The sequence below is a fragment of the Spermophilus citellus genome, assembly GCF_964194105.1.
Source record: "Spermophilus citellus genome assembly, chromosome: 6".
NCBI lineage: Eukaryota > Metazoa > Chordata > Mammalia > Rodentia > Sciuridae > Spermophilus > Spermophilus citellus.
The window spans coordinates 127,000,810-127,072,898 of NC_138187.1; the positions used below are offsets into that span (position 1 = coordinate 127,000,810).

Consider the following 72,089-nt stretch of genomic DNA (forward strand, 5'->3'; position numbering starts at 1 on the left):
AAAGTGGGGATCATGAACTGAAATAGAATTCCATGCATGTATGAGTTTGTCCGGATGAACCCAACTACTATGTAAAACTTCAATGCTCTAAAAAAGTTTGCTTAGTCCAATAATGCAGACTCCCAGGTCCACCCAACCCCCACAAAATCAGATTCTGTCTGAGAGTGGAACTCAAAAATCTGTATTTCAGTCGATTCTGCAGATAATTCCTGTTGTACCTGTTTGCTCTGCTACTGTGTGAATTTAAAAAATGGACTTAGGTACCAGTTAGACTGTGAGGAGGCACTTCCACCAGGGCCCGAGGGGTCCTGAGATGAGTGATGAAATAGCATGTGGGATCTTATTTCACATGAATTTTCCATCAGGTAGTTAAGATTTAAGTTCTTCCGTCGCCCACTGCAGAAAATTCAAGAGAACAAATGCACTTCTTTCTGATGCCCACAGGGGGTCAGTGGAATATTAGGCCTATCTTTTTTTAAATTTCAGAACAAAAGGATTTGGGGCAGTGTTGGAGTGGAAGTGGAACGCACACTCATTACGAAAGATAAGCCTTATTTACCAACAGACATCCCAGCTGAGTGTCTCGCTTTCTATGCAGCAAAAATCCAGCAGTGCCCAGCTCTTTATGGAGGAAGGTACATTAGCTTTCAGGTTCATAAACTTTCAGTCCATCGGTAGGTTTCTAAAATAACTGTCCTTGGAGCTCTGGGAGTCTTTTAAAGACAGATAATTCTGCTTTGAATTTCTTTAGGACTCATCTGCAGAAGAGTTCAAAATGTCTGAGGTATATTGTTTCACATGCCCACTGGATGGACCTGGGGTGAAAGAATTATTAATCAAACTTTGAGATGGACCAATGGAGGCTCTGAGAGGTTAGGACACCTGATTGAAGATGTGCAATAGTGGAATAAAGATGAACCCTCAATTCTCAAATTCTCCTGGACTTCAGGAGGGGAATCTCACATCACCTATCATTTCTGTCCTAAATGTCTTTAGTCAGAATGGAGGTTCTGAGTGAATCCTAAGCACTAATTCACCCTCATCACTTAGGGCCTTCTTTACAAGATAGGATTGATGCCACAAGGTGCTCAAGCCAAGTGTTCTTTTAGACGATTTATGCCACTCTATTTGTCTTTTATTGTGCATGTGTCTGGAGCTCAATGGTTGGTTTTCTCCCTAGCACAATTTCATTTTCCTTTTTTTAGAGGCACACAAACCAGGTGAGAGTGGAAGGAGCTGGACCATCAGGGAAGAGCCTACTGTAATGAGCATCCCCTCCCCAAGCTTTTGTAGCTGTCCTGACATAAGCCTCTGGGCTTGCCTTTGAGCTGGCTACAGTGATTGCTCCCTCAGATGACTCTCCAAGGCTGCAGGGCTGTGAAGTGTTTTCCTCTTTTCTCTCTCTAACTGCCTGCAGGTGGCTTAATGACCGAGGTGTTACAAATCTAGAAAGTGCTGGGTCATAGGATTCAGCAATTGTTAGACACTTGACTCAGAGTGAAAGATCATGCTGATCAACGTTGATGAACTCATTAATTAATTAATCAACTTACTTGCCAGACACTCCATGAGAAACTCCCACATGCCTGGCATTTTCCTGGGCACTAGGGCTTAAGAGATAAGCAAGGTGTGGGCTCTGCTAGGAAGGAAATCAGTTCCAAGCACAGGAGGTCAAAAATAAAATCAATGTCCCTGATAAACTTGAAAAAGGCTATGATGGGTGTACACCCAGGAGGACATAGGGACAGCAACAGGAAACCTCTTACCTGGTGGGAACAATTGGTGAATGACATTTTCCATGCATCTTTTTTTTTTTCATTGTTGGTTGTTCAAAACATTACATAGTTCTTGATATATCATATTTCACACTTTGATTCAAGTGGGTTATGAACTCCCATTTTTACCCGTATACAGATTGCAGAATCACATCAGTTACACTTCCATTGATTTACATATTGCCATACTCATGTCTGTTGTATTCTGCTGCCTTTCCTATCCTCTACTATCCCCCCTCCCCTCCCCTCCCCACCCCTCTTCTCTCTCCACCCCTCCATGCATCTTTCAGAGCATTCTATGGGCGATTTGTGGCAGGGTCCGGTGGAAGACTGGAAAGCATCCCTGTAGACAGGGCCTTGGCCTCACTCTCTTGGAGGGCTCCCTGTGGGACCATGATCTGGATTGATCTAGATTGGTCTAGATCTCTTTTGCAAACATCAGCTGGGGGCCTCCTTATAACTTCTCCTACCATGCAAACCTTACTTCTACTTTTCTCTTTTACTGTCATATTGGGTGACCAGTTCATCCTGGTTTGCCCAGGATTGTTTTAAAACTGGAACTTGTGTCCCAGAGAGGCCCTCAGTCCTGGGCCATATGGGAGGTTTGAACACTCTGGACTCCCTCCGTTTCCTGCCATATTTCCTTTTATACATTTACTTTTCTTTCTTCTCTCCTGGTCTGCAAGCCTTATAGTTTTGGTCACCATAAGGGTGATGCCTGGCCCCTGCAGCAGGTCTGATTCTCAGTGCCTGTACACACCCTGACCCTCTGAGGGAATTCCTGCTTATACTGCTCTTTACTTTAAAATCTCTTTTGTATTGGATGCCTCTTCCTTCTGGCCACAGATGTGACTCAGATTGGATTCTGTGAAGCAAACATTGTCTTGAGTGAGGCCATGTTTTCTCTCCCTCCCACTCTCCCTTTCTTTCTCTTCCAGCCATGATTGTGTGGCTCAGAGAGAGGATGCGATTGGCTTGCTTTGCCTCAGCCGTGTAGAAATGGCCCAAGTGGACAGAGAGTGCCAGGCTGGCTCAGGCATGCCAGGTCTCTATGCCCAGCTCTCTGTGTCTATGCACTGGTCCTGCTGATCTGCTGAGTGGCAGGGATGATTTCTCTAGCAAAATCTACTGCTAGTACCATAGCAAATGTATTGGCTTCCTAAGGTTGCCATAACCAAGTACCCCAAAATGGATGACTTCAAACAATAGAAATTTATATTCTTGTGAGGGCTACAAATCTAAGCTCAGGTGTTAGCAGGGCCATGTTCCCTGAGTCTCTGGGGCGGATTTTTTCTTGGTGTTCCTCTGCTGGTAGATGCAGTGCCTCAGTCTCTGCCTCTACAACCACAGGGCCTTCTGCCTGTGCATCTCTGTCTCTGGGACTCTTTTCTTTTAAAGACACCAGTGATTTTGGAGTAAGGGTCCACTCTACTCAAAGTAGTTGCATCTGCAGGGATCTTACTTCCAAATTAGGTCATGTTCTGAGGTTCTATGAGCAGGACTCTAGCCTGTCTTTTTTTTTGGGGGGGGGGACACACAATTCAACCTACAACATCAAGAACGTGAAAAAAAAAAGATAAATGGGACCACTTTTTTTGTGGAGGGTGGCTGTATATGCAGCAGGCATTAAGTTTTCCTTCAGGCTGAGAAGAAACGTTTTAGTTTGATTCATCCCATTTATTGATTCTTGATTTTAATTCTTGTGCCTCAGGAGTCTTATTAAGGAAGTTGGGGCCTAATCCCACGTGATGGAGATTAGGGCCTACTTCTCTTTCTGTTCTTGTCTCTGTTTTTGTTTTTTTTGTTTTTTTGTTTTTTTTTTTTGTTCATGTGTTTGCCTTCTTATATCTGATCCTCCTCTTTTCCCTTTTTTTCATTTCCTGACTCCTTTCAAGTCACTTCTTCCCTGTGCTGCCTGCCTTTAAGGAGGCTCTTCCACAGCCTCAGGACTTGCTGCAGCCTTCGCCTCAGCTTGTGGCACTGCCTAGGTGTCATTCCTTTAGATGCTCCATCCAGGGGATCTATGGAAGGGCTGGGTGGTGGTGACAGGGGCCAGGGGACTCCACATAAAATAAAGTATTACCCGATGATGAAGATTTAACCTGCCCATGAATGGGTTTATTTTTGATCTTCACATTGTTTTTTTCCTATATGATTTAATTTAAGAAAGGAATTCTACTAAAACTCAGTATGAAAATTATAGCTCTAGTACCTATAGTGAGAGGGAATCTCTGGCCATTGGGTTGAAAGTCCAAGCTGGGCAGAGGGTAGTTACCCTGAAGTTACCGCTGAAGAACTAGTTCAGCATCCAGTGTCAGCACTGACCTGAGATCTTAGGAGTCACCCCCTTCTGTCATTTTCATACTTCAGGGAAGGAAGATAGCCAGGTTCCATAGCAAGGTCTACAAAGTACACTGACAACCCGCAGATCATCAGGGGAATAGCCATACAGATTTATTATTTTTAATATCACATGAATGGAATCATGAGAGGAAAAAAAAAGTGAATACCTCAAAAAGTGATATTTGAGAGTTATATACCATCTTAACAGGGGATAGAGAGGAGAATTGATGAAGTGATTTTTTTTTTTTTTTAGGAAAGATGAATGAGCCCCTAGAAGAACACAGGGGATCCGTGGTCATTTGTGACAAAGTTTGGACGTGGTGTGTTGACTTCTAGTCTCCTGTCTTGGGGTAAGTCCACCTTGCCTGGTTGAAATTTCCAGAGGGATTGATGACAGTTGAGTTCTTTTGGGAGGCCCCATCTATGGGCAATTAAGTAGAGTTTAGAGAAAGCTTCTCCCTGACTTTGCTGTGTTTCAGGTGCCTTTGATACAAAATCCTCAGTAGGCTAAAGTGGCATCATTTGGGGTGGCATGTCCCAAACTCCTCTGCAGTCACACCTTGGGGTGGTATATTCTGGTCTTCAACATATATATGTGGAATTCTCTCCACTTCCCTTTCCTTTGCCTCCTTTTGGAGGTAAGCAAATTCCCAACACAGAAAATGGATGCACTTGGCAGTTTCTAATGGCAGGATCCGGAGTCTGGCCTCTTTTAGGGAGGCCAACCTTTAGCATTAGGCCAATGCTGAAGGTTGAAAGGACTCTATAGTTTGAAAATCTCCCAGTCCTGATTCTTGTTAGGCTTGCCTAAGGCCCCGCACTTATTGTTGGCAGAGTGCCCAGTGGAGGAGAGCTTTCCCATGGTGAGGGCAGAGCTCAGGCCTCCAGCCAAGAGCAGAACAGGCCTCTTCTTGCTTTCATGTCCATCATTCCGCTCTTACTGCTCCACCCATCCCGCTCTTATTCATCCTTCAATGTAAGCCCAAGTATTGCTTCCTTTGTGGAGTTGGATTCAACTGCTCACGCTAACTTCACCCTTCCCATGTTCCCACAGTCCTTTGCCATCCATATTAGGACAGTTCCCACGTCCTACTGCATCGACTCACTGTGGGCCAGCCACTGCCAACTCTCATCAGCCTATAACCTGCCTCGTTCCAACAAGATTTCAGACAGACACTTCCCCCTGCTATTCTGGGGATTCAAGAATATCACTTCTGCAGCCAGAACCTTGTGAACACATAGTAATCATTTTTTATATGAAAATAATAAAAGGAAATGATAAAATAATAGAAAATAATAAAATAATAGAAAATAATAAAAGTCACCTTATACTTTAGGCTAGTGTGTCCCAAACTCTAAGCACGCTGGATCATCTGGGAATGGCATTCACATTTAGATTCTGATTCCAGAGGTGAAGGTTAGGACCTATGTTTCTACATTTAATAAGCACCCTGTGGCTGTAGGTGCTGCTGGTTCTCAGACCACGTTTTTGAGTAAAGCAGGAGAGAAGACTGCAGGATGCCCTGTAGAACATACTGATAAAGGACAGGAGAGCAAGGATAAGGTAGGGATAATTTTAAGGGGTTCAGGTCACATCCAGGAGTGTGGACAGCTGGAATTTAGAATGGGCTAGTGATTTCTGTCTTCCTGGGACTCAGTCTGAAATGGACTTTCATCCCTATTTACTTTGGTAAAACTCAAAGCCACCTGTAAGTTCTCTTTCCTTTCGTCATGATAGGATCTTCAGAAGGGAAGATAGACTGGGAATCTCTTAGCAATATTTTCTTACATTTGGGCTAGAATATACATTTTTATAAAAATGTTAGCATGAACTATTTCAACAGCTTCTTAGGAATGAGTTGTGATATCCCATTGTAAAGATGAAGAAACTGAAACTGTTTCTCACATACAAGGCTTGCCCAGGGTAATTCAAAACAAAAGTCATTGATGAAAGAGGGAGGACGGGCTGGGGATGTGGCTCAGCGGTAGAGCACTCGCCTGGCATTGCGTGCGGCCCGGGTTCGATCCTCAGCACCACATACAAACAAAGATGTTGTGTCTGCCAAAAACTAAAAAAGATAAATAAATATTAAAAAATTCTCTCTCTCTCTCTCTAAAAAAAAATAAAATAAAAAAATATTTAAAAAATTCTCTCTCTTTAAAAAAAAAGAAAGAGAGAGGACAATTAGATCTTCATTACTTCTGTATACTACTTTTCTTACTTCTGTCATTAATTTTAACGATGAAAAGATTGGGACTTTAAATGGTTTGCCATCAAACCCTTAGCATGGTGTCTTATAGCTGGAAGGAATACTCCTTGAATGTTGCTTCACTAAAGGAATACCGAGTCTTTCCATTGGAGGGCCTCCATTTATATATCCTGCTGAGATTATGTGCTACATACAGCTGACTATAATATAGCACTAAGTCAAGGTTGTGGGTTTCTCTAAGTGGCACAGCTTTCCTCTGCTCCTCACTCCTGCTCAATAAGCTCAACAGCCTTCATAAATATGGGATCTATCCACAATTTAAGAGTTTTGGTGAGAATATGGCAACATGTGTGGGGAATGGCACCAGGCAAGGGCAACTAGTCTACAAAGATAGTAACTCGTGTCATGGGCATCTTGCTGTCTAACTCCTCCCATTATCAGAGATGCTCTAGGGAGCATTCTGGAGAATGCTAGAGAATGCCATTCTCTATTATCTGGCTTTCTACAGTAGAGATCTCTCTCATTTGTACAATGATCTGTAGAACACAGGGCCTTGCCCACAGGAGGAGTTAAGGAGGGAACACAGGGCTTATTTCAATTAAAAGAGAACTGTTGCACCAATTTGCAGTCCCACCAGCAATGTATGAGTGTGCCTTTCCCCCCACATCTTCCCCAACATTTATTGTTGTCTGTATTCTTGATAACTGCCATTCTGACTGGCGGGAGATGAAATCTTAATTTTGATTTGCATTTTTCTAATTACTAGAGATGATTTGATCAACATTTGTTGATCAAATGTGTATCTTCTTTTGAGAAGTGTCTGTTCAGCTCCTTAGTCCATTTATTGATTGGGTTGTTTGTTTTTTTGGTGTTAAGTATTTTGAGTTCTTTATATACTCTGGAGATTAATGATCTCTCTGATGTGCATGTGGCAAAAGTTTGCTTCCCAAATGTACGTTTTCTCTTCATCTCATTCACCAATCTGGAAAGCAATATGGAAGAGATTCCTTAGAAAACTTGGAATGGAACCACCATTTGACCCACCTATTCCACTCCTTGGTCTATACCCAAAGGACTTAAAATCAGCATACTATAGTAATGCAGCCACATCAATGTTTATAGCAGCTCAATTCACAATAGCTAAACTGTGGAAGCAACCTAAGTACCCTTCAATAGATGAATAGATAAAGAAACTGTGGTATATATACACAATCAGCATTAAAAGAGAATAAAATTATGGCATTCACAGGTAAATGGATAGAGTTTGAGAATAAATATGCTAAGCAAAGTTAGCCAATCCCAAGAAACCAAAGGCTGAATGTTCTCTCTCGTAAGTAGATGCTGATCCATAATTTTGGCGGAGCATGGGAAAATTGAGAAACTTTGATGGGGAAAGGGGGAGGGAGGGTTGGGGACAGGGCATGGTGGTAGGAAAGATGGTGGAATGAGATGGACATCATTACCCTAGGTACACGTAAGAATGCATATATGGTGTGACGTTACATGGTATACAACCAGAGAAATGAAAACTTGTGTTGCAATTGTGTACAATAAATCAACATGCATTCTGCTGTCGTATATACCTAATTAAAATAAATTAATTAATAAAAAGAGAGAGAACTGGATCCTCTAGTTGCATTTGCTCAGCCCTTACACAACTTTTATTTGCTTTCTTGTGTCTGGGATAGTTTCTTCAGAAAACTTCAAAATTACTTCATAGAAAGGTCTTACTTCACAAAAGAGTCAATCAAACTGTAAAGGAGATTGAGAAATACAGTCTTCCTGTGTGCCCAGGGAGAGGAAATGGGATGTATGGGCATCTAATTAGTCTCTGCTAAAATTTCCAAGCAATTTTCTCTTGCATACTCACTTTTCCTAGATTATTTCATCTGTGCATTAATTTTTTAAAATTGATATTAGTAATAATAATTGACATTTATTGAATATTTAATATGTATCAGGCACTGTGCTCATCACCAACATATATTAGTTCAAATCTTACAAAGTAGATATGCTTTTATGTCCATTTCACATACTGAGGCAAAGGGAGATAAGGAAAAGGAGGCAAAGGCAACTTACTTCATTAAGTTGTCCCAGGTTGCAGGACTAGAAATCAGCCAAGCCAGGCTAGAACCTAGTCGTGTCTGAGCCTTAAGCTAATGCACCACACTGTGTTAATTGATACCACTTGATAGGACTATTTCCCCCCCACCCCCGCCCCCAACAGTCTCCTTGGAAATTACTCATTTTTCTTGCTTCTCTTTCTACCCCTCCCCCAGCTCCAGCCTGGAGACCAGACGCTCCTTTCTGATTTCCACTATCAGGGTTCAGCATCGGTCCTTCACTAGCCCCTGACAACCACAGGTTGCTATGGTCTTCTCAACTGGTAGTCATGGCCACCCTTTCACTAAAATATGCAGTTTCTGGCTTCTTTGGGCAACCTCAGTGTTCATGTGGATGATATGTTCAACTCTGTAGCCTCCATAGTCTTTGCTATCCACATGAAAGTCCTGTTCAGTGAAAACACCTGGGTCCTGCAGTCAACAGGGACTCTTGTGCCTTTCTAGTCTACTACTCCCACAAACCTCACCATAGAACTTATACAGTATTCTCCACCTTTTTAGGCTATTGCTGCCTCCTGGCTTCATTTCTTTTCCTACATAACCTATTACCCATGAGCAACTATCTTACAGGGTGCTGGAGGAGAAAGGTTGGATGGTGTCACAGGCTGGAATGGAATCTGGAAGTGGAGTCAGAGGCAGGGAAGAGGGAGTCTCCTTTGCATTGTGTTGCTGAGGAACAGCTTTGCTCTGGGAACAGAGAGGTGAGTTATGGGAGTCGGTGGGCTCTAAACCTTTCTCTAAGTGTTATGAGGAAGGGAAACTGGGAATCCTGGCTTTAGATCTGGTCCAGGCAGCCAAGTTTTTCTCAAAACATCGTCTTGTAGATCTTGTAGACCCCTTTATTAGAATGCTCTGTGTGTCCTTGTGAGAGGGCAGATCCTCATGCTCCACTCCAAGTCTCCTGAATCAAATCAAAACCTTTGGGGGATATGCCTAGGAATCTGAATTCTAAACAAAATTCAATGTGATTTTTATCTACTTTAGGATTAGAAGACTTTTGATTTAGGCAGGTCAGACATCTCCAAAAGAAGGAGTTAAAAGTCTTAATCGCCTCCCACTCCATCCACCTCTCAATCCTATGATTCTCCCCAACTTGGATGAAATTCAGACTTGCCAATCACTTGTGATTTTTCTTTGAAGCCCCTTAAATCTAGTTCCACTCCCTTCCCTGAAGGGCCTGGAGTGGGACAAGCATACTTGGCTCAGGAACAAACAGAAATTCCACCCCCAATCCCCATCTTCTTCCTTCTTGCCGCTCCCCACGCTGAGAAACAGCCCAAGTCCCCTCCCTGCCATGTGCTGCTGGAGGGGGAGTCAGTGAGATCGGGGAGCTGATTAATCTACGGGGTAGGCATCAAGAGATAAAAATGCAGTATTTTTTATAACTTTTTAAAACCTGCCTCAGGGAGGGCACAATAAACCAGGACTCCTTGTACTGTGAGGTTGGTAGTTCCTTATCCATGTTCAGATAAATCAGATCAATTAAGTTCCCTTAGGACACAGTGTTTTCTTTTTCTGCATGGTGCCACCTAAATAGCTTCTTTGCCACCAGGTCTCCAGTCTCCTCTAAGAGCTGCAAAGAGGGGGACTTCTATTCACTTGGGCAACAACTGATCACTGTCACTTGAAATAGCACAAGGTTGAACTTTGAGGACCTGATTCAAATCCAAGGTCTATGCCTTACTGCAAGGTGACCTCTTAAAAGTCACTAAACCTCTGCCTTTATTTTCTCATCTCCTAAAAGGAGAGGTTCCTAGTTCTCCTTATCTTCTTGGGGACTTTTTAAAAATATATATTTTTTATTTGTTCCAATTAGTTATACATGACAGTAGATTGCAATTTGATACATCATACATAAATGGGGGAGAACTTCTCATTCGTCTGGTTGTACATGATGTGGAGTTGTTGCACAGGTCATGTAATCACATATGCACATAGGGTAATAATGTCTGATTCATTATACTATCCTTCCTATCTCCATGCTCCCTCCCCTCCCTTCACTCCCCTCTGTCTAGTCCAAAATACCTCTATTCTCCACCCTGCCCCACTTATTGTGAATTAGCGTCCGCATATCAGAGAAACATTCAGCCTTTGGTTCTTTAAGATTGGCTAATTTTGCTTAGCATAATATTCTTGGAGGGTTTGGAGGGCTTTTTTTTTTTTTTTGGACCAAAGATTGAACCCAGGAATGCTTAACCACTGAGCCACATCTCATACCCCCAGTTCTATTTTTTTAGTTTTTATTTTGAGACAGGATCTCTCTAAATTGTTGAGGCTGGCTTTGAACTTGTGATCCTCTTGCCTCAGCCTTCTGAGATGCTGGGATTACAGGCGTTTGCTACTGGGCCTGGCTTTGAGGGCTATTGAAGACAATGATTCTTATTCTTAAAAGGGTAGCACTGTGAACTGTGAGGAGCAGGTGACTTGCACAGTACCTGAAAGCACACTCCTCCAGGGGATCCACTTGCAGCCATAAAGAGACCTGTTGGGCTTCTATAGCCCTTGGATGCTGCTGAGCATCAGGGTGCTCTCCTGCTTGCCAGTGCATACCTGGTCCTATCACACAATCATTGATGCTCCTTGTAGTTTTACTGAGGATGCCCAGTGGTTCAGATATCACTTCCAAGTAAACCTATAAGGAGAAGAAGGTGGTTGGATGTTCCATGAAACAGAAGGGGAGCTATGCCTTCTATCATCCTCCAGGGCCTGAATTGTGGACTTAGAATTTATGACTGCCAGTTTGTATTAAGAGAAAGGAAGTTACTTCCTCAGCCTCCTAACAGTTTCATGCACACTGGAGTAACAGTTGGCAGTTAGGCAGAGAGGCTGTCCATGCTACTGGATTTTGAAGGATTCTTGACATAGCACGAGATCCGGGCCTGTCCTCCTTTGGGTCTTTTTTTTTTTATTATTGATTATTTAAAGCATTACATAGCTCATGATATATCATCTTTCATACATTTGACTCAAATTGTGTTTTGAACTCCCATTTTCACCCCAAATACAGATTGCAGAATCACATCTGTTACATATTCACATTTTTCCATAATGCCATATTAGTGACTGTTGTATTCTGCTACCTTTCCTATCCCCTACTATCCCCCCTCCCCACCCCTCCCCTCCCATCTTCCCTCTCTACCTCCCCTGCTATTGTTCAATTCTCTCCCTTTTTTCCCCTCCCCCTTGCCCCTCATAACCTCTTATAATTTTATGTATCATTGAAGGTCTCCTACTATTTCCATGTGCTTTCCCTTCTCTCTCCATTTCTCTCCCCCCATTCGTCTTTGTTTACTGTAGCTCCTTTGGGTCTTTTCTCCAGGACATCCCTGACTTGGGACTTATTACCCACATCTATGAGATGGGAATGACTTATCTGGTCAACTGCTTCTGAGGTACCAGGGCCAATACAGGTTTATTGGGTTCTCATCCCTTTATGTTTTTTATTTTTAAAAGATTTTGTATTTTCTTTGCCTGAAGGAAAGCTTGCTAGCAAGAATTTCAAGAGCTCTGACTTAGATAACATCGTAGAGAAGCTGGCCCACTTGGCTATTTGAGGGGATTTCTCTCAAACTATTAACCAGGGAAGCAATCACAGCTGTCACTCCCCCAAGCTGTATGGGCCCGTGGCTCTTTTTCAATCAAACGGCTCATGTCAGTCTCACACTTAAAACCTTCCAGTGGTTTCTAACACCCTTGGAATAGAAGTTAAGCTCTTCACCCAATGGTTGCCTCCTGGCCTACAATTACTTCAGGCTCCTCCAACCTCCCCCACCCCAGCCTTCTTCCTGTTGCTCAGAGGTAGCCAGCCCTGACAGTCCCTGCCTTGGACTCTTTGCAGTGGCCGTTCCCCTTTGCTCTGTGTTTAAAAGGTCTGGCTCTTTCTTGCCCTGAGATGGCTCCTTAAATGCCACCTCTTCAGAGAGACCTTTCCACACTCCTCAGGACCCTATGTCCATTCTCCGTGGAGTGGTCACTGTTCTGATATCTTTCTTTTTCTGTTTAATTCTTTATTTCTGTCTCTTCCCTTTAGAATGGAAGAAAGAAATCTCTTGTTCACTTCCTGTTCTTAGCATAACACCTGACATGTAGCAGGCTCTTAGCAAATAAGTGTTGACCCTACATAAATTGCCTTTCGAGCCCCAAACTCTAATCCCAGGCCTGCTTGCTTCTTACCAGCTGCATGTCTGACCTTCACTTTCTTTGTTAGGTGGAGATAATAACCCTGGCCTTGCAGGTGGTGAGCAATTACTAGGACAGAGTTTGTAAAAATGCCTTTAACACAGGAGAAGCTCCCTAAACACATAACTAACTAATGCATGCATACATACATATATTTCCCTTCCCCCTTTGTGTCCGGGCCTGGCTCTATTACTTTTGAGCCCCAATGTCCTTGGAGAGTCAGTTCATTCTCTGGGCTTCAGGAGATTCAGGGACTGTTACCAAGGTGACCCTCCAGAGGGTCTCATTTCAATCTGCTCTTCAGTAGGTAGAAGGAAATCAGGCCTCTTTTCCCCCAGTTACATGGCCAAAGGGCTTCCCTGAGCCAGAGCACGAACATTCTGCCCCCACCTAAAAGGACATGGTGGGACACTTTGGAAAGGAAGCCAGTGGAAGGGACCACCCTTTGAATATTAAGCAGGATCTTAATTTCTCCCTGAATTGGCAAGCGTTATATTATGGGCCTGCTGTTGGCAGATAGGGGGGAACTTGATGGTTGCTGAGTTAAATATGGCTGGAATTTGCAGTGGAATAAAAGGTGCCAGATTAATAGGGTTTCTTTTCTCTGAACCATAAATTGGAAGTCCTGGTGCCTGATGGGCTACTAAATCTCCAGCCCCTGGGGTTTTCTAGCTGGAGAGCTCTGGGAGCACCCTCTTTCACAGTTGAAAGTTGATGCAAATAATGATCTCACTAGGGGTTTTGCCCTGTGAGTGGGGCTGGGCTGAAGGGTGAAGGGACCTATCACATTTGCACAGCATCCCAAACTAGCCTCTGAATGCCACTAAGAGGACATCATCTCAGGAATGGCCGGTGCAGAGGGCAGCCGGTGATGGGCAAGCTTATTTGAGCATGCTCTGAAAAGCACTTCCTCTCTGCTTTTCTTCCCTCCTCTTCACAGATGAAAGCTTTAAGAGAGATGGAAAATGTCCCAGGACCTATGACTGCTCAAGACTACCCCTGTGAGTCCCTAGGGACATTGTCATTGGTAAAATATCCTCAGGTATTTTAAGGAGCAGCATTTGGGTACATCACAGAGACTCCAGTCCTCACTAGCTTGAGGACAGGTTGGATAGGAGCGGAGAACAGGATGGAGGTTGGTCCACGTGTTCTTCAAGGATCTCTCTAGCTTGAGAACCCAGAGGATTAGACCAAAAGGTGGAGAAAACGTTTTGTTTAATCATCACAGTAATCTTTGAAGTAGCCGGGACTGTAATTGACTTTATGTCAGGAAGGAAGAAACCAAACTCCAAGGAGAACAGGTGACTTGCTCATAGTCCCCCAGTGGAGCAGCTAAACCAGAAACAAATTCCCTGTCTGCCTTCAATCTCAAGCAGCGCTGTTTGTAGGCAGGGGTAAGGACCCTGGTCGGGAGGATGTGACCATGGTGATGATGTGCTTTGCCCTGATGCTTCCAGCCTTCTTTAGGGGCAGGAGAAACAGCCTGCAGACTTTGTGGGAACGACGGGAACAGTACAATCTCAGAGTAACTGCTTACGGGAAGCTGCTAACCGACTGGTACTTTTGTGGGACTTGGAAAAGATACTCATTTGGGGGTGAATGCAGCCTTGTGGTAGGCTTGGATTTTGGCCTCAACTTACCCATCTAACTGGTACTCTTTGTAGAGAATAATGTACACATTTATGTACAGTTGCCCTACTGGTGGGAATTCAGATTTCAGCTTTAAAAAGAGGAATCTCCATTGCAAAGGCTTTCCCTGGGCTTCTCTTTTCCCAGTGCTGCTTTAAGTAAACTCTTTGAAGAGGGTTCTGCTAGGAGCACCCCAACAGCTTACCCAGCTGCCTGCCTGAGGTTGCAGTAGAATCCCAATAGACCATTCAATCCCAGAAGCCAGAAGAAAGCAGCTGAAGTTGGGGGAAGTGTCCTGAAGTTGACAGTCAAGTGGGTCCCCCCCCCCAGGAGGTGTCTTTTATTATTTCCCTGGTGGCTTCCTTGACTTCCTGGCCAGCCTTGGAGCACTCCCAGCCCTTCCCTGAGCCAGTAAGTCATTCAGCTGCTTTGGCTGGGACCTCCATGAACATGCAGCGGAATATTTATGTCCAACCTGTTTTTTTTTTTTTTTTTTTTTTTTAATGACAACAATTCAACTTACTTTTTGGCTTTTTCTTTGCTGCATTAGGAGAAGTCAATTTCTCTTATGGGACAGGAAGGTGACCTTCCCTAGAATGAAATACAAACATTTTTTTCCTGCTAGCCATTGTGCTTCTGAAGACCAATCCTTCCTTCCAGTAAAGCCAAAGAAAAATTCCTTCTTTGTGTGTGTATGTGTAGGGGTGTGTGTGGGTGTGCATGCACGTGCCAGTGCACATACACACTAATTATTTAAAGTAGCATTGAAATTGCATTCAGGGATCTTATGACAAAAAAGAATAGATAAAAATTGAGTGGGAAGGCAATGTAAGTGCTGGAATTGAGGAGAGGCTGGGAAAGAAGGCAAGAGGCAGAGAATCTGGCACCCCATCAGGAATTCTACTGAGGCTAGGGTGTGACTGGAGAGAATAGCCGCCCAGTGTGTGAGGCAATCAGGCAGAGAGGACCACTACAGGACACCCTTTGGGTTTCCAGAAAGTGGGCTGGGTCAGGGTCCTTGCCAGGAGACTCATGCTTGATAGTCACATGAGAGGGAGTGCCACCTCATCTCCTCCTAAGGTCTTCAGTCACCCCCCTCTACTGCCATCTGGATTCTCCATAGGAGCTCTCTCCTTTCTCTACAAGATCCCCGTCACCTGTAATGGTAGAATGAAATCCTAAGAACACGGCAAAGACATGGGAAAGACTTCCTGTACCTATTTGAAGGAATTAAGCTGATCAGGAAGTTAAGTATGTGAACCTTGATTTCTCAAATAGGTGACCACTTCAAAATTGACAGAACTTGCCTCGAGTGGAGTACATGCCTGTAATCCTAGCAACCCAGAAGACTGAGGCAGGAATATCACAAGTTTGAGGCCAACCTCAGCAACTTAATGAGACCCTGTCTCAAAAAGTAAAAGAGAGATAGAGATAGAGATAGAGATAGAGATAGAGATAGAGATAGAGAGAGAGAGAGAGAGAGAGAGAGAGAGAGAGAGAATGCTTGCGCGCTGGGGATATGGGGATGTACAAAATATTTGATAATTATTGTTATTATTATTTGTGTAAGATTAAATCAAATTGGGAAGGCATGAGGGAGTCTGTAACTTTGAAGAGCCTGGTTTCAGGTGATTTTTATGAAACAATGAATTCTTTGGTCATGACCTTAGATGCTCCCATGATTTAAACTTAAAGAAAAAGCTCTGGAGGGATTGGAGATATAATTCAGTGGTAGAGATCTTGCCTGGCAAATATGAGGCTCTGGATTCCGTCCCTAGCAACTCAGGGGGGAAAAAACCCCAAAACAATTATACAAACCCAAACCTGTTAGAAAGTGGATTCTCTTACACCTAAGGGAAAATGCAACCATTCTTTATCTCCTCCTATTGAGGAGAAGCAATAAGTCTTCTCAGACAAGGAGGATACAAGTGGGCCCCAGGGAACCCTCCCCTCCCTCTCTTCTCTACCCACATTCAAGCTGTATGCATTTGTGAGGACTGCTGGAGCCAGATACCTCAGGGATAAGACTCACTGGATGCTGTCATTAGACAAGATGTCAGAAGTCATCTGGTCTACCCATCTGTTATGGCCACATCCTACTGCTCATGATGGATGACCTCTTGTAGAAAAGGTCCCCATGGCCTCCTTTCAGTTAGGTTCCTGATCACCTAGAACCTCATTTGACAAATAGCAGGTGCTCAATAAATGCTGAGTAAAAGAATATTTCTCAGTAGCTACTTGAACACATCTAGGGACAAGTACCCTACCATCTGAGGAGGCAACATATTCCTTTTGTGGATCTCTCTGATGATTAGGAAGCTGTTTAAATTGAATCAAAGTCTGACTTCTTGCAAATTTTCTCCACATGTCTACTCTGGTGGGAGGCAAAGAGGCTTATTCCTTTATTCTTTCCTTGTAGCTTTTTCTCTTCTTTTCTTCCAGGGGTTCCTTCTTCCTCAGTCAGTGACCTCATGTTTGTTTCTCCCCGTTGATTTAGAACATATTATACAATGAGTGTTCAATTCCCAGATGCCTGGCAAAGTCAGGGCTTTAATTTAGGACTCCCCCTCCCTCCTGGCCCTGTTGATAGGCACATGTCTTTGGCACCATCCCTACTTAGCAAGCTGCTGTTGCAGAAAAGAGAAGATAACCTCTGGTGGTCATGTCACAATGGAGTTTATTTTCTTTTCTTGTTATAATGAAAAAATATTTATCGTAAGAATGCATTATTTTATTCATCGGGAAAAACTACAAAGCTACTTCTATTGTAGAAGAAAGATACTAGTGATCTGGTTTATAAGAGAGTGTTGATGAACAGCATAGGCTTAGGGAAACAATCAAATATCTACACAATATCAGGCACTGAACTAGGCAATACCAAAATGAAGAAAAATTCCCTTTCCCTTTGCATGTTTCCCAGTTTATTTGCTCAAACAAATATGACCTATGAAAAGAAAACACCCAGGTTTCTCTATGAGCCTCTGTATGGAGAGGCACTGAAAATGACCTAGGAGCTCTTTAAGTAAAGCTTAACAAAGAGGTTAATTTCAACAAGTGATGAGGAAGACTGAATGTGAAGACACATGGAGAAGTAAAAGATCAGGGCTCCTCAGGGAGCTTCACAGGTTTGAAGGGTCTGGAAGGCAGGTGTACAGCAGGGAAGGGTGGGAGCTGAGGTAAGAGGGGATGGAGGTCATCGATGGCTGACTGCTAGAAACCTAGACTTTATTCTGCATGTGTGTATGGGGGGATGGGGTGGGAGGAGCAAGCAAAGAGAAAGCATTTGAACAAGGTGAATTAATAACTTTGTCCATGTAAAAATAACAACCTTGCTTTCAGGAAACAAGAAAATCATTTATTCTGAATCAAATATGAGTGACCATGGCCTGGAACATGAATTCTATTACTCTGAATAACATTTTCCACTGTGGAAGAGGCTAAGTAAAAATTCTTTTTGTACTAGGGATTTAACCCAGGGGTGCTTTACCATTGATCCACACCCCGAGTCTCCCCCCTTTTATGGGTACTGGGGAGTGAACTCAGGGGTTCTTGACCACTGAGCAACATCCCCAATGAGACAGGGTCTCACTAAGTTGCTTAGTGCCTTGCCATTACTGAGGATGACTTTGAACTCGAGTTCCTCCTGTCTCAGCCTCCTGAGTTGGAGGTTACATAAATTTTTACAGCACAGAATAAAGAAGGTTTTAAGTCATTACATTTGCCAAATGCATTGGCAGAAGCATCAGGGAGGTGGAAATCTCTTCCATGGGTTGCAGATGTTACAGCATTCTTACAAGGCTTTAGGTTGGTGGAGGCTAGAGCTTGGAGTTACATTCTGAGAGTTTTAATTAATAGTCATGAGGGATGTTAACTCAGATTCTAAGAGGCTGAGAGTGAATGTCTATTAGAAGGACTAAGAAAGCTCAAGATAAGTTTGACTCTTGACCTGCAACATTCCATCTCTCCACAATCATGATGTTCTACTCAGTCAAGGTCAAACAGTCTGCAGGATCTTTGATATGGATGAGAACTTCAGAGAACTTCAGGTTCTCATCTTCAGTGACAGAATGTCTAGCAACACGGTTGTTAGTAGGAAATATTTGTGGGGTGGGGAAGTAGAGGAATATCTTTTTGTCCTTTAAGTAGTATAATACACGAGGCTACTAAGTAGGACCCATTCTTTCTCCAACTCTACCATGAGAAATGGGTAAAACAATTGCCAGGATTTAAGAACATGTATTCTAGAGCCAGCCTTCCTAAATTCAAATCACTGCTTTTTTATTACTTAGAAATTTATGGTATTGGCTTCTTTTTCACTCAGTTTCCTTATCCTTACAGTAAGAATAATAATCGTATCTACCTCATTAGGTTGTTGGGAGGATTAAATGAATTAGCATAAGGATAGATCTTTGGGTCATGCCAGACACTTAGGAAGAAATATGGGTTTGTTATATTAGGCATATTTTGTGTTCTCATTATTGTTCTATCTATGAGCAAAGAAAAGCCTAAAGGGATTTGGAGTTAGAAGCAGCATGCCACCATCACTAATTGATGGTGTGACCTAAGCTTTTTAACCTCGCTGAGCCCTAGTTTTCCACTAGAAAATGCAGATGACAATAATTCCCACTGTACAGAGTCTTGTGGAAATCAAAGGAGATAATGGATGCCAAAGCTCTTTGTAAATTGTAAATCGTCCAATACCAGCCACTAGATTGATATTCTCTCCCCGGTCTTCCCATAAGGGCAGAGATGGGTCTCTCTGCAAAGGGATTCAGTGATTTACCGCAGTTCTCCTGTGAGTCTGCATTGGGTCTGGCCTGGGATGCTGTCTTTGCACTCAGCAATTTCTCTACACTGACGGGCCAAGGGAGTGTGCCCTGCCTTCTACACCCAGATGGAGAATCTGGGCTAGGCTCCTCCTGTCACTTTGCTACTAATTGCCTCTTTAGAAATAGGAATAATTAAACCTGGAACTTTATTTTAACAGGCCTCAGGTCAGGCTCAGCTTTCCGCATCCTTGGTCAATTTTCCCACCACTTCTTAGCTAATCTGGGGAAGAGGAAACTGTCCTGGAGTGGTTCATTTGCATCAAAACCACTATAATTTGTAAGTAAATGGCATTGCTTTTAAATGCAAAGGAACATCCTCGAGTTGACAGAGAAACCTGTCTTTGATTCTTCAAATAACTACAACCCCTAATGTTCTGAAAATAATCTTTCCTTCTCTCCATTTACACCCCTCCCAGAAGGAGCACCCTTAACCCCTCTTGGAAAAATAGCCATTAAAGTTTTCTCCTGTCAAGGGCCTTTTTCCTAGCCTGCAGGGAGAAGTGTTTGAGGAACAGTCTTCACCTGGACAGGCCCACAACCGAGTTGCTACTAAGTGTAACGCACAGAGAAACAGAACGAACTTCCCAACCTTTAGGAGGTTCACATCTCTGAAGGAAGATGATAATGTTACCTATGTGATAGAAGTCAGAATGTGATATTGTAAGAGAGCTGCAAAGTTCTTCATGACCTGGAGTCTGAACCTGCTTGGGAGATGAGTAAAGATCTGGAGAGACACAATGGTTATTCTGTTAGACCTCAAAAGTTGATATGATTCCAGCATGGTGGGTGTGTGCCTATGATCCCAACAAATCTTGAGGCTGAGCCAGGAGGATCACAAGTTTAAGGTCAGCCTCAGCAGCTTAGGAGGGCCCTAAGCAACTTAGCAAGACTCTGTCTCAAAATTAAAAATAAATAAATAAACAAAGAAAAAGGCGCAGGGGGAATATAGCTCAGCGGTAAAGTGCCCTGAGTTCAATTAACAATACTGGAGGGCTGGGGGTGGGGCTGATATGATTTCTCTGCATGTTCCTCAAGACATAGTCTCTTTATAATTGCAGTCCAGCTGCCCTGCTCAGTGCTTGGTCGAGTATCATCTGAGCATCCATCCTTAGAGCTAAGGCATTGCTCTGAAACGTCATCCATTGAAACGTCACCATCTAAAGTGCATTGGTGGTTCCACAGTCTTGCTATTGTGAATTGTGCTGCTATGAACATCGATGTAGCAGTGTCCCTGTAGCATGCTCTTTTTAGGTCTTTAGGGAATAGACCGAGAAGGGGAATAGCTGGGTCAAATGGTGGTTCCATTCCCAGCTTTCCAAGAAATCTCCATACTGCTTTCCAAATTGGCCGCACCAATTTGCAGTCCCACCAACAATGTACAAGTGTACCCTTTTCCCCACATCCTCGCCAACACTTGTTGTTGTTTGACTTCATAGTGGCTGCCAATCTTACTGGAGTGAGATGGTATCTTAGGGTGGTTTTGATTTGCATTTCTCTGACTGCTAGAGATGGTGAGCATTTTTTCATGTAATTGTTGATTGATTGTATATCCTCCTCTGAGAAGTGTCTGTTCAGATCCTTGGCCCATTTGTTGATTGGGTTATTTGTTATCTTATTGTCTAATTTTTTGAGTTCTTTGTATACTCTGGATATTAGGGCTCTATCTGAAGTGTGAGGAGTAAAGATTTGTTCCCAGGATGTAGGCTCCCTATTTACCTCTCTTATTGTTTCTTTTGCTGAGAAAAACTTTTTAGTTTGAGTAAGTCCCATTTGTTCATTCTAGTTATTAACTCTTGTGCTATGGGTGTCCTATTGAGGAATTTGGAGCCCGACCCCACAGTATGTAGATCGTAGCCAACTTTTTCTTGTATCAGACGCTGTGTCTCTGATTTGATATCAAGCTCCTTGAGCCATTTTGAGTTAACTTTTGTGCATGGCGAGAGAAAGGGATTCAGTTTCATTTTGTTGCATATGGATTTCCAGTTTTCCCAGCACCATTTGTTGAAGATGCTATCCTTCCTCCATTGCATGCTTTTAGCCCCTTTATCAAATATAAGATAGTTGTAGTTTTGTGGATTGGTTTCTGTGTCCTCTATTTTGTACCATTGGTCCACCTGCCTGTTTTGGTACCAGTACCATGCTGTTTTTGTTACTATTGCTCTGTAGTATAGTTTGAAGTCTGGTATCGCTATACCGCCTGATTCACACTTCCTGCTTAGCATTGTTTTTGCTATTCTGGGTCTTTTATTTTTCCATATGAATTTCATGATTGCTTTCTCTATTTCTACAAGAAATGCCGTTGGGATTTTGATTGGCATTGCATTAAACCTATAGAGAACTTTTGGTAATATCGCCATTTTGATGATGTTAGTTCTGCCTATCCATGAACAGGGTATATTTTTCCATCTTCTAAGATCTTCTTCTATTTCTCTCTTTAGGGATCTGTAGTTTTCATTGTATAAGTCTTTCACCTCTTTTGTTAGGTTGATTCCCAGATGCCCTTCAATAGACAAATGGATAAAAAAATGTGGCATTTATACACAATGGAGTATTACTCTGCATTAAAAAATGACAAAATCATAGAATTTGCAGGGAAATGGATGGCATTAGAGCAGATTATGCTAAGTGAAGCTAGCCAATCCCTAAAAAACAAATGCCAAATGTTTTCTTTGATATAAGGAGAGTAACTAAGAACAGAGTAGGGACGAAGAGCATGAGAAGAAGATTAACATTAAACAGGGATGAGAGGTGGGAGGGAAAGGGAGAGAGAAGGGAAATTGCATGGAAATGGAAGGAGACCCTATGGTTATACAAAATTACATACAAGAGGAAGTGAGGGGTAAGGGAAAAATAATACAAGGGGGAGAAATGAATTACAGTAGAGGGGGTAGAGAGAGAAGAGGGGAGGGGAGGGGAGGGGAGGGGGATAGTAGAGGATAGGAAAGGCAGCAGAATACAACAGACACTAGTATGGCAGTATGTAAATCAATGGAAGTGTAACTGATGTGATTCTGCAATCTGTATACGGGGTAAAAATGGGAGTTCATAACCCACTTGAATCAAAGTGTGAAATATGATATATCAAGAACTATGTAATGTTTTGAATAACCAACAATAAAAATAAAAAAGAATAAAAAAATAAAATATGAAAAAAAAGGTGAGGCCAAGTGGGAGCTGACAGTTGTGGATGGCACTGCCATTAATCAGAAGGGATGAACGTAGCTCTTATGAGAGCAAGTTGTTATAAGAACAAGCCTGACCCTTGAATCTCTCCTTTGATTCCTGAATCAAGATGTCATCACTTGCTCCTACAAGTGTTCCTACCATTTCTATCCACTAGGATGATGCTTCCAAGAGGGCCCTCACCAAAACTGAGCCAGTGCACATGCCATGCCCTTGAATCTCTAAAACTGTAAGCTAAATAAACCTCTTTTCTTCTTGAAAAAAAAAAAAGTGCATTGGTGCATCCAGTTAGCCAGCTCCCTCTCTCTAGCATTTGTTTTGTGCAGTCTGTGCCTTAGTTCTTCCATACTTTGAGCACTTCCCTGAATGCTAAGAACACATAATTCAATAGAGGATCAGGACTAGGAATGGGTTGGAACCTAGGCTCTGGCCCTCGCCAACTCTGTAACTTCAGGAAGATCACTAAGCCCCTTGAGGCACACAGTCATCATCTGTAAAATGTCACTGCTCTTGTCTGGATATTTGAGTCGGCTCTTCCCCAAATTCATTTGTTTAAATCTTTACCCTCATGATAATATTAGGAGGTGGGAACTGTAGGAGGTATGAGATCCTGGGGGCTCTATGCCCATGGAATTCACGCCCTTGTAGAAAAGATAAAAGACACCTCCTTCTCCTTGCACCCTGTGAAGATAACAGTGAAAAACATTGTAAACTAGAAAGTCAGCCCTCATCACATACCAAATCTGCCTTGAGAAATATGTTTCTATTATTCATGAGCAATCTGGTTTACGGTATTTGGTTATAGCAGCCCAAACAAACTATGACCACAAATGGAAATTGTACTATGACAAATCCTAAAATGTGGAAGTGTCTTTGGAACTTTGCAATAGGTAGGAGTTAGAAGAATTTTGAATTATATGTTCAAAAAAAAAAAAAGAAAGCCTACATTTCTGTGAATAGACTATTAAGGATGATGTTGATGAGGGCTCAGAAGGAGAGATATATTTGCACAGAAAACTTTAATATTCTTAGAGGAGATCTTAGGTGACAGAAACAGAAATGTGGATGGTAACATATCTTGTGATATTGTCTCAGATAGAAAGGAAGAGCATGCTATTGAAAACCAGACGAAAGGTGATCCGTGTAATAAAGTGGCAAAAAACTTGGGCTAATTGCTTCCTAGTGTCTCATGGAAGGTAGAATTTGTGTGAGATTAAATTAGATAGTTAACTGAAGTTATTTCTAAGTGAAGTGTTGAAGGTGTAGTCTGATTCCTCTTGACTGCCTACAGTAAAATGTGAGAAGAGAGAAATGCTTTAAAGACAGAATTGTTTATCAAAAGAGAAACAGAACTTCTGGAAAATTCTCAAGCTATCTATGTTGGAAAAAGTGAGAAACCTGTTCAAGAGAGAACACAAAAGATCTGATCAAATTTGATAAAGAAATGAATATGGATTGGCCATCTCAAGAGAAGCTAGGAGCTATTCATCAAGACAACGAGAAGAGCAGGCAGGCAGCCTTCTAAATAAGAGCTGGGACCTATTGTTCAAGACATGGAAGCATGACCTCAAAGTCACCTCAGAGATGAGCAGACTGCCCTCCTCCTTGTGAGTTCACAGTGCAAGGACCTGAGGGGCAGCACACTCCTGAAGGAGAAGCCTCCCTTTGCCTGCACCGCCTCACGTCAGAGACCCTGCTCCAGGCACTCCATTGTGATGCTCTCTGGGTGGGATTGGTGTGGTTTGTGCTTTGCATCCTGCAAAGTTGCAGGAATGAGGTTGTCTCCATCCAGACTTCAAAGGATGGTCCAGAAAGCCTTAGAGTTCAGGAATATAACTAATAGGGGTGAGGATACAGCAAAGCCCTGCCTAAGGTAATGCCCAGTGCATCCATGTTGGCATCCATCTTACTTGAAACAGCTACAAGTACATGACTCCAATCTTAGAGAGGTGCAGTGTGGGCTGTGTCCAGCAAAGCCCTGGGGACAGGGCCACCCAAAGCTATGAGGGACAGACCACCACCGGGTAAGTCTAGAAGATGGGAACTCCACCTCAGTGGGCCTGGAAGGCAGAGCAGTGAGCCAACAAAAATTGTTCTGGAAACTTAAGATCTGCTGTTGTCTACCATGTTGAGTTTTGGACTTGCTGGATACCTGTCATTCCTTTCTTCTTTCTCTTTCTCCCTTTCAGAGTGGGCATGTTTGTTCCTGTGCCTGTCGCACACTGTATTATGAAAGGGCATAACTTACTTGATTTTTCAGGTTCATTGGCTTGGGGGGGGGAATTGCCTCAGAATGAGTTGTACCTTCAGGCAAATTTATATCTGACTTAAATGATATATAAATTAAACTTTGGACTTTAGAGTTTTGAGTTGATTGAAGTCCACGTTAAGACTTTGGAGGCTTTGGGATGAAATGAATGTATTTTTCATGTAAGAAGGACATGAATTTGGGGAGTTAGCTGTGGTAGAATGCTACAGTTTGAATGTTTGTGTCCTTTCAAAATTTATGCATTGAAATCCTAACCCCCAAGGTGATAATGTTAGGCCATGGGACTTTGGGGAGAGATTAGGTGGTGGGGCTGAAGCCTTCATGAATGGGATTAGTGTTCTTACAGAAGAGGCCTGAAAGAGACCCTGAACCCTTTACATCATGGGAGGACACAGCAAGAAGATGATGTCTAAGGGTCAGAAAGTGGGTGCTCACCTGTTGCCAAATCTTTTAGTACCTTGATCTTGGATTTCCCAACCTCCAGAACTGTGAGAAATAAACTTCTGCTGTTTATAAGTCATCTAGTCTGTGATATTTCATTGCTATAAAAGCCTGAATAGACTAAGATAGACACTAATAACAACTACTTCATCAAGTTGATGGCAAGGGATGACTAACAAATGTAGAGTAATTAAAAAATTCTTGATAGAAAAAATCTTTCCCTTATGGCTATAAATCATTAACTGTATTGGGTTTATTAGATCATTAGGAGATCAGAATATAACACCCCAAAATATGACACTTCACCCTAAGGATTATTTTGAACTATAGGCAATTGAGGAAAAGCAGACAAAGGACAAGCTCTGTACTCTTCCCCCATCTGCATGAATGAACAGCATAAATTTCCCTGATGAAGGTGACTCCTCCCCCCATCCAACTTTCCATGCCAGGAAGGGGAGAACAATCATCACTAGAGAAGAGGTGGCACTGAAAATAATTCATATAAACAAACCTCACAAGGTGACTTTTATCTACCATGAGTGTACCTCACATGATTACCTTCCATCAATGAACACTCCTAGAAAGTACAGAAATACTTTTTCCTTTGTCTTGTTACTTCTCTACAAATTTACCATCCTCTGTGTTTCAGTTTGGATATGAGGTGTCCCTGCAAAAGCTCCTGTTAGGCAAAGGAGGAATGTTCAGAGTTGAAACAATTAGATGAGGATCACTGTGACAGAATCAGTGGATGAATCCCTTTGATGGTGGTAACAATAGGTGTGTGTGGGGGGGGGGCGGCGGGGCATGGCGGCAGAAAGAATGTCACATGCAGGTGGGCCTTTGCACATGATATTTTGTCCCTGGCTCCTTGCAGACTCTCTCTGCTTCCCAGCAGCCATGAGCTGAGCAGGTTTCTACACAACACTCTTCTGCCATGATGTTCTGCCTCGCCTCAGGCCCAGAGCAATGGAGGTGGCTGACCATGGACTGAGCCTCTGAAACCATGACCTCTGATTAACTTTTACCTCATCTAAGTTGTTCTGGTCAGATATTTTGGTCATAGTGGTGAAAAGCTCACTAAAACACCTTGGTATAAAAGCCTCCAAGCCTAAATGTTTCTTTGGGATTTTTCTTTTTTCTTCTTTTTGAAGCACCCCCTGGGCCATGTAAAAGAATTTTAAATAAAATTTGTATGCTTTTCTTTTGTTGGTTTATTCTACAGGGCCAGCTACTAAATATAAGAGGATAGAAAGAAAAATTTGTCCTCCTCTATATCATTTCTTGGTGTTAGGGAAAGATTTTTTTCCAGTAGTTGGAATTTAGTAGATGATAAATAGGTGCTTATTGACTGGTGTAATGCCCCATTTCATCTATATTTAATTTTGATTTGCCCTCATTTGGAATACTGGCACTTCATTCCATCTTTTCTCCCCAAATAACCTGTTTAACTATATTTAATTATTTAAAAAGAAACTCCACATCCCACTCCCAGTCCAGATAGCTCCAGGAACAGAACAGGGAAAGGAGTGGGGTGAGAAAGACATCAAGGCTTATTTTTCTGGTATATTCACAATTAGTAATTGCTTCCTCTTGGGAGAGGCTATACTGCCCTACTCCACTGATGACAATTTTGACCAGGTGACTTGCTTTGCCCAGTGAAATATGACCAGCAGGGCCCTGCCATTTCCAAGAAGGAACTTCAAGAGTCAATGTGTTTCAGTACATTTAAAATAAAAATATCAGACTAGCTGGCTTATGAGTAGCAGAAATTTATTTCTCGCTGGGAAGTTCAAGGTCAAGGTGCAGGCTGAGCTGGTGTCTGGGAGAATTCATTTCTCATGGACAGAATCTTTGTGTTGTGTCCTCACATGGTAGAAGGGATGAGAGATCTCTCTGTGGACCCTTTATAAGGGCATTAATTCCATTCTTAAGAGCTGCACCCTCATGATCTAATCACCCCCACAAACCCACACCTCCTAGTACCAAGATATTGAGGATTACAGTCAATATTTGAATCTGATAGGAAGAGAACACAAATATTCAGACCATAACAACTGAGATATATTTCCTTTTGCCCAAGTCAGCTATGTTCCCTACTGGCCTGAATCCTGGAAAGATAACATGAGTTGGAGCTATAGGTGACCCACAATACCCATATATAGTGAGAAATAGACCTTTGGTGTTTTAAGCTCCTGAGACTTCAGGGTCCTTTATTACTTCAGCTTATTCTGACGGAGCATATTTGGTGTTTTCTTCCTCTGTGATGTTGCCCAACTCTCTTCTCCCACCTGGTCATTGTATCAACTCCATGTCTTAATATTTCCCAAATCCATGTTTTGAGCCACAGTCCTTACCATGTATTTGGCCTGCTGGTACCTCAAACACAGCATGCACAGAACTGAACTCACTGTTTTCCTTCCCCTAAGCCTATTTCTTTTTATATCATCCCTTTCTATATCCACAGAACCATCTAGGGAAGCGTGAGATGTCATTGAGGCCATTCTCAAACCCCTCGTCCCACTGGGACTAAGCCTATAATTTCTACTGATGAAATGTGTCTCACTTCTATTTCTCCTTTTCAAGATCCTAGTAGCTAATCTGGCTTTCAATTTGTCGCCTCAATGCCTACAAATGCTTCTCATCTGGTCTCCCTGTCTTTTGTCTCTTTCCTGATCGGTTTATCAATCCTAACCCAGACAGGCCTGGGATAAGAATATGAATGGAGATCCAAACACTAAATCTCTAAATATTTATAACTTATAAGTCAGTCTAAAAAAATCTTTCTAATCAGAATATATTATGGACTGCTAGCTTGACAAGTATAACATCATAATAACCTGGAAGCCCAGATTCAAATTTAAAATGTTTAGATTCTTCTGAGTTACGTAATGGAGCATGTCAGCATGAGAGAGCTGGCTTTGGTCTCCAGCCCACTACCCACACCCGCTTCTCTTCTCATACCCAGCTCCATCCCATAATGGAAAAGGCCTTGTACACACAATGAGAATTCTAAGCTAGCATGTGTAAAATTCATTCTCATTCCATACAAACAACCAAGCTTTGGCCACCCCTAAGCTTTGGAGAGCATGCCCACAGCACAGTCTACCCTTAGGATAAAGGACCAGGGCAGATAATGATTTGTGCCATGGAAACAGGTTTGTAACCACATGTGAAGGGAATTCTAGGATCCTGGACACACCAAGCATGCTCTAAAGGGCAGGATACAGGCTTAGGTGCTTATCTCCTAGTAACTCATGGGAGGAAACAGAAGAAGTGATACTCTAGAACTCTAGAATGATACTCTTGCCCTATGGGTCAGGGTATGACTGGAAGTGAGTCACAGTAGGTCTTTTCTAGAGGTGGGTGAGTCCCAGAAAGGGTGCTTTTCTCCTGGATCTAAGAGGGAGTCCATAATTCATAATTGTGATCAACATTTATTGAGGATGCCTGATGTGCTAAACATTGTTTTAAGTTCTTTACTAGTAAAGAAACATAGGCAAGTTCCTTGAATTGCCTATATCACACAGCTCATAGGAGGCATAGCCAAGGATTGAACCCAAGCAATTTGATTTCAGAATCAGTACATACAGCATGCGATCTTGCCATTAGAATCATCTTCTATATCTAATTGAACTCATTTCCTATTCACTGAAATGCAATGTCACCCAGTGAAGGAGCTAAAGTGGAAAGAACACAAGATTTGGAGCCTGTTATGGTTTAGATGTGGTATTCCCCAAAATCTCACATGTGAGATAATGCAAGAAGGTTCAGAGGAGAAATGATTGGGTTGTGAGAGTCTTAACCCAATCAATGAATTAATCCCCTGATAGGGATTAACTGAGTGGTAACTGAAGTGGTGGGGTGTGGTTGGAGGAGGTGGGAATTGGAGGTGTGGCTTTGGGGTATATGTTTATATCTGGCAAGTGGAGTCTTCTCTCTCTGCTTCCTTGTCATCATGTTGAGCTGCTTCCCTTTGCCACATTTTCCCACCATGTTGTTTTGCCTCACCTGGAGCCCCAAGGAATGGAGCCATTCTTCTATGGACTGAGACCTCTGAAACCATGAGCCCTCAAATAAACTCTTCCTCCTCTGCAGTTGTTCTGGTCAGGTCTTTTAGTCACATCAGCAAAAAAGCTGATTAAAACAGAGCCAGAAGATTTTGATTTTAATGCAAGCTCTACCATCTGTTAGCTCTGTCTCTTAATCAAGGAACTTTGCCTTTCTATAAAATTAGGAGAGTGACAATATGACCCCCACTGGGGACTAAGTGAGTAGTTGAATGTGAAAAATCTTTAAAGCACTGTTATTATTAAGCCTGTTATTATAAAGATGATATTCTAGTTACTATGGATACATAATAAATTATCCTGAAACTTATTGGCACAAAAGAACCATTTACTATGCTCCTGGATTTCATGGGTCAGAAATTACAATGGGGCATTTCCTATGCTCCACAATATCTGGGAACTCAGCTGGGAGATTTGATGGCTAGAAACTAGAGTTGTCTGAAGTTTTGCTCACTCACTTGTGTGGGGTTGATACTAGCTATTGATTGAGAATTTAGGAACTTAACTAGGACTGAGGGTTAGGACATTTACATGGTGCCTCTGCAGGTGGCTTGTACTCCCTCACATCATGGTGGCAGGAATAGAGAGAGCGAGCGATAGAGACAGAGATAGAGACAGAGACAGACAGAAGGAGGAAGAGAAACTATGCTGTTTTTTTTTTTTTAAATGATTCAGCCTCAGAAGTCCCAGAGCATCACTTCTGCTGTTTTCTCCCATTCAAGTACTAACCAGGCCTGACCCTGCTTAGCCTCTAAGATCAGATTACATCTGGCAAGCTCAGGGTGGTATGACTATGGCCTCTGCTGTGCTTTCTACTGGTCAGATCAGTTATAGCCTGACCAGATTCAGGAAGAAGACAAATGGACTCATCTCTGAGTAGAGAGTGTGCAAGACTGAAAAATGCCATGGCCAATTTCAAAAAAATACTCTTAACCATAGATGATCAAGAGCTTTATAATCATTGGTAGGTAGATTAGCTTCAAAGGCCTCAATATGGTATCTAAGGCAATCTTTGATTTGGCCTTCTCTCTCTTCTTACCTTATCATTCTGTGTCCATCTTGCTGAGTCATGGTGTCCCACAGCTACCAGGAATTTTCATGCTAATCTTCTAGGTATAAATCCTACTCCTTGTGTGGGGAATGTACCTTTTCCCTACTTACCAGTGACTATGGGCACTTGGTCTACCTATTGGTGAAAGACTGTATTCTGAGTATGCAACCTTTAAATATTTGAATCCTCTTTCAGTTTAGAAGCTACAAAGATCAAAACTGCAGTTCTTTCATTTTGTTGCATATGGATTTCCAGTTTTCCCAGCACTATTTGTTGAAGATGCTATCCTTCCTCCATTTCATGCTTTTAGCCCCTTTATCAAATATAAGATAATTGTAGTTTTGTGGATTGGTTTCTGTGTCCTCTATTCTGTGCCATTGGTCCACCTGCCTGTTTTGGTACCAGTACCATGCTGTTTTTGTTACTATTGCTCTGTAGTAAAGTTTGAGGTCTGGTATCGCTATACCGCCTGATTCACACTTCCTGCTTAGAGTTGTTTTTGCTATTCTGGGTCTTTTATTTTTCCATATGAATTTCATAATTGCTTTATCTATTTCTACAAGAAATGCCATTGGGATTTTGATTGGTATTGTATTAAACCTATAGAGAACTTTTGGTAATATCGCCATTTTGATGATGTTAGTTCTGCCTATCCATGAACAGGGTATATTTTTCCATCTTCTAAGATCTTCTCTCGCCATGCACAAAAGTTAACTCAAAATGGCTCAAGGAGCTTGATATCAAATCAGAGACACGGTGTCTGATACAAGAAAAAGTTGGCTACGATCTACATACTGTGGGGTCGGGCTCCAAATTCCTCAATAGGACACCCATAGCACAAGAGTTAATAACTAGAATGAACAAATGGGACTTACTCAAACTAAAAAGTTTTTCTCAGCAAAAGAAACAATAAGAGAGGTAAATAGGGAGCCTACATCCTGGGAACAAATCTTTACTCCTCACACTTCAGATAGAGCCCTAATATCCAGAGTATACAAAGAACTCAAAAAATTAGACAATAAGAAAATGAATAACCCAATCAACAAATGGGCCAAGGACTTGAACAGACACTTCTCAGAGGAGGACATACAATCAATCAACAAGTACATGAAAAATGCTCACCATCTCTAGCAGTCAGAGAAATGCAAATCAAAACCACCTTAAGATACCATCTCACTCCAGTAAGATTGGCAGCCATTATGAAGTCAAACAACAACAAGTGCTGGCGAGGATGTGGGGAAAATGGTACACTTGTACATTGCTGGTGGGACTGCAAATTGGTGCAGCCAATTTGGAAAGCAGTATGGAGATTTCTTGGAAAGCTGGGAATGGAACCACCATTTGACCCAGCTATTCCCCTTCTCGGTCTATTCCCTAAAGACCTAAAAAGAGCATGCTACAGGGACACTGCTACATCGATGTTCATAGCAGCACAATTCACAATAGCAAGACTGTGGAACCAACCTAGATGCCCTTCAATAGATGAATGGATAAAAAAATGTGGCATTTATACACAATGGAGTATTACTCTGCATTAAAAAATGACAAAATCATAGAATTTGCAGGGAAATGGATGGCATTAGAGCAGATTATGCTAAGTGAAGCTAGCCAATCCCTAAAAAACAAATGCCAAATGTTTTCTTTGATATAAGGAGAGTAACTAAGAACAGAGTTGGGAGGAAGAGCATGAGAAGAAGATTAACATTAAACAGGGGTGAGAGGTGGGAGGGAAAAGGAAAGAGAAGGGAAATTGCATGGAAATGGAAGGAGAGCCTCATGGTTATACAAAATTACAAACAAGAGGAAGTGAGGGGAAAGGGGAAAAAAAAACAAGGGGGAGAAATGAATTACAGTAGATGGGGTAGAGAGAGAAGATGGAAGGGGAGGGGATGAGGGATAGTAGAGGATAGGAAAGGCAGCAGAATACAACAGACACTAGTATAGCAATATGTAAAACAGTGGATGTGTAACTGATGTGACACAGCAATCTGTATACGGGGTAAAAATGGGAGTTCATAACCCACTTGAATCAAAGTGTGAAATATGATATGTCAAGAACTATGTAATGTTTTGAACAACCAACAATAAAAATTAAAGGAAAAAAACAAAACAAAACAAAAAAAAAACTGCAGTTCTTACCAAAGTATCGAAGGTGGTCAGTTATGTCATGATTGTCTCCTTTCACTAAACAGAAGTAGAGTAGCAGAATATTCTGTACCCAATTATGGCACTTTGGCAAAAGGATTATTTTGAACTGAAGATAATTGTGAAGAAAGAGATACAAGAAAGTATTTCTGCTCTCTCCTCAATGGCCTAAAATTAGAACATGACTTTATAAAGGTGTCCTCCCTCCTCCTCTACCAGGAAGGGCAAAGTTAATTACCAGAGGCAACTTTAGACCCTTGTCATCCAGAGACAGCATCAGAAGAGTCTCCATAACAAACTTTACTAGCCATAATCTTCTATTTGTTCTCCTATATATTTTCCTTACTATAATTTGCCACATTAGAAGTTCTTTTATTTTTTCTTGCAATTTCCAGGAAAATGTATTGCTTTTGTTTTCTTTTTTCTTCTTCTTCTTTTTTTTTTTTTTTTTGTGTCACTGGGGATTGAGCCCATGGGTGCTTGACTGTAAAGAATCTCAAATAAAAGAGACACAGAGACAAGGTGCAGGGGCAGGGAAGGTGGCAGAGCAGAGTGGTTCCTTGTCCAAGTGGCCACGTTTATTTATACCAATAGGTTACATCGGGTCATTAGTACCATAACCACATTATTGTTCAGATTATTAGTAAGGTTGCTTATTCTGCAGTTCCATTTCATAGTTACAATATGCAATGTTAGGAGCTTTGTGCAGTTCTCAATAAGGTCCATTGTCTGAAGTTACTGTTAGTTGGGCAGCTCCAGGAGCTCGGAGCTTGGTGAAACACTGTAGTTATCAAGCATAACTAAATATTAAGGTCGAAGCTGATAAGACTCTAGCAAGGAGACATTTTGATAGCAACTGGACATTCTATGCCTTTGCACAGAAACTTTCCCAGGCACCAAGCATGCCACAGCCATGAAGTCATCAGGGACCCCAATCCCAAACACAGAACTCCTACACTTAACCACTGAGCCACATCCCCAGCCCTTTTTAAAAACAATATTTTATGTAAAGACAGGGTCTTGCTGAGTTACTTAGGGCCTTGCTCATTTGCTGAGGCTGGCTTTGAACTTGTAATCCTCCTGCCTCAGCCTCCTGAGCCACTGGGATTACATGCCTGTTTCACTGTGCTCAGCTGAATTGCTTTTTTTTTTTTTAAAGATGGTATATAAATCCAAATTCTAATCACTCCTTTGAGTTATTCATCTTTGGGTGTTCCCATGTTTATGCACAATGCATATGCTAATAAAATTCTGTTTAATTTTGTAGGAGACCAGAATGATATCCCATGATATGCCTCTTTGGCATAAGAATTATTTTCAGCTGACTCTCATGAGAAACCACAAGCATAGCAGAAGCTCTGAAATAGAGGAGAAGTTACCATTTTGTACGAGAAATTTTAATCTAAAAAGGGAATCTCCATTTTAGGAGTCTCCTTTCTATAGAAAGAGAGGGATGAGTCTAAATTACTATGGTCTCTTATCAGTGGAGAAAGCACCAACTTTAATCTACATAATAAAATGTTACCCGTGTTTACCTGTTTTTTCCTGGGCATCTCCCCATAACCAGTCTTCCCCCGACTCCTCTCATTTTTTTTTTTCAGCAGACTGTGGTATTTAAGGCTGAATTCAAAGCCAATTCTTTGAGATATATTTATTTATCTGGAAATTTCCTATGTATGTATATGAGTTATGCATATGTTATTAAACTTCCCCTTGCTTTTCTCTTGTTAATATGTCATTTGTTACTGGACTCTGTCCCAACCAAGAGGCATGAAGAGTAGAGAGAAAATCAAGCCAGTTCCCAATTTATGATGGTTTGATTTATAATCTTTTGACTTTGCAATTGTGTGAAAGGGCATACCATTTTGTTTTTCACCTTCAGCACAGTATTCAATAAACTTCATGAGATATTCAACACTTTATTATAAAATGGGCTTTGTGTTAGATGATTTTGACCAACAGTATGCTAATGTAAGTGTTCTGAGCATGGTGAAGGTGGGCTAGGATAACTTTTGGTAAACTAAATTGGATTTTTGATTTATTGGTATTTTCAGTTTGTGATGAGTTTATTGGGAAATAACCCCATTGTAAGTTGAGGAATATTTGCATTTTTCATCCCCTTTTTTATATTTTACCTTGTCAATCTGTCTTTTGTTAGTCCAGCCTCTGCTGGAGAACCTGAGATGGGTAGAAGAAGAAGATTTTTTTCCTCTCCTACAGAGCTTTCTCTTAACTTGTCAATCCCCACTCTTATCTCTCCCCCTTCCCAGTTCAAGTCAAAAACAAGGAACTCAGTAAAATATTTATTGTTGGGCTGAAGTATAGCTCAGGGGTGCAGCACTTGCCCAGTATGTGTGAGGCCCTGTTTGAGTTTGGTCCCTGGAATCGGCTGAGGGTGTAGCTCAGAGATAAAGCATTTGTCTATAATGTATAAGGCCATTGGTTCCATCCCTAGCACAACACAACAAAACAAAACAACATCAAAAATCACACACACACACAAAGAAACCCCATATTTTTGTTGTTCAAACTTCTCTGTCCTTATCAACCCATGTAGGATTTTATACTTACGGAATAGATTTTTCTGGGGAACTCGTAAAGCAAAAATCATACCGGGCAGTTGCAAATTCCCAATTTTCAGATGTTTAAGCATTCATTTTTTTAGTTGTAGATGTACACACTATCTTTGTTTAATTTATTTATTTTTATGTGGTGCTGAGGATTGAACCCAATGTCTTACACATGCCGTGCAAGTGTTCTACAACTGAGCTACAGCCCCAGACATTTATTCCTGCTTATTCTTATTCCTGCTTATTGGAAGAGCTTTTTTTATACACAGCTACTTAATTACTTGGTTTGACATTTTTTAAAAACTTCTCTAATTTAAACAGCTCATTGGTTGAGCTCTCCAAATGCACTGGTTCTCTTTATATCCTGGAATGTGGCCTTCACAGTTTTTGCAATTTGGGCTAATCACAATTTTTATAATATCAAAAATTGTGTAATTTAATTACCTGTAAGTTGACTTGTTTATTTTAAAAACATTTGTTTTTGCATTTGTTTGCATGCAATTTGTAAAATATGAGAATTAAATCTACAGTCGAGTTCAGGAAATTTTTAAGGGGAAATTTGATTATTGCCCTTCAGAAAAGAGATTTTTTTTTTAAAATTGAATTTTACTCGTCTCTGATTTTTCTTAATTCTTGAGCCCCTTTTCTTTTCCTGACTTCCTCCATTCCCTTCATTACCCCAGAGGTACAGAGAAGAAAGCTTTGAAGAAGCTTTGGAAGGTGTTAAATTGCCAGAGTGCTTGGTGATTATTGGAGAAGAGTGTCCTTGGAGTTTATGACACTGAGAACTAGACTAAATTGTGCAAATGGGTGGGTCCAGGAGGTATAGGTAAGGAATTGTCTCCAAGAGAAACATCAGCATGAAGAAGACAAGAACTTACTTGGAGAGGTGGTGGGGGACAGTGAGCAAGTAATGTTGAAAATCTCTGACCCTCCTGGTTTGCATCTTTGCAACCAGAGTGATATTATCTCCCTGTCCCAACTGACATTGACTGGGGAACCAATTGCAAGGTCTCCTTGCTATGGCTTAAGCACCACTAATTGGAATGGATCTCTGCTTCTCCGAAATGATCTCTTATCTTTTTGGCTCACATTGGATGAGATTTTTGTTAAGAGCAGGTAATTGGCTATGAAGCCTTGCTTTGGATGGAGGAATATGAGGAGTATTGTTACTGCCCAGGCCCCTGTTCCTACAAGGAAAGGTGTTCCCAAATTGGTTTGTCCCAATTACCTAAGAGTCCAAAGAATCATCTGTTGACAAAATACCTTTTGTGCACAACATCTCATTTACACTTAAATACCACTCACTTTCTTGTGGGATAAGCATTATCACCACCCACATTTAAAAAATGCATCTGGATTACTTTCTCTGGAGCCCTTTACTTCACAAACTCAAATCCTCTGCTTGAAATACTCTGGGTTTTTTTTTTTTTTGTATTATTTGAGGCCACTGCATTTCATGTAGGCATGTCATATTTATTCAGCTTCAATATATATTAGCTAATGACCTACACAATCTCCTAGCATCCAAATGGAGATTGCAGTGCGGCATAAAATACTAGTCTTCATTACACGGAAATTTGTTCTTACAGATCTGCATCCTAAGGAAGTGCCTGAATGCCAATAGATATGAAATTAGCATTAAGAAAAAACAAAGCTGTTCTCTCTTGACAATTATGTTTATAAATCAATGTAGAATTAATGTTCAAAAGATCAAGGTGTATATTGCTTTTCATTTGAAGAGTCGGCTTGGAGCAGTGTTTGAATCACTAACCCCAAAGCAAGTCTCTGTAGATAACCCCACCTGAAAAGCTCTTCTAAGATCAGATCCTAACAGTGCAGGCTTGCTCTCTCAGCTGTGTGGGAAGGACATTGCAGTCCCTATGAATTTGGGCAAATTGAACAATTTCCAAGAGTCACAGATAGACAGACATAGATCCAGAAATTGAAACCAGGAGATGTGGGATGCTTGAAGATTTAATGAGTTGCCTGAGAAAGAGGTAAATTCCCTTTCTCAGAGGAATTTGGCTGGTCAAGCATTTGGTGAAATGATATTAGTATGACCAGAAGGATTATAAGGGGGCAACATAATAATAGTAGCAACTTTTATTTCTTGAAATGTTGGTCAGGACCCAGGATGGTGCTAAACACTTTACAAAGAGTAACTTACCTACTCCTCATGATATCTTCCTGAAGCAGGTATTATCCACATTTGGAGGATGAAGACTGATGCGCAGAGTTAAATAGCATGTTTAAGCTCACACATTCCAGAAATGAATTTCAATCCAGGTCTTTTTTAGTCTAAAAGCACTAATTCTTAATCTCTTCTAGTGCTGGAAGTCAATGACATCTAAGTCCTGCTCTGGCCCCTGATAACCTCTTGACTTCTTGACTTAATATGCATGAAATAAGTTCCCCTTCCTCAGGGAAAAATCTCCCATATCTCCACATCAGGGGGTTATAGCAAGCCAAAATATCAATTCTCTGAGTTGGTAGGTCAGGAAGACTGGTGATGGCCAGGACCTGGATTCAAAAAAAAAAAAAAACAAATTATCTCTGGCTACAAATAACCCCTTTTAATTATTCCAGAGTTGTTGCAAAAACACAATAATTATTATGTGCCTTGATGTTAAAAAAAAAGTGCAAAAACTCTTCTGAGAGCATCTTGTATGGTGACACTTTAGTAAGAAGTGAATCACTGTCCAGCATCACTCTCAGGTAAAGCTGGGACATAAGACCAGATAGGAAACCTGTTGGAAGGAAAGATGACTTTTGAATTCCTTACTGAAAGTTTATTAACTGAGACATCGCTTTCTGATTCATAAACTTCTAGAATGTCAAAGATAGAAGGGGCTATTAGAACAATCCAGTTCAGCTCCCTAAGCTTATGGATGATGTCTTAATCCATTGGGGCTGCTGCAAAAAGTGCCATAGACTGGTGGCTTACAAACAACAGACATTTATTTCTCACAGTTCTGGAGGCTGGAAGTCCATTATCAAGGTGCCAACATACTCAGTGTCTGACAAGGGTCTGCTTTCTGGTTCATAGTTGGCCCCTTTTTGCTGTGTCCCTGTAGAGTGAAAGGGATTATCTAATTCTCTGGGCCCTCTTTTATGAGGGCACTAATATCAGTCATGAGGATGGAGCCTAATCACCTCTCAAAGATGCCACCTCCTAATACCAACACCTTGGGTGTTTGGTTTCAATATATGAATTTGTGGGGAGGGAACACAAACATTAAACCATAGCAGATGGGGAAACTGAGGCTCAGAGGGTTTGTTTTTTTTCTGGAGACAATTCACTATAGATTCTTTTCAGGTACCTTCTGAATGACAGGAAAGACCAGAAAAGAAAATCAACCAGACAAAAATAAAAACAGCACACACTTCAGACATAAAGACGATTTCCAATGCCACAAGGTGGTGGTGGGAATTGCCGTGAATGCTGTGGGGTCTTCAGGACCCTCACAACCACCTGGAACTCAGCCTGTTAGCTCAGAGCAAGGCGAGATGAATTACTGAAACCCTGGAATTGAACACACTATTCTTACTAATAAACTCACTTAGCTGCAACCCCAAAAATGCCACTGGATGTCAAGAGAAGATTCATAATGACACTTAAGTTGGCAGAAGCTCCCATTTTGAAGCTGCAGCCATAACACATTACCCACGTTGCATCAAGTTCATATTTAATTCTGACAAAGGACGGATATGAGGTGGTGAGGACTGGATGTTTTTGTTTCCTCTACCACAGGAGAGGAGGAGTGTTGGTCCATACTGTTTCTGACAAGGCGCCTCAATTAGGCCTTAAAGAATAGGTACTACATGCTTGATGAAATAGGAGATGTTACACGGATCTGGGGAGAATTTGACTGCTTGGTTTGAGGTTTAAGTTTGATGTTCTCCCACCAGGGACCCACCAGTCACAATAATTACATTGCTGTCTTCTCATAATATGATTTATTTAGATGTTGCTTTATGAATTAATTCCCTCTAATTGCTGCTCCTCTCACTGTGCATCAAGGTTTTTTGCTTTCTGTAGTACGGAGGAACATGATCCTACAGTGCAGTAATTAGTCCAATTAGGAAGCAAGGCAGATGTGGAAAACCAATTAGTTTCAGGAATATGTCTGTGCCTATGTATCCAAAGCACTGTTCAATTGAAATTTAATAGCAACTTAATAAAACATTGTTTTATTCATAAACCATCTCCTCCTTCCAAGCTCCCATTTGTTTGTTTATCTGTTCATTTCTGAGGGAGCCAGAGCCAACTTGCTTCATGCTTGGTGATTCTCTTTCTATGCAGAGATTATTATTATTTTCTCCCTGTGATTGAAGCAAAGCGATCCTTATTTGTAGAGAGAGGTAGAGGCCAGTGGTGGGGGGAGGAGTGAGGTTTGGGCATCTTCTCTCTCCTTTACAAATGTAACCATCACTGAGTCCAGGGACTTAAACCAGGAGATATCAATGTGCTCTCTCTCTCTCTCTCTCTCTCTCTCTCTCTCTCTCTCTCTCTCTCTCACACACACACACACACACACAGGGATAAATACACATACATATATGCATACACACAAACTCCTAATCACTGACCTTCAAAGGAACCCTGTACCCGGGGTCCCCTTTAAGTCTGACAATCTCAATGGGGCTTCTTCTTCCTGAGCCTTGGTATGACTCGAGGGACAGCCCACTTCCTGAGGTCTATTCAATCCGGAAATTGGAATAAAATGAACTATTAATCCCATGAGTCCAAAAGATAATAACTTATTTCTACAAGTTCTGAAGTATTAACCCATAAATTACCAACAAGACAAAAGGTTAAGCAATGCACACTGGGCTGTTACTGGGGGGAAATGGTCTTAGAGGAACCAGCTGGTTACATGCTCAGACAAACCATTTAACTGAGTGTAAAAGGAGGAAGAGGGTTACACCATCCCTTGATTTAGGGTCTAGAGGGTAAAGCAGTATGCACAGGGTGAGAAAAGCTGGTGGTTTTTTTTTTTTCCTGTTTGGTCAAGGGCAGGAAAAATCTCAAGGGTGGACCAGGGGCTGTTAACTCTCATAAAGAATGAAACTCAGTTCTCTCTGCAAAGCAGAATGCAGGAGGAGTCCTACCCATTTCATTTTGTCTAAGGAGTCTGGATAAAATAGACTATCAGAAAGAAAGGGAACCTTAAAGCATGTAAAGACCCTTCTATTTTATAGAAAAATCTGAAGTCCAGAAAAGGGAACTGGCTTCCTTCCCTTAGGTGGCCGAGCTAAAATTAGCTCAAGGGTCTCCTGACATGCCACACCATGTTCTTTGTACAGCATCCTGCTGCATCTCTTGGGGGAACAACTCTCTAGCTCCAGAACATCTATGTACAAGAGTTATTAAAAAAATCTATCACCAAACAATCATAGTAACTGAAAATCCCTATTCACTGCTCAATCTGATAGGTAAATGACTGAACTTTTGATTTATGTAACTCATTATCATTGCACAGTTGCTGCAGTGACATGCTCCATTTGTCTCTTTGATCATTATGTGGTTGGTTTTCTCTATGTCCTGAAAGCAAGACCTTAATAATAATAACCAGCAAGGGTAATACAATTAGCAAGATGTGGCATTACTGTGTGCAGTCAACCTTTTGAGAGTGTGCGTGTGTGTATGTGTTTGCACGCAGGTTGGGAAAGTTGGGGATATTCAGAGCAAGAGGGAATCAGTTCATCTTTTGGGACCAGCAACCCCCTTCCCTCCTGAATCAACAGAGTTCTGTTGAGATCCTCAGACAGTCCCATCAGGGCCCCTTAGATATAGGCTGCCACATGTCGGGAGACAGAAGGAAGAAAAGTGTCAGTGTGGAACAGAGGAGAGAGGATTGTGATAAATCTGTGGTGGATTTCAGAAGATGGTTACCCTAGTGACCTGGGAGATGAGGTCATTCATCCCAGCTCACGGAAAGCCATTATTGCTTTTCTGATTGTATCTCTCCCTTGGGGGACACTGTGACAGTGCTCGGGTTACAAATGCCCAGCCACCCTGGAGTGGATGATGCACCAACCTCAGCTGACCCAGGGATGTTAAGATTGAAGATAGAAAAGCAGAAAGGCTTTCCCTGCCCTTCCTAGTGGCTCAGCCACAGGGGCGCCATTTTGGGGAGATAGAGGGGTGGATGGTGTAACAAAAAATGTAATTGTCAATCAAACCAATATAATTTTTAAAGGCAGATTCAGTATGTGGAAATTAAATACAAATATAATTTGACAAATACTTACCAAAGGGTACCTAATGGATATAATTATTATTGTTAATGCAAATAACAATACTGAGCTGGGGTGTGTGGATTATTTAAAGAAAAATAACCCAGGGTTCCTGGCCTTGAAGGAGTTTACAGTCTGCTCAGGCATAAGTAAATTGCCCCAGTGCAAGACAAAGTAGTATATGATGATTAATGTGAGAAGCTTCTAAGTATAGTGAGGGGTCAGAGAGAGTTGTAGAGGGAATCTGGAGCTTTGTGGAGAACAAGTACATGAGCTAGAGGTGGAGGAATGGGTGGGATGGGACAAGCAGAGACATGGCAGCAAGGAGGAATGGCAGGAAATCCAGGTGTCGGCAAAAAGGCAGAGGTCACTTTCAGGACTGGGGGTGGGGGTCTCCAGTTGCTTACCATCAGGATATCAGGGGGCTATGAAGGTGATTTGACATAGAGCATGAGAGTTGTGTCATCTGCCCTGAATTTAGTGAGCACAAAGTCTCTACTAGAGCATTGATCATATTCTTGGGACTTTTTCTAACATGAAAACCAACTTAGTGACCCATCCCCTACACTCTACTAAATGATTGCTTTGGAAAATGAAATGCATCAAACCTCTTGCAAATGACATCTTTAATTCTGTGCTCCTCACAGCTCTTAATAGATGAGACTTGAAGCACATACCTTTTGCAGTCTTATCTACAACGACAATATTGAATTATTCGGGAGTCCAAAGACTTGTAAACTATTGCTTTAAGGTAAGTTTTGTAATAACAGAACAGCATAATTTCTCTCTGTTACTAATAGGGGAGGGGAGGATAATAAAAATAGCCATTTTAAATTTTTTTCAAAGGCCCCAAGGGGAATAAAGAGTCTACATGTCCCTCCTCCCATGAATGTTAGTTGGAGGGGATAGGAGGCCAGGACAAAGGCATAAAGACTCCTTCCCAGCTTTCCCCAGGGTTCACATTGATTTCAAGAAGAACTGCCTTTGGGGCATCTGCTTTCCCTAGCAATCAATGCAACAACACGAGTGAGAAATGAGTAACAGCAACTGCTTAGCATCCATTCTTCCTTGTAATTAATACCACGTGGCTGCCCGGACAGCCCGGAGCTGTCTGGTGGAGAAATGCTCATTCAGGGAAACCAAGCAACAAACAAACAAACACGAAAAGGCGTGCTTGCACATAATTCTTGCAAAATGCAAAAGAGAAAGGGCTTACCTCCAAGCTGTCTATAACTGAATTATCACTGGGGGTTTATGTTTGGTCTTTTTTTCTTTTCCTCTGGAAAAAAAAAATCAGCTCATATATTTTCTTGCAACGGAGACAAGCACTCTCTTAATTGTTCCATTAAAAGAAGTGTTGAAATGTTACTAATTGTCAAAGGCAATTAAGTGTGGCAACATGTCACAGGTAAATTAACGGAGAAGAAGGCAGGTGCTTGGTGGATGCTCAATGGGGGTGGCGCTCTGCATTTGTGTGATGGGAATAATCGTTATCCTTCCTGGAGGTGACTCCTGCTTGCCTAACCACTGGGCATTATGCACCTGCATCACACTGGCCCCTGATTACAGCTTTTAAGGGTTTCTGACTCATCAGTGGTCATTTGCTGTGAGTGGTTTTTAGCTGCTCTGTCTCTCAAAGCTTGATGGTGATGTTGTGAGCAGGGAGTGTTGGGAACTTAAAAAGGGAAAGATGATTATTACCCTTGAATCACCCAGAAAAAGGGAAGTGCATTTGCAAAGCATCTTGAGACTTCTGTCTGAAACTGTCTTACCTCTGACCCTTTCCATGCCATGACAGAGGTAGAGAGTACCTACCATCCCTTATTATCACAGGGGGACAGGTGAAACCAAAGGCTTCCAAAGAAGAAAGCCAATGATCAGCCAGAAAACACAGAGGCTGCAGAGTGTTGTGCCCATAGGGCAGAGGTGCCTTCTGGACACAGTGCCACTGACTTGGTAGGTTAGTTAAAATTTGCATTTCTTCATTTGATTTCACACCTACTCATTTCTTCTTCCTGTACTCCATCTGCAATATGACACAAAAGAGTATAAAATATGACCTATGCTCTATGCTTTCATTTTCAACTATTTCATCTAGAATAAGCACACACACACACATATACACAATTTGATTGTGAGCCATTTGATATAAGGGAGTGGATCCTACTCTTTTTTTTCTTTCTTTTTAATTTTCATACCTCCAATATTTAGCACAGTGCCTGGGACATATTAATAACTCACTAAGTATTTAATGAATAAATAAAAATGGTTAAGCAAGTTGAGAAAGGGAATTGCTCTGGGAGGAGAAGGGACACTAAGTTATATAGAAATGTCAGGATTGCATGGCAGATGGTAGAAGAATGAATTAACAGGCCCAGAGAAGTGAGTATGGCCAAGTGGATATAATAGGAATTACTGGAAAAATGTACCAGATGACTATGTTCCATAGAAGGTTCTAGAGATAACAAGGAATGCACTGTTGAGAGAAGCACTAAGGTCAGTGATGGATCTCTATAAGACCAGGGCTGACAGTAGGAAATGCTGTCAATGGACGTGGACTCACTAATAGCAATGGTGATGCTAACAGCCTATAACACCAGTGACTAGGTAACAGTACTGAAATGAAGCCAGGTGGGTACAATTATTATAAATAACAATGAAGTTATAATGGAATCCAAGGTCATAAGACCTGCAGAGGGTTATGGAGATACCAATAGAACATAGCGCCCTTCAGGGCAAATCATGTGGGCAGCCAACAAGAGCCATACTCAAGCTGTACAATAAAAAATATATTAAGGATGAATGATTAGAAGAATGATAGAAGTTATTCTAAGAAAAATATCATGATTCCTTGAGCAATTTTCATATGAGTCAGATTTCAGGTGTGGAATCCACTGACTTGGAGGAGAGGTGTTTCTAGGAGAAGGAACGCTTAACTCCAGAGTGAGTGTACGCTGCATTGGGTCTACCAGTCTTTCCCTTCAAGGATTGTATCCATTTTGCCACTGAGAAAGGAGCATACTCCAACATTTTAAAGATTCTAGGGAATGAGAACTGAGTAGACACTGATCATTGTTATCTGTAAGCCACAAAGGTCATCAATGATCTAGCTGATAGAGTGGAGGCTAGTTAATAGAGATTTGACCTGGGTCTGTCTCATAGCGGGTCTTCAGGCCCAAACAATGGCCATTCCTCTGGGGTCTACAGGTATGATTGGAATAGATGTATTTAGTAGTTGACACAGTCCTCCCCGAGGTCTTCGGCCTAAGGGTTAAAAGACCAAGGGAGAAGAAGAAGCAAAAGCCTCTGAGTGTTCCACCAGCCCCATTCCAGGCCAAGTGGGTAAATCACAGTATCAAATCCCGGTGAAATCAAGAACTGGGCTTCAAGAACTAGAGTACATAAGGGCAGTGGTCTTTATCATTATGTCCACTTACTTCATCAATATAGCCTTTATAAACATAGCTCCTGTACAATGAAAACGAATGACCAAAAACTCAGCCGTGTAGTAGGTCTAGTTGCAGCTGCCTTTTGATACAATGGACTAACGTGTCCTCGGGTACGTTATGCATAGGTGTGCACTAGAAAATATGTTCTTTTCCATCTCTACCCCAAATGATAATGAGAAACAATCCATATTAACCTGGATTGAACATTGATATATATTTATAACTTTTGTCCTCTTTCAAAATATTGTCCAAAAAAGAACCAGGTCACTTGGACATCCCATAGGTCACAGATCTTCCAATATTAATGATATCCTGCTAATCCAACTGGATGGGCAGGTTGGAGGCCTTGCTAAGACATGCATTCCAGAAGGTGGAAGATAAGCCCTGTGGAGAATTTGGGGGCCTTTTTGTCAGTAGCATTTTTAGGGGTCCATGATTGAAGCATGCTGGGATATCCCTTTCAAAATAAAAGATTTCACCATTAGTACCCTTATATCACCATGAAGAAGAAAACAATACCTGTTCAGCTTCTGCAGGGAGATATTCCATGCTTTGGAATATTGTGCAGCCCATATGTTAGGCAACATAAAATATCATGAGTTTTGAGTGGAACTGAGAATAGGAAAAGGCTTCATTCTGGTCCTGGCTCCAGAGTAAGTAAATACCTGTTGCTTGGACCCTACAGTTAAGCAGACCTAATTATACTAGAAATGGCAGTGGTGGGAAAGGATGCACTGTAGTTTCAGAAAGTTCAGGGAGAGAATCACAACATAGACATCTTGGATTCTGGGACAAGGTTACGGCATTTGCAGCAGAGGATTATATATCTTTTGGAAAACAGGTCAGTGTTCCTCAGTAGAGAAGGAATGTTGGTAACTACCAGATGTTAACAGAATCATCCATCTGAAATTGACCACCATGAGCTACATACATCTGATTAGATTCATTGAGTTATATGGTAAGGAGGTAATTGACTTTCAGTGATGGAGGGAATCCATGTAGAATCGGTCACAAGCAGGAGCAGAGGGCACAAGCAAGCTGCACAATGAGGTAGCCTAGATCCCATGACCCCTGTCACTGCTGCATTGGACTCTTTTTCTCAGCTTATGTATGGGGCTGCACATACATGTGCCTATGACCTGTTAATGAAGGAAGAAAATGCTGGGATTTTGGTTCATGAGTGGGTTGGCATGGTATGTTTGACACAACTGTCAAGGTTATACGTCAAGTCAGTGACGAGGGAAAATCTTCGGTGGGAAAAACTAAGGGAATCTACCTTGTCATCTGTTTTGTTTTGTGTATATATAAAAAAAATGGCCCAAGGTTAGAATACATGTGAAGCTGGGCAGCGGTGGCACATACTCGTAATCCCAGCTGCTCAGGAAGCTGAGGCAGGAGGATTGTGAGTTCAAAACCAGCCTCAGCAACTTAGCAAGGCCCTAAGCAACTCAAGGAGACCCTGTCTCTAAATAAAATACAAAAAAAAAGGGGGACTGGGAACATGACTCAGTGGGTAATCACCCTTGAGTTCAATTCCCAGTACAAAAAAAAAAAAAATACATGTGGATTCATGGCCTGTGGGGAATGGGTCAGTTGGCTAATAAGGAGCTGACTATGGGCTTAGGAAAGTGGATCTAAGTGTGAAATCTTCATATCAAGGTGAATATTCTACTGTGGGATCAGTACTATAGAACCAGGTATGTAGAAAGACTTGTTCAGAATCTGTCTTAGGCTACCCTTGTGTTGGAACAATAGATCAATGAATGTAAGGGTCATGCTGGCAGTGATGAAGGCTATCCATGGGCACATAGCATGAGTTTCCAAGGTTATTTTATCTACAATCACCATCAAATGACCAACAAAGAACAAAATTGGGCTCAAGACTCCACATTTATCCCTCAAAGAGACCAACTGGTGACTTTGGTGGTAAGTTGACTACATTGGATCTCTTCCACTTTGGAAGAGGGAACACTTGATTTTAGCAGGGGTAGATCTGTATTCTAGAGGTGGATTGGCCTTTGCTGCCAGCAGGATCTCAGCCAGCATCGCTACTGGGGACTTACAGAGTATTGAATCCACTGGCACAGGATTTCATATAACATGGCATTCCTCCAAGGAACATAATTTACAGCAAAAGACAAGCTAGTGAGCCCCTGAGCAAGAGATCTACTGGTCATAACATACCACCAAGAAGCTGCTTCCCTAGTAGAGTGGAATGATCAATTGAAGTTACAGGAGTAGGACTCTCTCAAGGGATGAGGCACTATTGCTCAGGAAACAGTGTGTATATATATATATATATGCTGTACATCTAATAGGTAGAATTTCTAAGTATGGAACTAAATGATGGAAACCAGATCCCCCTCCCAGCAAACCTCTTGGGGAACATATGTTTCTTGCGCCCATGACTCTGGACTCTGCATATGTGGAAGTCTTCTTTTTCAAAGGGAAAATACTGCTGCCAAGGGATACAGCAGGAGTTCCACTGAATTATAGACTATTATTGCTTTAGCACTTCAGGCAAGAAGAGGAGTTGCTGATTGGGCTGGAGAAGTTTCCCGTGGTCACTAGGATTGCAGTTACTCTCTAGGGGTGGGGAGAAGTAGGTTTACTACTCAGGTGATTCACATGTGCATCTCTTGATACTCTCTTTATGGGTCTTAGTAGGAAATGGACAAGTGCAGCCACCCTGGCCCAAGAATGGAATGGTGACCGGGAGTTCAGATTCCTCTGGATAAGGGACTGGCTCATACCATCAAGTAAGAAAGACACAGACGCAGCCGAGGTAGGAGCTGAGGGCGAGGGGACTTATAGTGGAGAGCAGAGGAAGAAGCTAATGATATCATTGGTTATTCCAAAGCCAATTGCAGTGGTGAGAACCACATCAACCTATTAACCTTCTTCTTCCAAGATCCCTTCCCCAACAAAAATAGAAGTCTCATTAGAATTCTGAAGGAACAGTTTCCTAGAACTTAGGTGAAGAAATGGAACCAAGTGACATAAAAATTGGACTGCAGAGTATTCTATGATGTGCCAGATTCTCTTTCAAGATTGGAGAGTGATGGATGCCATGGCTCACAACTGTAATCCCATCTCTTCAGGATGCAGAGGCAGGAGGATCACAAGTTCAAGGCCAGACTGGGCAACTTAATGTGACCCTATCTCACAATGAAAAGTAAAAAAGATTGGGGATATAGCTCAGTGGTAGAGTACCTCTGAGTTCAATTCCAGTAAGAAAAAAAAAAATAGAATGGAGAGCCAATTCCCCCAAGCTGATGTGGAGGAGCTACTAGAAGATGGCCCTTGGCTGTCTGCTCTTTTCCTTGAGGAAACTACGTCAGCCAATGTGACACTGGAAGGTGGGCTCCTTCCAGTGCCGTCACATACAATGACTTATTGGGGGGTGGGTAGAAAGGCTTAGCCTTTTTACCTACAGCACAGCATAACTCTAAATGGCCATCTGAGCTTGCTCCAGAACATTCTGTGAGTCTTTCATTAGGTCTGCACCACAATTCTGTTTTTCTCTCCAAGTCTGTTTTCCTTCTTTCCCTTTTACAGGTATCGATCCCATGAACAATCCTTAAATGGTGTGTTTGTCTCATAGTTTTCTTGCTGGGAAACTCCACCACCTTTACTATAATTGGAGTGCCCCTCTTTCTATAGTCTAGAGCAATTGATAGGCAAGTACGTTTTTCAGCCTTATAATTTATTGTATGGCTCATCCTCTGTTTTCATCCCCCTCCTTCTACAATTTTGTACCCCTGGTCACCCTGTTTGTTGCATTATAATGCAGTGGTTGTTTAAGAGTCTGAATTTCTACCCCCATAGTGAACTGCATGCTGCATGGTGAACTCCTAGGTGATAGGAATGGGTTCATGTCTTTTTTTTTTTTTTCCTAGCCCTAGTACTTAACCCCATTCCTGGTCCATCATAAGCTCTCAACCCCTGTTTGTTGCAGGATGTAATGCATATATGTGGCTTTTACTGATGGGAAAACAAAGACAGGTAGTCTGAGTGGAGTTGTCCTCATGGCCTAATTATCCTTGGGCGTGTGCCTGTAGCTGATTCAGGAGAAAGCTTACTGATGTTGCAGAGAAGGGACTTTTTCATTTCAGAGTTATGTTTCTATCTTTCTAGAAAGCATGGTGCTCTAACCTGCTCTTCCTTAAGCAGGAATTTGGTAAACACTAACAGACTCCAACTCAAAGCAGTATGGCCCCAGGCAAAATGAAGGAGCAGCTAGCTTTTGTCTTCAGTTGCTCACCATCTCTTTTCTGTAGCCTTTCCCACTCCCAGCACCCCATTACCTCCGCTATTTCATTTTTTTCTAGTAAAACTTATCTCTGGAAAAAGGGCTGATTTAGTCATTCAGAGCCTGGTGTGACTATGTCAGGACCCTCTCCCTATCTGAAGTATTTGCACTTTCTGCCTCATTTTTGTTTGGAGAACAAAAGGGTCTATAGACAGTCTGAGGAATTCAGTTTCTTTCCTCCAATCATCTATTTTTGTTGTAAATTCTAGATTCAACAAATAGCGTAATTGTTTAACTACTATTTCCCCTTTCTACTATATATACTCCAGGAGAGTAGGACCTTGTTTTTGGTTGTAGTGTGCTATCTCAGCACCCAGCATATTTCTTATAACTCTATGAGTAATAAGTAAACAGTGATGATTATAAATTTATATATCATTGTATACATGTAAACATAAATGAGCTCATAAATAATTGTTGAAGAGTTGGGGAGGGTTTTTAGGATAATATGAGTTTTACCCTGCGGTTCCTGATGAGATTATTCGGTGGACTCTCACTCCTCCCATCTGTCCAGGGCTACTTGTGCTATTTCTGACTTGATCCTCCTCCTGAAAGGACAAAAGAAGAGGTGGGAAGAGTAGAAGGGGCTGAGCCTGAGGAGCAGGGCAGGCTGAAGAATGTTGGAGACATCACCCATGGGGGGCCACACCGGGGAAGTGCCTTAGACCTCTTCCTCAAGAAACTGAGATACACAGAAGTTAGGAATTTAAATGAGATCACTGTAGTAGGTTTTCAGGGTTTCCATAACAAAGTACTTCAGGCTGGGTGCATTAAACAGTGAAAATTAATTTCATCATAGTCCTGGAGGCTAAGAACATGTTGTCAGAGTTGGTTTCCTCTGAGGCCTTTGTCCTTGGCTTTATAAGTCTGGCTTCTCTGTGTCTTCACATGATCTTTGCTCTGTAGTTGTCTGTGTCCTGCTCTTTTTAATAAGGACAATAGTCATGGGTAGATTAGGGTCCACCTATGTGATCTCATTTAATTTCATCATCTCCTTAAAGGCCTGGTCTCCAAATACAGTCCCATTCTGAGGTATAGCAACATAAAAATTTCAGGAGAGCACATGTAGAGAAACTGAGGCAGTATATGTATCCCAAGAGTTAAAAATACTGCATTTTAAAATTTTTATTTTATCATCTAAAATCAATTGCTTAAGTTCTCTAATTTCTTGGTCCCTTAGTTTCCTCTTCTGTTAAGTGGAAGTAAATGTAATTATGGCAACAGCCCTGCTTAATGAGATGTTATATGTAAGGTACAATATATGGACATAATAAGTACCCAATAACTGTCAGCGGTAGTAGTTATTTTTTATTATTGTTATTATTCTAAGTAAGTTCCCTTCTGTAAGATGAGATTAATTGAAATGCCAACCTATTTCTTAGAGTCACTTTGGGGACTGCATGATATGATGCATGGTCAAGAGCTCAGAAATGTCCTCTCATAAGGCAAGATCTCAGCAGATACTCTTCCTGGGCAAGAACCCAGGTTTCCAACGCACTGTGGTCTTCCTTTTGTACAACTTAACAAGATCTGATAGAGCAAAACTGTCTCTGTGTTTAATAATAGGTACATTTTCTTGTTTGGAGCAGTTTTAGAGAAAACCACCTGATTTACGTAAAAGTTTATATTTCAATTAATAAAACTTGAAATAAAGCCACACAAGAGAACACAGAACTTATTATTCAGCTAAAAGGGAGGTGGGATCCGTGTTCTGAATTACGTAGTAAATAAATGTTCAGGTCCAACGTGGGTGATTAACCGTTTGATACCTTGTCAGGCTTTGACAAGCTCTCCTCTGTTTTTTACACTTCTCACTATGTCTTGTGTAATTAAGAAGTGGTGCTGAGTTCTTGTCATCCACCATTAAGGACTAGTCACAGATAGTTTCATAACATCTGCTTCTTGCAACCTTCTAATTATCCATAAAAATCTGGCAGGGAGACCTGACAGTTTATCTGGAACACAGAATATGAATACCAAATAGGGTGCTTTCCTTCTAGTTAAGAGAGGGAAGGAATAAAACAGGTCCCCTCTAACCTCTCAGTGCACAGGTAGCCACGGTGCCCATTCAAATCAGGGTTAGGTTCATGTCTTTTCAATAAAGACTCAAATTTTGAGAAACATCTTTTGATGAAAAGAATATGGGTCAGAAATACGCTGTCGGTGGTATGTCAGAATCTGCTGCCAATGCCACCCTGTCACCTTCCTTAGAGTGCATCCAGATGCAGCTCCTTCCCTCCCCTGTATCTGTGGGCTTTGTGCCATCCATGCCCTGATGTGGGGAATTGAGGGACTCTTGATTGGGGTGAACACTTGCCTCTAGCAAGATTGATTCTTAGCCTCCTAGTGTGTTTCTTGTTACAGATGCCTTTCTTTTGCCCACCAGCTTGCTTGGCTTTCTGACTCATTGATTCCCTTGATTCTGAGGAATGGGTCTTCCTAAACCAATACGTTGTGTGTTTAGGCTGTTGAAACACTGCCTCCTTCTTCCGGCCACAGTGTGTCCTCCCTCTTTATATCTCTGCCTCCAACCACAGTTGGAACCCATAGATGATTCTGCCCTTAGATATGCCTGCCTGACCATTTGGTTTTTTTAGACCTCTATTTTGTCAAGGCCTGGCCCTTTTGTGCCTTGTCCTCTCATAGTTATAACCTCAGAGTCTAGACTTGCCACAGTTCTCCTGGTCTTATTATCTTTCATTTTCTTTGTGTTGTAGTGGAGGGAGAAAACACAAAACAAACAAACAACAACAACAACAAAAAACCCTCTTCCTTTACCCTCTCAGGGTTTGTAGATGAAATAAGTAATAAAAGATAATACAAGGCAAATTAGCAGGGAATAAACAGATTTCATAAATTAGGTATGTACAAGAATTTATATACACATGCACACACAAACGTGATTCAAGCAGGATTTTAGAATTCTGGGCTTATATACCATTTTAACAAAAGTTGATAAAGTATGGTGAAGAAGCCAGGTACAGGAAAAGTGTTCTAGGACTCCTGGGGTAGGGAAAAATGATGATCAGTTGACTAGGAAATGCATGGTTAACATGAGTTGTTTAGTGAGGTTTGTAATGCAGGGGACTCATCTTGGCTGATAAGAATTGACTGTGGAATGGTTTTCTCCCTGGTGTAGGAAAGGGGTACACTGGTATAAACTGAAATTTCTGTAACCTTTATAAAGGGAAATTTAGGCTCTGTTTTTAAGCCATGAAGGCAGGGGGAAAAGAGCTTTTCCTGCATGAACTGTTACCCAACTGCTTTCAAGTCAAAATAACCCTATGTCCATTTGGCATTTTTACAGTAGCCTATTCTGGCTCTCCACTGCACTGACAGGAATAACGTGGCGAGAAGCTAGGCTTTGAATCTTGAGGACTCTATTTCCTTGCTACCCTAAGTGCGGTCCAGGCATCATAGAGGCAACACTGGGAACTTGTTAAAGATGCAGAATCTCAGGCCCCAGCCTATGTCTGTTGAGTCAGAATCTGTATTTTTACAGGATTCCCAGGCAAATAATATGCACATTAAAGTTGAAGTAGTAGCAGTTAATTAATGCATAGCAATGTTCAAAATTAGCCTTCAAGTAGCAAAATATATTTAATAAAGCCCCCTTGAAGGGGCACAGAGAAGTTGCTGCCATTGATGGCATGGGTTTGACTCAGAAAAGATGGACCCTGGATCTACTTGTAACAGAGAAAGCAAGTCAGCTATATAAGCCAGGCCTTCAGAAGGGCAAAAGGGAGTGATGTGGGTTTTTGAGGTGAAGCCATTAACAGCTGGATTATAAAGCAATGTGCCATCATGGTGTAGTAAAAGAATGTAATTGATATGGCTCTGTTATAAAAAGGGGCATGTTCTTCCGTCAAGGAATTCTTTCTTCGTGGAAGGCAGATGATCATGGGATCAGGTTATGGGAAAAGGAACTCATTCTATAAAAATGGCTCATTTCTCCTTTGGTCTGCTCTTTGTCCCTCTTCAGGTGGGAACTTCCTGATCCTAGAAACTGCCAGGTGAATTCTCTCAGGCCCAAATTCTCAGACTTTTAAACTATCTGGACACTTACAGCCATGGACACTGGGCAGTGGTGATATGAAGCCAGATTCCCTGGGGGTCTGAGTGGCATTATGGCTCCAGCTCCCATCTCTGAGAGGCCTTGGGGAATGAATTCCAGCCGAGAGCTGGTGCTCTTGGTGTCAGAACTGCCCACCTTTGGAAACCTCTTTAATGCGATCATATCACATGGATTCAGCACAAAGCTGCTCCTCCCATGCTGAGCTCAGCATCCATGCAATGTCATCATGTCACCGTAAGGTCACTACCACTTCCTCTCTGAGCATCTGTTTGTTCTTTCTTGCTTTATTGTTTCTCTTAATAATGTTACTTTCTGTGTGCTCAAACTTTTTTTAAAAAATTATTCTTTTTCACTAGTACTTCCCACCTCTCCCTGGAAAATTAGAAATATTGTTTACCCTAGAAAGATAGTTATATATTTCTGATTTATGCCATGCTTATTTTGAAAAAAAAAAGGAAAGCCCTTGAGGATTCTACAATCTGACACGAATACTAAACATAAAGTCAAAAGAGGAAATTCCTCTAAAATGAAGGTGATGAGAGGAGAGATGATTGATGGTTGTAGAAGCTGAGGCTGATTATGGTTGTGACTACATTGCGCAGTAAATTCAATGTTGTGTTTCTAAAGGCATGCTTCTGGTTACCTGTCCCAGGTGGGTGGACACTAGATAAACTTCTCAAATGTACTTGTACTTGATACTGAGCTACGATAATATTTTTGAGTAGACAGAATCTTGGGCACTTTTCATACATTATCTCATGTCAGATTTCTGTCACTTTGAAGAAATACCTGAGAAAAATCAACGTTTAAGGAGGAAAGGTTTATAAAAAAGAATTTTGCACAAAATCATATGACAAGTTCATTGCTCAAATATATACAGTTTTAAGAATTTTCTATTAACTACAGGTGATAATTAGCCTCATGCTTTGGACTCAACAAAGCTTGTTCACTAAAACCTATGTTATTTTATGGATCTGTATGCTCTTCAGAAAACTGAATGGCAGTCTTCCTTTTTATTGATAATGATGTACCTTGTGATGTTGTCATTTCTTAGCTCAAGTGTCCTCCTTACCAGGAGGGTTGAGCAGACTGATGGTTGAATGAGTTTAATAAACAGGGTTAGTTCCATGTGACTCTATTGGTTAAAAACAAAAAAAGAGAGAGAGAAGATTTGTTTTGGCTCTAGGTTTCTAGGTTTTCTGAGTCCCTATTGCTTTGGACCTGTGGTGAGGCAGAACATTATGGTGGGGAACACATGGTGGCTGTCATGAAGTGAAGAGAGAAAGGGTCCATAGTCCTAATACCACTTTAAAGGCATACTCCAAAGGACCTAACTTCCTTCCTCTAGGTCCCACCTCCTAAAATTCCAGCACCTCCCAATAGGACCATAAGTTGGGAACTAAGCTTTCAACATGTGGCCTTTGGGGTACACTCCAGATCCAAACTATAGGGGATCTTGCCTAATCCTCACAGTAGCATTAAATGATAGGGTAAAGTAATGGTCCCAGTATGAACTCCAGAGGCAGAGAGCCCAGGTTTTGATCTCAGCTCTGCCATTTATAGGCTGTGTGACCTTGGGTTAGTCCCCTACTCTCTCTCTCAACCCCCCCAAAACTGAAATATAAACCCTGGTAATGGCTAGGAGAATTAAATGATTTAATCTATACAAAGCACGCAATGCCTGGCTCTCAGTAAGTGCTTGCCATTATTATCATTATTTCTACTTGACAGATAAGGAAATTGGGTCTTAGAGAGGTTAAGTGGCTGGCCCAAAGTCCCATGGCCAGATCAAATTGGCACCAGATTTGATTTGACCCCTCTTAACCACTCACACGCTGACTCAGAAACTTGAGGCTGCTTCTGGCAACCACTTAGGAGCAAGCAGGAACTTCTCTGTGTTCTCCTTGAACAGTTATTGTTGGATTGTCTTGGGTGAGTTTCTCACCTATGGACTGTCTTAGGGGGGAATTATTCTGGCTGTTCAGCTTGGTGGGTCCTGTGGGATGATCTCTAATTTCAATGTGACTCTAAGTAAAGTTTAAGTGATGCGGGAATTATATGGCAAATCAATTTGTATTTGTTTATCTATGGATTCTCTATTATTTATATTTACTCATAGCCACCAATCTCTTTTCAAATATAGTCGGACACAGCTAAAATTTAGGTCATCATCTACCCCAAAATCCACTTCAATATCACCTCCCCCAGGGAGATAGATGCTTGCTGTATTATTATTTCCTATCATGTGAATGTGCACTGATCTCAGCTCTGGATAGCTATGCTTGGGATCCAATGTGGGTGTAATTACAATACTGTCCACCAGGTGTCCCACCGGTCCCTACTTTCTGACAGAGAGCAAAGAAAAACGGCCTTCTTCACCCCTCTAAAGGGGAAAGAGGTTTTGAAGGGAGATTGTGGGGGAGCTGCAGGGAGGAGGGAGCAAAGCTGTGACAAGACTTCCAGATGCTGCTTCTTGTCTCCGGACAAAAGGAATTTTTCACATTATTTTTCTCTGATGCATAGGTGTCTCTCAGAAAGCCTAGTCAAGTCTTAGCAATTTAGGAAGCTTCTTTTCCTGCTAAAGAATTGATGTCTGACCAGAGCTTTTCCTCTTCAGGCTTTATAACTGGAAATGCTGCCTGTATCCCCTTCCTTTGGCCTGACAGCCTCCCTCCCCGCCTTGTCTTCTCCTTCTTCTTCCAGAGTCTGATTAAAAAAGAGACAAGAAGGGCCAGCCCCATCTGTCCTCAATATTCCCTGAATTGGGGACATCAAAGACCAGTGTGTGACTGGTGCATTAACTAGCCCTCCTGCAAACATTAACCTAATTCATCCCTGTTCTTCATCTTACTACAACAGAAATACTCTTCCCCCTTCTCAAACAAGATTGTCATTTGTTTCTTCAGGAGGGAGAAGTAAGAGGATTTGAATGTGCTGTCAAAATTTTAGTAGTCAGAACATTCGATCCCAAAATAAATCTCTCCTTCTTTGCGGGTGGTGAGCTCCTGGCCTACCATCTCTCCTGCTGCTTCCTCCCTTCCCTCCTCCTTTCTTTTGGCAGGTCCTACACCTTGGGGAGACTGGGGTCAGAGTGAGGATAGGCCATGTGATCTTTCTCTCAGATATTGCCATCTGCACTGAGCTCTCCAGAGTCCCTTGTCCAGCATCCTAGGGCACCCCAGCAGACCCTGGACATTTACCACAATCCAAGGTATCCAAATGGATGCAGTGGTCTATGCTGTCTGCAAATTGGAAGCTTCACCCAGAGATCTGCTGAGAATATGGGTGGGAGTTCTTCATTTAGTACCAGCTTTAGAAGCTGCAAGGTAGCCCACTTCCCCCGTAAAAGACCTTGATAACAAAGACCGGAAAACAGTCCTGTAGGAGTTGCTAGCTTGTGTACACCCACAGCCTCATTATATGCATAGCTTTTAATATTTGGAGACTCTGTGCCAATGCACATTTTCTTGTGTAGTGGGGAACTGGAGCCCGGATGCAATGTATTATTGATAGGATTGTAATTTACTCTTCTTGGGTTGTATCTACAGTGTATACCATTAGCACAAAATATTAAATTACCAGTGGTTGTATATATTTGTTTATTCGGGTTTGACTCAATGATATTTGCCTTTCGCCTCAATAAAAGATCGTGAATATAGAAAGCAGGGTAATTTTATTTTTCGTTGTTGCTGTTGCAAGGGAATTTTGATTAAACCATTTTCTCTGTGTTGTGTTTTTGGCGAGCCGCGCTTTGCAATGAGGACAGGAGACATAAAAGAGTGGGGGCTGGATGGGAAGATGGATGGGCAGTTTCCTGCAGCTCCGGCACACACCAGCTTCCCTGGCAGGCTGCTCCGGGCGACGCTCAGGGGTTTCACCTTCTGCAAGGGGAAGCAGCATTCTGGGCTGCCTGGGTAGGAAGGTGTGGGCCTGTCCGACCTCAGGGCCTGAAATGCACAGCCCAGTATCTCTGCTGAAAAGATGGTGCTTAAATGGGAGCTGGGGGTAGAGTCTTCTGTAGTCACAGCATTGTGCCCTGGCCGGTATTTGACAGTTTACCCTCTTGTCACTGTGTTTGGCCATTTTTATTTCTGCTCCCACCTGAGCCAAGTGACACAGAAAGACGCAAGCATACTTCTTCCTTCAAAGATTCCAGGTCACAAGGCTCAAACCAAGCTGCAAATAGAAATGTCACATCATGTCTGCTTGGCGTTCTTTTTGTTCTGATCTTGGGACTTCGTTCAGAACCTCGAGCAGGAGGTATGTGCTAGTTAATTAGCTCCACACTCTGACCACGCCATGGCCCAATCGGATTCACTACATAATTTTTATGAGTAAAGAGTTTTTTTTTTAAACAACCTATGAGTGGCTTCCCTATTCCTTTGTGGGGGGGGGGACTCAGAATGAATGGGTAGGGGTGATGGGGACTAGATTTTAAATTTGTCTTAACTGGAAGCAGGAAGATAATTCGGAGAATGCTTTTATTTCCCCCTGGTTCCCACTTCAGTCTGGGGAGCTCTTCCATCTCTATTCCCAGGGATGGGCTGTGGGAGGGTGAAGAGGCCTAACCCTCCCTCAAAGGTCACTGGCAGGGTTTGAATCCTCCAGTGACAGGTACCCATTTGCAAAGCTGGAATCGCTTTTATATTGGCGCCTAAGAAAAACACCACTGGACCACAGGGACTGCTGAGTTTGGCTGCCTGGGGCACATTCTGGAGGTGAAAACCGGTTTTTCTGAAGACGGGTAAAAGCCTGACTTTGTTAAGTGTTTGTCTCTGCAGCCAGACTGGCTCCCTGAAGGAGGACCCTCTCTCTGAGGAAGGGGCAAGAGAACAAAGGCTTCACAAGGCATCTCCTTCATAACTGGCTCTGCTTTCTTTGCACTTAGGGGCCCTCCCTTGTCCCACCACTCCTTCCCTAAAGGAGAGATGTGAAGTTAAAAACAAAACAAAACAAAACAATAACACAGGAGTGTAAAGTAAAGCCAATGGGATCAGTGCTAAATCTATCAAAGCAAATCATACACCCCGACAGCCAAAAAGTATTATTTGTTTTTTTCCTCCCAGATTTCTACGGAGCCTGGTGTTTTTAAGCATATGTCTTGGGGAGAAGAGACCCATATAAAGGCAATTACAATTGGTGAATGATTAATGTTGGATCTGACATTTTTATGTGTCAAATATGTTTAACTGCATTAACCTTTGCAGAATTTACACCCATGCTATGAGATATATCTTGTACAGCATCTGAAATATCTGCTATCTGCCTTCACTTAAATCTTATTTACATTTATTTTATTACAATATAAATGGGTTTTTAAAAAATCTTAATAGAGTTTTTTACCCTGTTCTGCAGGTCCTGCTGGCACTGTGGGGAGTTGGAGGGCAGCAGGGTTCTTTGCTGACTGCAAATAGAGTCCCAGCCACCTGCCTGGGGGACCCCAAGGAGAGAAGGAGCCAGTGTGGATTCTTTAGGCTCCTGGCTGGGATTTTAAGCCCAAGGAGAGGTGGCTCAGGAGGCTGGGGAGTTGGCATCTGATAGCACAAAGCACAGAGGCAGAGGGGGTTGTCAGCAGCCAGGCAACTTTTAATTTTTACAAGTTACAGAAAACACATATTTCCACAGCATCAGCTTTAGAAAAGAAAGATTAAGCAGTTCCCATCTGTGGTGCTTTTTCCAATCTGCCCATCACCTGTCCCTCTACACAAGGACGTAAACTCCAAATGTCTCCTTCAGCGACCACATTTCTCACTGGCTGCTTCTGTTTCCAAGTCACAGTGACTCTTGCTGTGACTGCTGCTGTGGTGGCACCGACGACAGCTCCATGCCTCCTGAGCTTCACTCCACTGAAATCTGGTTGGCATGAGACAGACTCCGGTGGAATGAAGGACAAGAGAACACATGGATTGTCTGGGGATCTTTTCCTCTGAGGGTGGGCTGCTTGGCAACTTGACCTCTGCACACAGAGGTGTTGCCTGGCCAAAGACCTTCAGGATCCCTGAATTACAGCCTTGAGAGAGGTTGAGGACCTGAATACTCACCTCCCTCCTGAGGACCACATTCTCCAGGGAGGCTGAGGGGAGCTGGCTCACTAAGAAGCCCTTGCATCTGCTACATAAGCCAGACAGTCCGGAGTAGTACAGAGGGGGCTGTGGGCCGAGGACTCTGCGCTGTTTCTCCTCCATGAAGCCGCTGTCCCAGACAAGTCCTCGTGGAACCTCCTCTGCATTTACCTAATTGGGATGCTGGCCCTCCTCCCCCACTATGTGTGCCATACCTGAGCTAGGTGTGGTTGGTGCTGTCTAGAGAAGGCAGGTGGTCTGCACTGCTTTAGAAAAATCCATCTACTTGCACTTGCTGACAAGGTGGCATAATGTAGGGACATGACACGAGGCATTCCACTCCAAAAGGGATTGTCCAAAGGGCATGGACAGCACTTTGCAGGTCTGTTTGTGAAATCAGGAAGAGGTGAGTGAGAAATGGAGGAAGAACCAGAACTCCTGGCTGGAGCCAGGGCTGTTCATGGGGGTGGGATGAATGGAGGAATTGGGAAGGCCAGCATCCTCTCCCAGCTCTGCCTGGAAACACAACTACTTCTCCAGGGATGGGAGAGGGCAGAGGGAGGAGGAGATAAAATCCTGGCTTTCAGAGCTTGAGTTAAACAGGGAGGATGCAAAGCATCTGAGAGTTTTCTATCCTCTCTTAAAAGAAATGCCCACCATCCGGTTGCCCTGTAGCTGCTGCTGTGGCCTCTGCCTGTGTTCAGACATGCCTGTGGCTCACCGTTAAGCCCCATAAAAGGCTGTTCTCAGCACTGACATGCCGACTGGGTGGGTTGGGGCAGATCCACCTTGTTGTTTGGAATATTTCTTCCTGGGGCTTGTTCTGACCTGAGCAGGGAGGCAGTATCTAGCAATTGGACTACTCCTCCTACATCCAGCACCTGGGCATTGGCCTCTTTAGAAAAGGGCCTACAACAAAGCTTGGAGTGTCTAGTTCTTGCAGAAGAGTCCTACTTTCCTGGTCTGAACCTAAAAGACCTTGCTCAGGGTGAAGAAGTTTTCCAAGAAGCAGGGATCTGGGTGCTGAGGGGAAGAAGTTCAGTTCATCCTCTCCCACTCAGCCTTTTACTGAATACTTACAAATTCCCATTGTGAGAGAGAAATGTGCCCTGCTTTTGAGTTACCCAGACTACCTAATCCTCCTGCACTGCCTCTGCTCCATTTCCCAAAGAGAAGAAAGAGACCCGTCTGTTGGCTCTGATAAATGAAGAGCCATAAATGAAGGAGAAAGTGGGCAGAATTTATTCTGGGAGGGAAGGATCCTTTGCCTTCTCTTTGGGTTTCAGCTCAGCTCTGAAAATAAAAGGGTCAATTCTCCTCATCCAGATCCTCTTCCCACCCCCCCACCCTTTGTCTCCCTGCAGGTAGGATCCACCAGATTCCACAAGTCCTTGATTTGAAGGGTGCAGTTGCCCTCATAGGAGGTCCTTGCCCTGCAGGGTGCACACTCCAGAGAAGACTAGGCCTGGAAAGGCTTTGCTTACTCTGAAAGGCCATGCAGATGGGAGATAGCATAGCCCTTAGGGAACTCAGATAAAGCAGGCCCTCCCCTAGATGAGCTCCCCTGGTCTTACAGACCTGCAGCTGCTACAAGGCAGAGACAAGAAAAGATGAGTTACAACTTGGGTCAGGAGACTGGATTCTTCTGCCCACCGTGCCTTCACCAACTCAACCCCCTAATGGCATTCACTTTGGCCACTCACAGTGTTAGGTTGGGTCTGCAAACAAACCATGCATATGTTGGACTAAGTTTTAGCCACTGACTGCTCTGCTCTCTTGTCCCCAAAGTGCCCTCTGGTTGGTAGCCCAAATGTCTTCCTAATAAAACCAACTTGGACATGAGTACCAAAGAATGGAAGCAGGTCCTGAATTTTCTATGAGAGCAACCCTGGACTGAAAAGCCAGCCACCCCCAGTTAATAAAGTAAATCTCCATGAAACTAGACAGAGCTGGATCTAGGTACTTGACTGCTCAGCATCTGCCTTACCACCCCGGTTCCCATTATCACCAAGACCAAGATGTGCTGCCTGGGATCCCTGAAAATCCCCAAGAAAACAGAAGTGGCTAGGGATTTGGTTAAAATGTAACAGGATCAGCTACTTTAGCCTTGGAGGAAATTGATGATTGACTTGCAGTGAACACAGCTTGTCTCATTCTTCTCTTTTGGCGCCATGAGCCTGCTGATCTAGCTGCCCAGCTTTGGTTTTCCCAAAGACCCCCAGATTCAGAGATTTCAGACTCACCTGTGTGCACCAGTGTCTATATCTTCAGATATCAGGGCCCAGCTTTGCATTGGAGGCAAAATAATAAATCATCTTTTGTTTTAAAGATAATGCCACATAAAAGGAGATGGCGAGAAGGTCAAGAGTATAAAAGTCAAAGGAGGAAAGAAGGAAAAAAAAAGAATTTCAAGGCTTAGAAGGGTCTTTTACTACCCGAGGATTGAGAACAGGAAGAAGAAATGAACAACACTTACTGTACAAAGTACCCAGTTCAGCAGACCTGTGCAGAAAAGATATGGTTCCTGGGGACAGGCAGGACTGGTCCTGACTTGTGCATTTCTCCCTTTAATAAAAGAGAATATGAAAGCAGAGGAAAGTAGAATTGGAGGAGAGGGGATAAAGGTGAAAGGAGAAGAGTTTGGAGGGCTGTCGGGGATTCAGGTAAAGTTTTAGAACAGAGGTTGGGCACAGACAATAAAAGAGAAACTGGTTTTTCCAAGAGGAGGGTGAAGAGGGACTCAGCCCATTTCAAGGAGGTGGTACTAGTTTCACTCTTTATTTATGCACCTCTGAGTAAAGCTTCTGGTTACCTGCTGAGCCCAACCAATGGAGAGAGGGCCTGGCTGCTGGCTCCGCCTCTCAGAGCCCACACCCCTGGGGGGCCATGAATGGCCTTTCAGCAGGAGCTAACCTTATTTTTAATGCCAGAAAAGGAAGGTGAGGTCTCTGTCATTCCAGAGGAGAAGGACACCCTGCTAGTGCCTCCACAAAAACCTGGGGAGGAGAGAGGGGAATGTTCAGATCTTATCTTGGCTCCAAGAGACTGCTTGCACGTGTGTGTGTTCACACATGCACAGGTGTGCAGGCAGCAGGAGTCAATGTTCTTTTGAACTTTTAGCTTTAACCGGACTTCCTAGCTCTTCACAATGCACTTCAGGAATCCAGCCCATCCAGGCTGTAGAAAGAGGCCTGAGGGTCAGAGCCCAGGCCCAGCCGGTAGCTTATCTTGGCTTCTAGCACAGTGAGTTTGCTGCTTTTCTTGTGTAAGAAGCCAGTAGTCTTTATATCCCAAGGGGCTTTTCGACCTGCTTCCCTTCCAGTCCTTAGGTGGCGATGGGGGCAGGGCAGGGACTACATGTGTGCAGGGAAATTAGGAAGAGACAAAAGGAATTGGGGAAGGAGCCAGAGAAGTACCAGGAACTTTAAAGAGTTGGTCTGCAAGCCATTGATTGCTTTACCCTACCTGCCCCCCCCCACTTCCTGTCCTCACCTCCTGCTCCCCTCTCCCTGTTCTCCCTGGCTAGTGCAGGAGGCAAGGGGAGTGGGAGTTTCCTCAATGTACATTTTGCCTAGGAACCTGGCCTGCCATACAGCAAAAGCAGATGTGGCCATTCTGCAGGGAGGGTGGGGAAGGTGGGGAAGGTGAGGAAGGAGGACTCCAATCTATAGAGCATCTTGATACAGTCCTGTCCTGTGTCCTTTCAGAGAACTGAATCTACCAGCTCAAAAATCTTAGAAACCAGCGAACCTAAACCTCTTCCAGACAGACTGGGAAACAGATCATTTAAAAAGTGCGTTTCTGTCTTGAGTTCACACAGGCAGTGTCAGGGTGGAGACTTTATGATCTACCTGGATCTGTGGACCCCGCTTAAAGGGCTCCTGGAACAAACTCTCCTGCTGCTCCCCTGGTTCTGTGGGTCTAGCACCTGTTTGCACTCTTCCTTACACTTCCTGGAAGAAGAAAAGATCAATAAAGTACACTCCCTAGGAGGAAGGCAGTGTTTCTGTGGGGTAGCTGTCAGCCCTCAGGGTTTCCCTGCCAACTGGACAGGTGAAGGAGCGCCCAGCCCGGATGATACACTGGAGACTCTGTGCCCCTTTTCCCTCCCTTCCTCCTCCCTGCTCTGCCTTTCTTTGTGTGTTTCATTCACTCACTGACTCTCAGTCACTGGCAGCCTGCATCAGGTGACCTGACCTTTTATGAGCTCCCATCCTAAATGTACATCTATAGGAATAGACATAAAAATAGACCCATGAGAAAAACACTAGGCAGACCCTCCTACACACACACACACACACACACACACACACACACACACACACACACACATGGAACTGTTGACTGTCATCTGTGAGATTCAAAGGTGACCTTTGAACTGAGTCTGAAAGATGAGGGAGGTCTGGCCGGTAATGAGGAACAGCACTGGAGTGAAGCAAAGAAGGACCCCTCACAGGGGTTTAGAGTCAGCCTACAGTGGGAGAGGGAGGGGAGAGCAGGGGCAGAGGGGCGGGACAGGGGTGCACAGCCGTCTTGGGCTGAGCGCTGGGGCATCCCGGACTTGAAGTAGAGAATGAAGAGACTGGAATTGGTTTTCAGGAGCTGGAGAAGGACTCAGAGGTAGTTAAGTAACTAATTGCTGAAGAATGTGGCCATCCCCAAAATGTAGAAGAAATGAGGCTAAGATCACCAGGGGCAAAAAATAAGCATCAGTCTTACTGGTCATATTCTTCCCCTCCAGGGGTCCTCTCTGGCCTCTAAATTTGTTCAGAAAAATGGCATCAATCTGAATTGGCTGACACAGGAAGGAAAACCTACCTGCCTTAGGTTAGCAGTAGTATTTTATCTTTCCCTCGACTTGGCTCTCCACAGTCCAGGAGGATGCCCGAGACTGGTGGGACACAGGTTTGTCTGGAGAACATTAGGTAGTTCACTTGGAAGCCACCTGTCCCCCTCCTCTGTCTGGCCATTGTTCCAAAGTGAGCTCAAGGGTCCTCCCTTGTCCTGTGTTACCAGTTCCAGGTCTCTATGAGCCAATCCCTGGACGGTTTTGGGGGTGATGCTGAAATGGACTGTGTGTGTCTGTGGGAAGAGAAGAATGGGGGGTTATGGGGTTGGGGGGACAGGGCTGCCTCCCAGTTCCATTGAAGAGCGTCCAGGGTCACAGTAACTTTTTCACTTTTTTTTTCTTTTTCAATCTTGGACTTCATGTTTTGGTTTCATATACTTTACATCCCTGGTTCTCATTTCTTTTCCTCACCATACACCCAAACCAGGGTTTCTCTGTGGTTAGAAATCTGTGGGCCCCACAGGTGTCTCTGGCTCCTGGAAAGACTCATTCCCTCTGCTCAAATTGCCAGCTCTGTGTCTACTTAGCATTACAGTTCAGGAGGAGTCTCTCCTGAATAAATAATTTCTGGTTACAAGGCATCTAACTTTGCAACTTCCCCTTCCTGCCTTGCGTAGTGCCTGAGGGCCTCATAAAGATCTGTTGAATCAACTGTAGTTGATTAGCTAAAAGAGATGTTTCCGGGGGTTCAAAGGGCCTCGAGGGGAGAGCATTCACAGTGAGCTAGTCTTTGGGGAGTGAAACAGAAAGGACATTGTGACATAGGGAGACAGCAAGTTCCCAGGAAGCCATGAGGCCTCAAGTACTGGAGGGAGTCCCTGGGCTGTCTGTATTGGGAAGCCTTCATTGCCAGCTTTCTGTCCCCCTGGGTCTCCTCTCTGCTCTGTGTGTTGAGGAGCGGGCAGACCTCTCCTTGAAACATTTCTCAGAGTCAGAAGGAATTTATGCTGGTTCTTCTGCTACTAGCTAGGTTCTGACTATGGCCCAGAAGGAATTACACAGTTTCAGTGTGGGGAAGATGTGGTTTAGGTACAGCATAGAAAAAAAATAAGAATAACAAAATAAACCAACTCCAACAACAAATCCCCTAGAGTTTAAACTTATGCTAAACGTCATGGGCTCAATAGTGGAATATGGCTGCTAAAAGAAAGTTTTCTCTTTGATTGCATTATTAGAAATATGTGACAGAAAATAAGGGCCATGATAGCCCTACTCTATGCTGATCAGATTATATTTGGTTGTTACATTCATGGTGATCTTTAACATTGTAGGAGGGGTTAATACAAACTCAAATGTGAGCAGAATGGTGGGTGGACTTGAAAATAGGTCATCTTGGGGGACAGGATTAAGAAACAGGAGATGTTTAGTCTACAGAGGTGATGATGGGGGAGAGGGGAGGTGGAAATGTTGTCTCATTTTAAGTACATGAACATGAGCCTTATAGAAAAGGTGGATTTTTTTGTTCCTTATGACCCCATGGGGTAGAACTAAAGCAGTTTCCATTTTTGTCTCCAGATACTGACAGAGACACATTCTTAGGAATAGAGGGCAGAGGACACAGGCAGGCAATGAAAGGACCCTGATAGTCCTGGAGTCAGTGTAGCTTCCAGGGAGGGTGAAGCAAATGGGGGGCCAGACAGCAGCATCTCCCCCCCACCCCACCCAGCTATGAGTACTCCCACCAGGCATTCAGGGCATCTGTGGGAGTGGGCTGGGCCCAGGAAGGGCCTCCAGCCAAGTCAGTGAGTCAAACCCAGCCCCTCCTCCCTCACACCCTTTCTTCAGTTGGCCTGCCCAGTGTGAGTGCTGTGCAGTTGGAAGGGGAGTTTGGGCTGATCTCAGGTAGCCAGGGCTCTGTAAACTGTTTCCAGCGACCACACCCCACAGCACGTAATGTCTGTTGTCTGTGCCGACCTGTCTCTTACATCACACCTTACTTCTTGAGGTCTTGCCTTCACTAGATCATGCGCTTCTTTTTGAAAAGAAAGCCCTGTATTCCTAGCACCCAGAAGGGCCTGGCACATGATAGGTGCTCAGTAAACATTTGTTGGCTCGGTGTTGGTGACAAAGGCTGCTGGGGAGGTGGGCCTCTGTTCCTGGGGAGTTCTGGGGTCTTGGTTTGGTGTCCCTTCCTCTTCTCTCTCCAGTGTGGACCAGAACCTTCTCAGATTTTCAGGAGCTGCGACCTGATGCTTTCCTGCTATGTGGTCCTGGCTGCTTTTTGCCCAGGCCTCTCTTGCTGGGGTGGGGCTGGAAGCCCCTCTGTTTCCTGAAATGGGCTGATTCTCTGGAGCGCACAGAGGGAGGGAGGCAGACTGAAACCTGCCCTGTTTGCCTTCTCTTCTGCTGCCCCTTCCTCCCAGGCTTGCCCTGGTCTTCCCGGTAAGAAAGACCCACCCCAGGGCCCACTCCTCCCTCCGGCCCCCCATTTGCTTCACCCTCCCTGGAAGCTACACTGACTCCAGGACTATCAGGGTCCTTTCATTGCCTGCCTGTGTCCTCTGCCCTCTATTCCTAAGAATGTGTCTCTGTCAGTATCTGGAGACAAAAATGGAAACTGCTCTAGTTCTACCCCATGGGGTCATAAGGAACAAAAAAATCCACCTTTTCTATAAGGCTCATGTTCATGTACTTAAAATGAGACAACATTTCCACCTCCCCTCTCCCCCATCATCACCTCTGTAGACTAGACATCTCCTGTTTCTTAATCCTGTCCCCCAAGATGACCTATTTTCAAGTCCACCCACCATTCTGCTCACATTTGAGTTTGTATTAACCCCTCCTACAATGTTAAAGATCACCATGAATGTAACAACCAAATATAATCTGATCAGCATAGAGTAGGGCTATCATGGCCCTTATTTTCTGTCACATATTTCTAATAATGCAATCAAAGAGAAAACTTTCTTTTAGCAGCCATATTCCACTATGCAACTGAAAGGAAGGGACGTTTGAGTCAACTCATCAAGCAGGCACTGCCCTGATGTTGGGCAGGGCATCTTGCTGGGCTCTGTGAGGAAGAGAGAAATGGCTGAGAATCTGGGAGGTAGCAAATGCCTGAGTCTGAGGAGTCAGAAAACCTTGTCTCAAGTGGAGATTCTAGTGGGCGCTGGTTCTGTTGCCTAAATAACTTAACCTCTGCTTCCTCAGCTCTAAAGAGGGTGTGCTGTGAGGGTTACAGGGGCCAGATGTGAAGGGAACAGTGGCAGGAAAATTTTAAGAGTCCCAGGACTGGTAGAGGACTCCGCCCCGCCTCTCCCAGGGCAGCTCCACCAGCGACTCAGAGAGAGGGAACCTACCTGCCGCCACACAGGGAAGAAGTGACATGGGTACAGTATTATACAGGAGACACAAGAGGGGTGTGGGAATGAGGTGCTCCGGGAAGGAGGAGTTCTTCAAGACTGGGTGGCTTCTGGAGAACATTCTGGATAAGAGTGTAAGCAAAGCACAAAGTAAAAAAACAAAACACATGAACTGTGTCTTTGGGGAATGGAAGGCAACATGTGAGACTGGAGCCCAGAGAACATTCTAGCATGTGAAAGCAGAGCCAATTTGTCTGTAGCTCTCCACTCTGGCCTTCCTGACCTGTCTCAATCTCTGCATGTTTGTCTGTTGGCCTTTTGGAATTGGAGGACTTCTGTCCCCACTGCAAATGCTTGTTTGGGGTTTTATTTTTCTAAATTGACATGGAAATACTGCTACCTAAGAAAGCAGAAGGGTGGGGAGTGGTCTTCATATATGTGGCTTCCATATGCTGAAGGAGCTCATGTTATGGAACATGGGAGAGAAGATCCAGAAACACTGGACTAGAGATAGTTTGCTCCTTCCACCTAGACTCAGGGCTTTCAGGATTTGGAAAATTAGAACCTGCAGAGGGTACAGAGGAAAGACTGGTGTCATTTGTTAATTCATATCGTCACTGAACATTTATTGAGCAACTACTATGTGTCAGACACTCTACCAAATGCTGGAGATTAATAGATGACTCCGTCCCAGCTCCCAAACACAAGAAATTCATTGTTGAAACAGTGAGGAAGCCAGCATGGCGGCATGTGCTGCCAAGAACTGGGCCAGGTCTGCAGTGGTTCTGTAGGAGCCCAGAAAGGAGGCTCTGACTGTGCCTGGGAATCCAGGAAGGCTTCATGGAGGAGAGTCCGCCTACCTGAGGTCTGAAGTGCCAGAGAGAATCACTCCAAAGGGAGAAAAGATTTCTGTGGGGGGAGGGGGACACAGGGCTGAGTAGTGGGGCAGGGTTGACTTCTGGAGTAAAAGATTTAAAAAAAAAATCGCAAGATCCTCCCTGGGCTACTGATTTACTACCTGGGGGGCCTTGGAGTGAAGGACAGGAAGGGGATTGAAAGAGCCCACCCTGCCTAGGAGGAAAAAATTCGAAGCCAAAGTCGTCCACCTCATCTCTGCGAGATGAATCCAGGCAGGAAATCAAGCCTGGCAATCTCTGCTGGCTGCCTCTGCATTGTTTTTTATGTTTCATGAGATGCCAGGTAAAATTTGCTAAATAAAGAGGGAAGGTTGGCAGAGAGGGGCAAGTTTTAATGGGAAGAAAATGACCAGAGAGTCGGCAAAGGGAGACAAGCAGGCTTTAAGGCCACCAGGCTGCTTACTTGAAGCGTGTGTGTGTGTGTGTGTGTGTGTGTGTGTGTGTGTGCGCGCGCATGCATGCTCAAATGCGTGCAACTGCATGTCCACGGCTAATTTTAAGTTAAGCCGCATGCTGGAGTATTTTAGCTCGGCTTGACCTGAGAGTCAGAGAAGGGAGATTATTTGGGGGAAATGGATGAGGTAGACAAAGAGGGAAAAGAATTGGACTCACAAAACTAAGGCTGCAAAGGATCTAACAAACACCCCTGAGGCTCCCTTCTCAGACCTTCATCGTTTAGACCAAACAATTAAAAACCAAATTCTCAGGGCTGGGGCTGGGGCTCAGTGGTAGAGCGCTTGCCTAGCATGTGTGAGGCACTGGGTTCAATTCTCAGCACCACATTATAAGTAAATGAATAAAATAAAGGTCCATCAACATGTAAAAAAAATTTTTTTTAAATTTTTTTTTTCAGTTGGGAAATTATTCTGGAGCTCAGAGCTTAGGTGTCTGCCTTTAGCACACACCAGCAGAGCGGGCTCATCCATCTTGCTTGAGTTGCAGAGAAACCGGCTTTGGTGCTGAGTTCAGCACTTCTAAGCAACAGAGCAATAAAATAGAGGAGGAGCCCCATCAGGGCAGTGGAATGGGATCATCCCACAATTTAATAAGCAGGAGCAGATTGTGTGTAGGTGATGAGATAGCTGTCCCACCCCTGGCCAGGAGAGAGGCACTTGAGGAGGAATTTGGAGTATTGGGCTTCATGAAGTGGGGCTGAGAAGAAAGGGGCCCTTCATTCGGGTGATTTCTCAAGACTGGGAAGACCTTTGGTTTAAAACCATGTCCAATCTTTTGAAACTCAGAATGGGGAAGAACAAGAAGAGACGGGACTCTCTTCTTTCCCAAGTTGAACCAGGTGTGGGACTGTGAGATCCCTCTGGGGTATGGGTGGCAGCGGGGGAGATTTAGAGATGGCTGACTTTGGTTTGAACCCAGACTCCATCAGTTACGGAGTGTGCAAATCTAATTGTCACACAGACTTTTGATATTTGGTTTCCTCATCTGTAAAAGGGACATGGTAGTAATGTCTGGAAAGCATGCAGAAATGTCACACCTCCCCCACCCCAAGCTATGAAGAGCTTCACAATTGCTGCGGATGTCGATCACAACCAAGGTTCCAAACGATTAAGACACAGAATTTCATGGACACAAGAGCTGCTTAGGTGTACCTGGTTTCTGGGTTTGGTGTTGGGTACTGATAACCTGGCGGCCTTCCCCAGTTTTCTTCAACTCAACCCAGAGGGCTACAACAGCTGGCTGACATCTGCTTGTGAGAGCTGGTCATTAACATGTCAGGACACCTGTGCCATTCTGCTGCTAAACATGTTGGTGGCTCCAAACTGGTCCCGGTGGGAACCCTTATACCAGGCTACAAATCTGATCTTCCTGAGCCAGCTGTTAAAATTTTCCTAGCACAGGGGACTCTCCCTTTTCCTCTCTGCTGGTCTGCACCTCAAATGAGACAGCCAGGCCTACCTGGGGTGCCTCCCCTGTCACTTTGCTCCTCAGCAATGCTCAGCACATTGGGGCTGGGTTTGCTGAGTGAGGGTCCTGGAAGGCTTCTGGGGCTGGCCCCACGACCCCCACTCCAGTCTCACATGTTGCCTTCCATTCCCCAAAGACACAGTTCATGTGTTTTGTTTTTTTTACTTTGTGCTTTGCTTACACTCTTATCCAGAATGTTCTCCAGAAGCCACCCAGTCTTGAAGAACTCCTCCTTCCCAGAGCACCTCATTCCCACACCCCTCTTGTGTCTCCTGTATAATACTGTACCCATGTCACTTCTTCCCTGTGTGGCGGCAGGTAGGTTCCCTCTCTCTGAGTCGCTGGTGGAGCTGCCCTGGGAGAGGCGGGGCGGAGTCCTCTACCAGTCCTGGGACTCTTAAAATTTTCCTGCCACTGTTCCCTTCACATCTGGCCCCTGTAACCCTCACAGCACACCCTCTTTAGAGCTGAGGAAGCAGAGGTTAAGTTATTTAGGCAACAGAACCAGCGCCCACTAGAATCTCCACTTGAGACAAGGTTTTCTGACTCCTCAGACTCAGGCATTTGCTACCTCCCAGATTCTCAGCCATTTCTCTCTTCCTCACAGAGCCCAGCAAGATGCCCTGCCCAACATCAGGGCAGTGCCTGCTTGATGAGTTGACTCAAATGTCTCTTCCTTTCAGTTGCATAGTTTGTCACAAGAAATGAGATGGGGATGAGGGAGGAATTATCCTATGATTTTACTGCTGCTAAATCAAGTCTGGCCTCTGTGAAGTCCCAAGAATATTTAACCCCGGGTGGCACCACACCTGGTGTTCCCTCTAAAGTGGAAACTTCATTGTCATAAAGACAGGTCAAAGGGTTTCAACAGAGGGACTTTTACCAAAAGAATATTATTTAATAACATTCAAAGTTATAATACTGTACCTAGTAAACCTTCCAAGCTTCAGTGTAGCCCTTCTGCCTTTAGTTTCTATTGTAGCCAATGGAAACAATTTAACATTTCCCCAATTGCAGGGCTGTGGTTCCATATGAAAATGGAAAATGGACAAGTAAATAGGCTCGTTTGGATGGCAGATACTCTAAAAATTTCCATTATATTTCTAACAGTTTTTTTTTTAATCTATGAATTCCCTTCCTATCCCCACTCATGAAAAAAAATTAAAAATTAAAAATAGTAAGAATTAAAAATGAGAATTTCTTATTTCTCTATAAACCTAGTGCTTAATTCTACATGAGTTCATCCCTATTTTCTGGCCAGTTTGAAAAGGAATAAGAGACACTGCCCTACTCCTGTCTTTTCTGAATTCCCAAGAGAGCCAATATGCATAGTAGCAGTGCCACTCTCTGGCTTGTTCTCTGATGGAAAAATCAAGAGCTCCATTTGCTTTCTTTCCCAGGAAGGTTCCGCCAGGACAACAGTAGGTGAAATTATAGGTTTACCTCCAGCCAATGTTTGAAGAGCTGCGGTGTTCCTATTCTTTTCCAACTAAGCTCTGATGTGTGCAGACTCCCTATAATTATGATATAATTGGATTTAACTATAGGGGTAGAACTAGTTTTCAACCAAGTACTCTCAAATAATTTGTTGCTTATTAGAAAAAAAAAGGGTACTCTTGCTGGCTCTAGAGGCATGCAGGTCTAGCTGCACACCCCCGCCCCTAAGAGAGAAGAGAATTACTGATATACTTGGTTGAATCATAGAGCCTGAGCTCCAAGCATTCTAGAAAACTCGCTGTCCCTAAAAAAGGAAATTTAGAGATGAAAACCTTCACAGGGTCCCAAAGTGAAATGTCCCAGTCTCTCTCACTCCCATGGTTAGGAGATTAAAATAACCTCCTCTAAGTGTCTAAAGCTTGCAAACTGGGGGCCATGGGCTTCAATCTGGGCATGGGCTTCTATTGTGGGGAGCTTGTATAATGTTTAGGGTTTTTGTGAGGTGTACTACAGATATATAAGAAGCTAGATGATTTCATGAAAAATTCTAGATTTAATTTCCTCTCAAAACGAACAACAACAATAAAAACCAAAAAACAACACAAAACAACAATAAAAAAAATAAAAACACGAAAAAGAAACAAAATAATCTGGCAATCCAGGGCTGGATTTCCTTCATAAGCACCATCTCTCCCGTGCTTCAGAG

General features: G+C 43.0%; 1 long non-coding RNA gene across 1 annotated transcript; it reads left to right on the plus strand.

Annotated features, from left to right (window-relative positions):
• Positions 1-13,563: 13,563 nt before the first annotated feature.
• On the plus strand, positions 13,564-52,906 carry LOC308652456. Its single transcript, XR_014022795.1, has 3 exons — positions 13,564-13,631; positions 41,705-41,808; positions 52,801-52,906. It is a non-coding gene; the product is annotated as an uncharacterized lncRNA (long non-coding RNA).
• The last annotated feature ends 19,183 nt before the right edge of the window (positions 52,907-72,089 follow it).